Raw genomic sequence first — 60,948 nt, forward strand, 5'->3', positions numbered from 1 at the left:
GTGTATCGCTGCTGGCAAATTCATTTCACTGCATGTAATGTGCATGTGACGAATAATAGTGACTTTGACTCTGACAATGCTGGAGTAACTCGTAGAAAAAGAATGGGTGAATTTGGCCAATTCGATCCTGATTGCAGGTGCTGTCTGTGGTGGAGTTTGCACGTTCTCCCTGTGACCGCGTGGGTTTCCTCCGGGTGCTCCGGTTCACTCCCACATCCCAAAGGCGTGCGGGTTTGTAGGCCGATTGGCCCAAAGTCAACTTTCCCCCTAGTGTGTAGGGGAGTGGATGAGACAACAGACAATAGGTGCAGGAAGAGGCCATTCGGCTGTTCGAGCCAGCAACGCCATTCAATGTGATCATGGCTGATCATACCCAAGCAGTACGCCGTTCCTGCCTTCTCCCCATATCCCCTGACTCTGCTATCTTTAAGAACCCTATCTAGTTCTCTCTTGAAAGTATCCAGAGAACCCGCCTCCACCGACTTCTAAGGCAGAGAATTCCACAGACCCACAACTCTCTGTGAGAAAAAGTGTTTCCTCGTCTCCGTTCTAAATGGCTTACTCCTTATTCTTAAACTGTGGCCCCTGGTTCTGGACTTCCCCAACATTGGGAACGTGTTTCCTGCCTCTAGCGTGTCCAAGCCCTTAACAATCTTATATGTTTCAATAAGATCTCCTCTCATCCTTCTAAACTCCATAGTGTACAAGCCCAGCTGCTCCATTCTTTCAGCATACGACAATCACGCCATCCCGGGAATTAACCTTGTAAACCTACGCTGCACTCCCTCAATAGCAAGAATGTCCTTCCTCAAATTAGAGGACCAAAACTGCACACAATACTCCAGGTTTGGTCTCACTAAAGCTCTGTAGAACTGCAGAAGGACCTCTTTGCTCCTATATTCGATTAGTCTTGTTATAAAGGCCAACATGCCATTCGTTTTCATGCCATTCGAAGGGACTGTTTCCACGCTGTATCTCTAAACTAAATGTCTTCCCAATGGTAGCAGCGAGATGAGAGCGTGGCCAGGATGGTGTGGGCCTCTGGTGATGATGCTGGCTGTCTTTTTCTGAGGCCAGCGCTTCTTGCAGCTGCCTGCAGGTGGCGGTGTCCACCAGCATGGATCTGGCGTGTCACGAACGCGGTAAGCACACGCAAGGTCACGGGATAAACATACGACCTGGGGCTGCTGACACCAACAACTGGGAAGAGGAGGTTTTTTTACGAGAATGATCCCAGGAATGAGTGCTTAGGAAAGAAACTGCAGATGCTGGAAAAATCGAATGTAGACAAAGAGCTGAAGAAACTCATTCTTCAGTCAGTCAGTCAATTTCATTAGTGTAGCACATTTAAAAACAACTCACGTTGACCAAAGTGCTGTACATCAGAGCAGATACTAATGTGCTACATACAATGGTACACAGACCTAATGATACATACATACATATAGCAAAGAGGTCCTTCTGCAGTTGTACAGAGCCCTAGTGAGACCACACCTGGAGTATTGTGTGCAGTTTAGGTCCCCTAATTTGAGGAAGGACATTCTTGCTATTGAGGGAGTGCGGCGTAGGTTTACAAGGTTAATTCCCGGGATGGCGGGACTGTCATATGCTGAGAGAATAGAACGGCTGGGCTTGTACACTCTGGAGTTTAGGAGGATGAGAGGCGATCTGATTGAAACATATAAGATTGTTAAGGGTTTGGAAATGCTAGAGGCGGGAAACATGTTCCCGATGTTGGGGGAGTCCAGAACCAGGGGCCACAGTTTAAGAATAAGGAGTAAGCCATTTAGAACGGAGACGAGGAAACACTTTTTTTCACAGAGAGTTGTGAGTGTGGAATTCTCTGGATGCTTTCAAGAGAGAACTAGATAGGGCTCTTAAAAATAGCGGAGTCAGGAGATATGGGGAGAAGGCCGGAACGGGGTACTGATTGGGGATGATCAGCCATGATCACATTGAATGGCGGTGCTGGCTCGAAGGGCCGAATGGCCTACTCCTGCACCTATTGTCTAAACTGTTTACAGCGCCCCCTCAGTGCCCCCTCAAAAACGCTAGGGGGTAGAAATAGGTTTTGAGCCTCGACTTAAAGGAGTCGATGGAGGTGGCAGTTCTGATGGGAAGGGGGATGCTGTTCCACAGTCTAGGAGCTGCAACCGCAAAAGCGCAGTCTGAGCTTAAACCTCGACTGTGGGATAGTCAGTAGCCCCAAGTCGGCTGACCTGAGGGACCTGGAGGTAAAATGGTGGGTTCGAAGATTTGTGATATAGGGGGAGTCAATGCCCGTTAAGGGCTTTGTAAACGAATAAGAGGAGATTGAAATTGATTCTGAATCGCACTGGGAGCCAGCGTAGAGAGGCCAGGATCGGGGTGATGTGGTCCCTTTTACGGGTACCCGTCAGGAAGTCTCGCTGCGGCGTTTTGGACCAATTGCAGGCAGGACAGGGAAGATTGGCTGATGCCAATGTAAAGGGAGTTGCAGTAATCGAGGCGGGGGGAGGTAAATGAGTGGATGATCTTTTCGAGGTCGTCAAATTGGAGGAATGGTTTGATTTTAGCTACGGTCCGAAGCTGGAAGAAGCTAGTTTTTACCACAGCATTGACTTGTTTGTCAAACTTCAGTGCCGAGTCAAATATCACACCAAGGTTTTTGACGTGAGGTTTGAGTAAGGAGGTAAGGCTTCCAAGGCTGCCTGCTATCATTTTGATGGAGTCTAAGGGGCCGAGTAGGATGACCTCAGACTTACTCTCGTTTAGTTGGAGGAAGTTCTGGGCCATCCAACACTTTATATCCTCGAGGCAGTGGATAAGGCTGAGTAGATTAGATCGGTTGTTGGGCTTCAGGGGGAGATAGAGTTGTGTATCGTCTGCGTAGCAGTGGAAGGGAATGCCGTGTCTGTGAATGGCTTGGCCTAAGGGGAGCATATACAGGGAGAAGAGAATGGGGCCTAGGATGGAGCCTTGTGGAGCCCCGCAGCAAAGGCCAGCTGAGGAAGAGAAAGAGTTGCCTATGTTTGTAGAGAAACTCCTATTTTTGAGGTAGGAGACGAACCAGCTCAGGGCAGTGCCATCAATACCAACCCCGTACTGGAGACGGTCAATTAGGATGGTGTGGTCAACTGTATCAAATGCTGCACTGAGGTCAAGAAGGAGCAGGATTGCACAGTCGCCGGAGTCAATGGTGAGAAGTAGGTCGTTATGTATCTTCAACAAGGCAGTCTCTGTGCTGTGGTGGGCCCTGAAACCTGTTTGGAAAATTTCCAGGATGGTATTTTAGTGTAGGTAAGGCATTAGTCGATTTAGAATTGCCTTTTCAAGGTCTTTTGAGTGGAAAGGCAGTTTGGAAATAAGTCTGCAGTTATTGGCAAGGTGGGGTCGAGGTTAGTTTTTTTCAGTAGGGGCTGGACCACCGCATTCTTGAAGCAGGTTGGAACAGTGCCAGTGGCCTGAGAACTGTTGATGATGGCGAGGATGCTAGTGAACGGTCTCGACCCGAAACGTCGCCCATAGATGCTGCCTCTCCCGTAGAGTTTCTCCAGCTTTTTGTCTACCAGTGGAGGTTAACATATGATGAGCGTTTGACGGCACTGGGCCTGTACTCGCTGGAGTTTAGAAGGATGAGGGGAGTGACCTCATTGAAATTTTACCGAATAGTGAAAGGCCTGGATAGAGTGGATGTGGAGAGGATGTTTCCACTAGTGGGAGGGTCCAGTCCCAGAGGACACAGCCCCAGAATAAAAGGACGTACCTTTATAAAGGAGAGGAGGAGGAATTTCTTTAGCCAGAGGGTGGTGAATCTGGGGAATTCATTGTCACAGACGGCTGTGGAGGCCAAGTCAGTGGATATTTTTAAAGCAGAGATAGATAAGTTCTTGAATCATACGGGCGTCAAAGGTTACGGGGAGAAGGCAGGGGAATGGGGTTGAGAGGGAGAGATTTATTGTCTATTCCTCAGAGGGCAGTGGAGGTCGGTTCTCTGGATACTTTCAAAAGAGAGCTAGACAGGGCTCTTGAAGATAGGGGAGTCGGGGGATCTGGGGAGAAGGCAGGAACGGGGTACTAATTCAGCCATGATCACATTGAATGGCGGTGCTGGCTCGAAGGGCCGAATGGCCTACTCCTGCACCTATTGTCTGTTGTCTATACATCAGCCATGAGTGAATGGCAGAGCAGCCCCATGGGTCGAATGGCCTAAATCTGCTCCTATGACTTCTGAACTTATGAGGGGAACAGATAGACTGAATGCAGAGAATATTTTTCCTGGAGTTGGGGAATCAAGAAACCAGAGGACAAAGGTTTAAGGCGAGTGGGGACAGATTAGGTTCAGTATTGTCACGTGCACTGAGGTACAGTGAAAAGCTTTGTTGTGCATGCTATCCAACTAGATCAGATAATTCCACACATAAATACACCAAGGCCACAAGGACCACACCTAACTCCCTCTTAAATATAGCCAATGAACTGGCCTCAACTACCTTCTGTGGCAGGGAATTCCACAGATTCACCACTCTCTGTGTAAAAAATGATTTTCTCATCTCGGTCCAAAAAGATTTCCCCCTTATCCTTAAACTGTGACCCCTTGTTCTGGACTTCTCCAACATCGGGAACAATCTTCCTGCATCTAGCCTTGTCCAACCCCTTAAGAATTTTGTAAGTTTCTATAAGATCCCCCCACAATCTTCTAAATTCTAGCGAGTACAAGCCGGGGCTATCCAGTCTTTCTTCATATTAAAGTCCTGCCATCCCAGGAATCAGTCTGGTGAACCTTCTCTGTACTCCCTCTATGGCAAGAATGTCTTTCCTCAGATTTGGAGACCAAAACTGTACGCAATACTCCAGGTGTGGTCTCACCAAGAACCTGTACAACTGCAGTAGAACCTCCCTGCTCCTATACTCAAATCCTTTTCTACTCTTTCTCTCTCTCTTTTTCTTCTTTTTTACTTCTCTCCCTCACTCTCTCTTTTCTTTTCTATTTTCTCACACACTATACATCACATGTTTTTCTATTCTCTATTACCTAGTCTCTTTTTCTCTCCTTCATTTAAAATTTTTTTTTTTAAAGCTGTGCATAGAATGTAACATGCCAACATATATTTGGCACCTGAAAAATGGACCACTGTATTGTACTTCTAATAAATAAATAAATTATCTTCTGTATTGTACTTCTAATAAATAAAAAATAAAACACAACAAAACTATACTCAACAGGGACAAAATTTTAAAAAGACAGATGGACTGCAGAGTCCGCTGCCGCGAGGCGCCGCCATCTTTACATAATTGCAGTTGTACAAGACGTTGGTGAGACCACGTTTAGGAGTATTGTGTTCGCTTTTGGTCGCCATGCGATAGGAAAGATGTCGTCAAGCTGGAAAGAGTGCAGGGAAGATTTACAAGGGTGTTGCCAGGACTCGAGGGGCCTGAGCTACAGGGAGAGGTCGAGCAGGCGGGGAACTCAAGGTTTATTCAAAACTTGCAGCTGGAATTTCACCTCTCCAATTCAATTGCTGGAAATCCATCTGCCAAGACTGAACATTTCAAATCTCCAGATGCTGAAAATCTCGGTCTTAAAAACTGTGGACATCAGAGGTGGTGGTGGAGGCCGATACAGTGGTGGTATTTAAGCAGCTTCTGGACGAGCTGTTGGACATAAGCCAGGAATAGAGGGAAGTGGAACGTGCGCATGCAGAGGAGATTAGATTAACATTGTGTCTGGTACGGACATTATGGGCCGAAGGGTCTGTTCCTGTGCTGTACCGTTCGATGTTCGGCCATCAGTGCAAATGTAAACAATCCTTGATCTTAAGTGTTGACAGTGTCTGTTTCCAGTGAAACAGGAATCTGCAGGTGCTGGTTTACGGAAAAGTTCAATAGACAATAGGTGCAGGAGTAGGCCATTCGGCCCTTCAAGCCAGCATCGCCATTCAATGTGATCATGGCTGATCATCCCCAATCAGTACCCCGTTCCTGCCTTGTCCCCATAACCCCTGACTCCGCTATTTTTAAGAGCTCTCTCTTGAAAGCATCCAGAGAACTGGCCTCCACCGCCCTCTGAGGCAGAGAATTCCACAGACTCGCCACTCTCTGTGAGAAAACGTGTTTCCTCGTCTCCGCTCTAAATGGCTTACTCCTTATTCTTAAACTGTGGCCCCTGGTTCAGGAATCCCCCAAAAGGAAATAAAAGGAGTCCATCCACACCTCACGCTGCCTCCGCATGACCAATCGATCGACCGATCAATCAATCGAACAATCAATCAACCGATCGAACAATCAATCAATCAATCAACCAATCAATCAATCAGATTTATTCATCACATGCACAATAAGGTGCAGTGAAATGAATTTGCCAGCAGCGGTACAGTCAAAAAAGAACGCACCATACACAATAAGATTTTACACAATCGTCCACCACAGCATTCTTCACTGTGGTGGAAGGCACAAAGTTCAGTCATGGCTTCCTCCATTGTTCACCCGTGGTCGGGGCCATGAACCTCCGCAGTCACCGCTACGGGATATGGCCCGATGTACAGGCCCTCTCTGTGCAGAGTTACTCCAGCACTTTGTGTCTGCTTTCCGTGGATACTGCCCAAGTTGCCGGGTGTTGCCAGCGTTCCATTAGCTCATAAGTTCATGAGTGATAGGTGTAGAATTAGGCCTGTCAGCCCATCAAGTCTACTCTGCCATTCAATCATGGCTGATCTATCTCTCCCTCCTAACCCCATTTTCCTGTCTACTCCCCATAACCCCTGACACCCGTACTAATCAAGAACTTGTACTAATCAAGAATCAAGAATCTATCTATCTCTGCCTTAAAAATATCCACTGACTGGAATTCTCTGCCTCAGAGGGCGGTGGAGGCAGGTTCTCTGGATGCTTTCAAGAGAGGGCTAGATAGGGCTCTTAAAAATAGTGGAGTCAGGGGATATGGGGAGAAAGCAGGAACGGGGTACTGACAGGGGATGATCAGCTGTGATCACATTGAATGGCGGTGCTGGATCGAAGGGCCGAATGGCCTACACCAGCCCCTATAGCCTATTGTCTATTGACTTGGCCTCCACAGCTGTCTGTGGCAAATAATTCCACAGATTCACCACCCTCTGACTAAAGAAATTCCTCATCTTCCAAAAGGAACGCTCTTTAATTCTGAGGCTGTGACCTCTAGTTCTACACTCTCCCACTAGTGGAAACATCCTCTCCACATCCACTCTATCCAGGCCTTTCACTATTCAGTACGTTTCAATGAGGTGTCCACTCATCCTTCTAAACTCCAGCGAGGACAGGCCCAGTGCCGACAAACGCTCATCATATGCTAACCCACTCATTCCTGGGATCATTCTTGTAAACCTCCTCTGGACCCTCTCCAAAGCCAGCACATCCTTCCTCCGATATGGGGCCCAAAACTGCTCATAATATTCCAAATGTTCCCTGGTTTTACGCCAAGCTGCAATGGCATTCCCGCCCTGATATCAGCGAGGCCAAGGAATGTTGTACCTCACCTCCAGCTGACCAGCTCCGGGGAAAACTAGTCCACAACTCCAAGATAACAGAGCAGTAATGTAATCAAAATGAATTGCAGATGATGGTACTAACAAAGATAGTCACAGAGTGCTGGAGTAATGTAACAAAGATAGTCACAGAGTGCTGGAGTAACTCAGCGGGTCAGGCAGCATCTGTGGAGAACATGGATAGGTGACATTTCTGGTCGGGACCGTTGTTCCGTCAGTAACAATATTAGAGAGTATTTAACACTTCAGACAGTAATATATTCTCTCCCACAGCAAATACTAGATAAAATGTTGCCTGGGTTTCAGCAACTAAGTTACAGAGAAAGGTTGAACAAGTTAGGGCTTTATTCTTTGGAGCGCAGAAGGTTAAGGGGGGACTTGATAGAGGTTTTTAAAATGATGAGAGGGATAGACAGAGTTGACGTGGAAAAGCTTTTCCCACTGAGAGTAGGGAAGATTCAAACAAGGGGACATGACATGAGAATTAAGGGACCGAAGTTTAGGGGTAACATGAGGGGAAACTTCTTTGCTCAGAGAGTGGTAGCTGTGTGGAATGAGCTTCCAGTGAAGGTGGTGGAGGCAGGTTTGTTTTTTATCATTTAAAAATAAATTGGATAGTTATATGGATGGGAAGGGAATGGAGGGTTATGGTCTGAGCGCAGGTATATGGGACTAGGGGAGATTATGTGTTCGGCACGGACTAGAAGGGTCGAGATGGCCTGTTTCCGTGCTGTAATTGTTATATGGTTATATGGTTATAAATGACAAATTCCATTGTTTGAGTCAAACATTCTCCCCCTTACTCCATCAGTCTGAAGAAGGGTCCCGACCCGAAACATCACCTATCCATTCCCTCCATAGATGCTGCCTGACCTTCTGAGTTCCTCCAGCACTTTGTGCTATATTCAAGGTGGATATGTTTAAGGCGGATATTCACAGTGCGGGTGTCAGGGGTTGTGGGGAGAAGGCAGAAGAATAGCGTTGAGATGGAACGATTGATAGTTTGTCGGCACTGGGCCTGTACTCGCTGGAGTTTAGAAGGATGAGGGCAGACCTCATTGAAACTTATCGAATAGTGAAAGGCTTGGACAGAGTGGATGTGGCGAGTCTAGGACCAGAGCGCACAGCCTCAGAATAAAAGGATGTACAATAGACAATAGACAATTGGTGCAGGAGCAGGTCATTCGGCCCTTCAAGCCAGCACCGCCATTCAATGTGATCATGGCTGATCATCCCCAATCAGTACCCCGTTCCAACCTTCTCCCCATATCCACTGACTCCGCTATCTTTAAGAGCCCTATCTAGCTCTCTCTTGAAAGTATCCGGAGATCCGGCCTCCACTGCCCTCTGAGGCAGAGAATTCCACAGACTCACCACTGTGAGAAAAAGTGTTTCCTCGTCTCCGTTCTAAATGGCTTACCCCTCAGTCTCAAACTGTGACCCCTGGTTCTGGACTCCCCCAACATCGGGAACATGTTTCCTGCCTCTAGCGTATCCAAACCCATAAGATCAAGATTATTATATGTTTCAATGACTTAACCTCTCATCCTTCTAAACTCCAGAGTGTACAAGCCCGGCCACTCCATTCTGTCAGCATATGACAGTCCCGCCATCCCGGGAATTAACCTTATAAACCTACGCTGCGCTGAGAATGTCCTTCCTCAAATTAGGGAGGTTTTTTGTGGTCAGAGGGTGGTGAATCTGTGGAATTCGTTGCCACAGACGGCTGTGGAGGCCAAGTCAAAGGTTATTTTTTATAGACAGACTCTTGATTAGGTGTCAGGGGTTACGGGGAGAAGGCAGGAGAATGGGGTTCGGATGGAGAGATAGATCAGCCATGATTGAATGGCGGAGTAGACTCGATGGGCCTAATTCTGCTTCTTAACATGACCATGCGCTCAGGATTCCAGCATCTGCACTTCCTTGTGTCTCACCCCCACCAAATGTTGTCTGGTTCGCTGTCTATTTTGAAACTTCATTTAAAAAAAGCCCAGCTGTTTCCTGTCTAAAGTTGTGCCGTTTGTATAAACCCGTTTTGTCGACCCGGACGCAGAGCTTCCAATGGGAGCAGACCTCAAACGTCAACAGTGTGACCTCAGGCCTAGTGACCTTGAATGGCAGCAAGCCAGACAACATCCTGCCATCCCGTTCCGTTTCCCCAGCTGAATACCTCTCCTGACTCAGAGCTCCGTCAGGTCTGAGTGAACCAACCTGACATTTTGTTCAGATTCATTTAGTTTCAGTTCAGTTTGGAGATACAGGCCCTTCGGCCCAATGGAGTCCGGCATCGAACAGCGATCCCCGCACAATAACACTTCCGGTCACCGGGTGGCGCCGCGAGCGGCAGCCTCGCCAACAGCGTGTTCGTCCTTCCGACTTTATTTTGTTTGTTATTATGTCTATAGACAATAGATAATAGACAATAGGTGCAGGAGTAGGCCATTCAGCCCTTCAAGCCAGCACCGCCATTCAATGTGATCATGGCTGATCATCCCCAATCAGTACCCCGTTCCTGCCTTCTCCCCATATCCCCTGACCGCTATTTTTAAGAGCCTTATCTCGCTCTCTCTTGAAAGCATCCAGCGAACCGGCCTCCACCGCCCTCTGAGGCAGAGAATTCCACAGACTCACCACTCTCTGTGCGAAAAAGTGTTTCCTCGTCTCCTTTCTAAATAGCTTACTCCTTATTCTTAAACTATAGCCCCTGGTTCTGGATTCCCCCAACATCGGGAACATGTTTCCTGCCTCTGACGTGTGTCCAAACCCTTCACAATCTTATATGTTTCAATGAGATACCTTCTCATCCTTCTAAACTCCAGAGTGTACAAGCCCAGCTGCTCCATTCTCTCAGCATATGACAGTCCCGCCACCCCGGGAATTGACCTTGTAAACCTACGCTGCACTCCCTCAATAGCAAGAATGTCCTACTCTGCTGGACATGGGGGGCAGGGTGCGGTGGAGACACCCCTCAAAAATAAGGGAAGGGATTCCACGCCAGTGGGCCACATGAGTGACAAGGGTGGGGGATAAATTGATCTAATTTGCGTAAACAGTATTGAATATATGTGCAGTCTCCGAGAATGTCGGATGCAGTCTTGTAAGGATTATGGATTGGATATATATATTTCTCAATAAAAGTATATTTTGAAATGTTTTTAAAAAATCGGTCTGAAGAAGGCTCTCGACCCGAAACGTCACACATTCCTTCTCTCCAGAGATGCTGCCTGTCCCGCTGAGTTAAGGGGCCTGTCCCATGATCAAGTTCACCCAAGAGCTCTCCCGAGTTTTAAAAAAAATCAAACTCATGGAAAGTACGTAGAATGTGCGTAGCGGGTACGTCGGAGCTCGTGGATGTCTCGTAGCGGCCCGTAATGCTAACGGCAGGTACTCGGGAAACGTGAAGTTTTTTCAACAGTGTGAAAAATTTCCAAGAGTAAAAAAATACTCGTGATGAGGTACCACGAATTTGATTTGATTTTAAAACTCGGGAGAGTTCTCGGGTGAACTCGCATCGCGGGAGAGGCCGTTTACTCCAGCATTTAGTGTCTATCTCCGATTTAAAACAGCATCTGCAGTTCTTCATCACACAGCAGTGAGTCACCTGCTTTGATTAATGGGGCAGATGTGACTCATGTGTGGCAAGCAGTTTGGTTGTAGAACTGTGATGTCTGCAAGAGCAGCTGGAGAATGCTGTCTCCACCCTGGCACGGAATCTCTCTCACGTCCCGCACGCACGCACGCATGCACAACAGACAAATCCACTTCCAAAAGGTCCCTGCAAAAATTTAAAACAGGCTGCCTCTGCTTTCACTTTTTTAAATGGAACTGTGTGGGGGTTGGGCAGATTTAAAGATTTAGTGCGGCACAGCAGAGCAGCGGGTAGAGCTGCTGCCTCACAGCGCCAGGGTTCTGGGTTTGATCCTGACCTTGGGTGCCGTGTCTGTGTGGAGTTTTCCCTGTTCTCCTGTGTAGGCTTCCTCCGGGTGCTCCGGTTTCCTCCCGCACGCCAAAGACGTACAGGTCTGTAGGTTAATTGGCTTCTATCAATTGTCTTTACTTATGTTCTTCATCTTACGTATGCCGTGCACAGCCCAAAGTTGCAGGACGACTTGTTCTATTTGATCTGCGTGCAGTTTTGGTCTCCAAATCTGAGGAAGGACATTATTGCCATAGAGGGAGTGCAGAGAAGGTTCACCAGACTGATTCCTGGGATGTCAGGACTATCTTATGAAGAAAGACTGGATGGACTTGGTTTATACTCTCTAGAATTTAGGAGATTGAGAGGGGATCTTATAGAAACTTACAAAATTCTTAAGGGGTTGGACAGGCTAGATGCAGGAAGATTGTTCCCGATGTTGGGGAAGTCCAGGACAAGGGGTCACAGCTTAAGGATAAGGGGGAAATCCTTTAAAACCGAGATGAGGAGAACTTTTTTCACACAGAGAGTGGTGAATCTCTGGAACTCTCTGCCACAGAGGGTAGTTGAGGCCAGTTCATTGGCTATATTTAAGAGGGAGTTAGATGTGGCCCTTGTGGCCAAGGGGATCAGAGGGTATGGAGAGAAGGCAGGTACGGGATACTGAGTTGGATGATCAGCCATGATCATATTGAATGGCGGTGCAGTTTCAAAGGGCCGAATGGCCTACTCCTGCAGCTAATTTCTATGTTTCTATGTTTCTATCTTGTTTGATTGCATTCGTCGAAACAGGGTGGACCACGTGAAGGTTGCAATCTTCTCACCCCTTTAGTTTAGTTTAGTTTACAGATACAGCGCACAAAACAGGCCCTTCGGCCCACCGGGTCCGCGCTGACCAGCGATCCCCGCGCACTAACACTATCCTATACCCACTGGGGACAATTTATTTTATTACATTTACCAAAGCCAATTAACCTACAAACCTGCACGTCTTTGGAGTGTGGCGAGGAAAACAAAGGTCTTGGAGAAAACCCACGCAGGCCACGGGGAGAGCGTACAAACTCCGCGCAGACGGCACCCGTAGTCGGGATCAATAGACAATAGACAATAGGTGCAGGAGTAGGACATTCGGCCCTTCGGGCCAGCACCGCCATTCAATGTGATCATGGCTGATCTTCCCCAATCAGTACCCCGTTCCTGCCTTCTCCCCATATCCCCTGACTCCGCTATCTTTAAGAGCTCTATCTAGCTCTCTCTTGAAAGTATCCAGAGAACCGGCCTCCTCCGCCCTCTGAGGCAGAGAATTCCACAGACTCACAATTCTCTGTGTGAAAAATGTTTCCTCATCTCCGTTCTAAATGGCTTACCCATTATTCTTAAACTGTGGCCCCTGGTTCTGGACTCCCCCAACATCGGGAACATGTTTCCTGCCTCCAGCATGTCCACTCCCTTAATAATTTTAAATGTTTCAATAAGACAATATGTTTGGCTGTTTCGCCGAACTATGCCTCTCGTAACTTAATACACTTCTATCCAGTCTCCCCGCAACCTCCTGCGTTCATGACAGAACAATCCAAGTCTGCCAAACCTCGCCCTGTAGCTGAAACCATCTAAACCAGGCATCATTCTGGTAATGGGGGTGACCAGAACTGCACGCAATACTCCAGATCCAGCCTGACCAAAGTGCTTCAGATGCATGAGTGTGCATGTTGCGGTCAGTCTCTGTGCTGTGGCCATGGCCCTGATAGTCATGTGTGGGCAGTGAGTCACTCCTTGTGTGAGCGAGAAGGTTTGGCCTGGACCAGCCACGTTGCAGCTATGGCCAAGAAATCACACCAACACCTCCACTTCCTTAGCGGGTTCAGGAAGTTCGGCATGTCCTCTACAACTCTTCTATGTTTCTATTTAACGTACCGAATAGTGAAAGGCCTGGATAGAGTGGATGTGGAGAGGATGTTTCCACCAGTGGGAGAGTCTAGGACCACAGGTCACAGCCTCAGAATAAATGGGCGTACATTTAGAAGGGAGGAATTTCATTAGCCAGAGGGTGGTGAATCTGTGAAATTAATTGCCACAGTAGGCTGTCTAGGCCAAGTCAGTGAATGTTTTTATGGTGATAATTCATAGATTCTTGATTAGTACGGGTGTCAGGGGTTATGGGGAGAAGGCAGGTGAATGGGGTTAGGAGGGAGAGATAGACCAGCAGGGAGATGAGTGAATGGCAGAGTTGACTTGATGGGCCAAATGGTCTAATTCTATTCCTATGACATGAACATGTCAATAGACAATACACAATAGGTTCAGGAGGAGGCCATTCGGCCCTTCGAGCCAGCACCGCCATTCAATGTTATCATGGCTGATCATCCCCAATCAGTACCCCGTTCCTGCCTTCTCCCCATATCCCCTGACTCCGCTATTTTTCAGAGCCTCTCTCTCTCTCATACTCTCTTGAAAGCATCCAGAGAACCGGCCTCCACCGCCCTCTGAGGAAGAGAATTCCAGACTCATAATTCTCTCTGTGTGAAAAAGTGTTTCCTAGTTTCCGTTCTAAATGGCTTACCCCTTATTCTTAAACTGTGGGATATGGATCACATGCAGGCAGTTAAGAGTTGGTCCCGGCACCGTTCAGCACGGACTTTGTGGGCCGATGGCCTGTTTCTGTGTCTCTGCCCCTCTCTCTCTGTCTCTGCCCTTCTCTCTCTGTCTCTGCTCCCTCTCTCTCTGTCTCTGCCCCCTCTCTCTGTCTGCCCTCTCTCTCTCTCTGCCCCCTCTCTCTACCCCCCTCCCTCTCTGGATGCTCCTGCCAACGAGTTGGGGGCTATGTGTGAGTGGACAGGGCGGGGATGGGGTAACAGGAGCCAATGAATAATATTAATATAATATGAAGAGGGGGTGGTTAGTGTGTGGGGGGGGGGGGGTAGTTAGAGTGTGTGTGTGGGGGGGGGGGGGGGGGGTGGTTAGTGTGTGGGGGGGGGGGGTAGTTAGTGTGGGGGGGGTGGTTGGTTAGTGTGTGTGTGTGTGTGTGTGTGGGGGGGGGTTAGTTTGTGTGTGTGTGTGTGGGGGGGGGGGTGGTTAGTGTGTGTGTGTGTGGGGGGGTGGTTAATGTGTGTGGGGGGGTGTGTGTGTGTGTGGGGGGGGGGGGTCATTAACCTCTGACACCCGCACTAATCAAGAATCTATCTATCTCTGCTTTAAAAATATCCATTGACTTGGCCTCCACAGCCGTCTGTGGCAATGAATTCCACTGATTCGCCACCCTTCACTATCAGCCCACAAATTTCACGCAGAGGGTGGTAGGTGTATGGACCGAACTGTCAGAGGAGGTAGTTGAGACATGTACTATAACAGCATTGAATAGACATTTGGACAGGTACATGGATAGGAAAAATTTAGATAGATATGGGCCAAATGCAGACAGATGGGGCATCTTAATCAGCATGGGCAAATTGGGCCGAAGAGCCTGTTTCTGTGTTCTGTGGTTCTATGAGTATGAGTTCTGGTTTCAGATACCTCAGGGAAACCACGTTCTTGCATGTGCTGATCCTGTATATTTTATTCAGATCATCATTCATTCTAAGCTCCAGGGAGCAGATCCAGCTGCAGAGCCTCTCTTCATCTGACAAACTCCATTCCGATGGAACCAGTCAGGGAACAAAAGAGACTGCCAGATGCTGGAATCTGGAGCAACAAACAATCTGCTGGACCATATCAGTGGGCCAGGCAGCATCTTTAAGGCCCTGTCCCACTTACGTGTCCTTGGCACGCCAGTTGAGCCGCGATGGTCCCGCGAAGGTCGCGTGCAACTTCATGCGTCCGCACAGCCGTCTGGAGCGCGTGACGTCATTTGAAGATGGACACAAAATGCTGCAGTAACTCAGCGGGACCGGCAGCATCTCTGGAGAGAAGCAATAGGTGACGTTTCGTGTTGAGACTCTTCTTCAGTCTGAAAGGCGTGCAAAGATTTTGTTTGCTACAAATATTTCGGAGCCCCGCGCGATGTCGCGCCCAACTCCATACCCCTTCGCTGCTTCTCAGTGGGACCGGCCCCGCACAGCTACACGATGCCCGTGCGCTTCAACGCGACCACGAGATCGCGTAATTTGCGTGCCAAGGACACGCAAGTGGGACAGGCCCTTTAGTTCACTCAAACCTGCCTCCACCGCCCTCTGAGGCAGAGAATTCCACAGACTCACAACTCTCTGTGAGAAAAAGTGTTTAGTCGTCTCCGTTCTAAATGACTAACCCTTTATTCTTAAACTGTGGCCCCTGGTTCTGGACCCCCCCAACATCGGGAGCATGTTTCCTGCCTCTAGCGTGTCCAAACGCTTAACAATCTTATATGTTTCAATAAGATCACCTCTCATCCTAAACTCCAGAGTGTACAAGCCCAGTCGCTCCATTCTCTCAGCATATGACAGTCCCGCCATCCCGGGAATTAACCTTGTAAACCTACGCTCCACTCCCTCAATAGCAAGAATGTCCTTCCTCAAATTAGGGGACCAAAACTGCACACAATACTCCAGGTGTGGTCTCGCTAGGGCTCTGTACTACTGCAGAAGGACCTCTTTGCTCCTATTCTCGACCCCTTGTTATGAAGGCCAACATGCCATTCACTTTCACTTCACTGCCTGCTTCAAACGCAGAGATTGTTTTGTTCTTGGAAACTAGGTCAAAACCTTTCTGTTTCAAATTCCCAGTCATCCTTCGTGCTGTTCTCCTCATAGAATCTAAAACATTTCTCAGTCAGGTGTCAGGGTGACCCAGGAAAGTAACTCCTAGATTTAGATCGCAGAGCAAAAAAACGCAGGAAATGCTACACTTGTCACTTTACCTCCCCCCTTGATACCATCCAAGGACCCAAGCAGTCTTTCCAGGTGCGGCAGAGGTTCACCTGCATCTCCTCCAACCTCATCTATTGCATCCGCTGCTCTAGGTGTCAGCTGCTCTACATCGGTGAGCCCAAGCGCAGGCTCGGCGATCGCTTCGCCCGACACCTCCGCTCGGTTCGCAACAACCAACCTGATCTCCCAGTGGCTCAGCACTTCAACTCCCCCTCCCATTCCCAATCCGACCTTTCTGTCCTGGGCCTCCTCCATGGCCAGAGTGAGGCCCACCATAAATTGGAGGAGCAGCACCTCATATTTCGCTTGGGCAGTTTACATCCCTAGTGGTATGAACATTGACTTCTCCAATTTCAGGTAGTCCCTGCTTTCTCCCTCCTTCCCCTCCCCTCCCCAGCTCTCCCACAGCCCACTGTCTCCGCCTCTTCCTTTCTTTTCCCCGCCCCCCACCCCCTCATCAGTCTGAAGAAGGGTCTCGACCCGAATCATCGCCCATTTCCTTCACTCCATAGATGCTACCTCACCCGCTGAGTTTCTCCAGCATTTATGTCTATCTTCGATTTTCCAGCATCTGCAGTTCTTTCTTAAACATTTACTTCACTTTAGTTTAGATACAGCCAGGAACAGACCCTTTGTTCCCCCCTCCCTCGCTCCCTCCGTCCACCCACCCCCCCCCTCCCCCGAGTCCAGCGATCACCCCATACACTAGTTCTATCCCACACACTAGGATGAAGCCAATTAACCTACAAACCTGAGGCATACACAAAATGCTGGAGTAACTCAGCGGGACAGGCAGCATCTCTGGAGAGAAGGAATCGGTGACGTTTCGGGGTCGAGACCCTTCTTCGGACTGAAGAAACGTCACCCATTCCTTCTCTCCAGAGATGCTGCCTGCCTGGCCCCACTGAGCTACTCCAGCATTTTGTGTCTATCATCAGTCAGCTGATGTTTTGTTCCTGCACTCATTAGCGATCAAGTTCCTGGCATAAAATGGCGAATGGCAAAAAACAAGCAAAAAGAAGAAACACAGGAAATAAAAAGGGTGTGACATTTCAAACGCAGAAATTGGTTAGTTGTTGGGAACTAGGTCAAAACATTTCTGTTTCAAATTCCCAGACATCCTTCGTGCTGCTCAGTCGGGTGTCAGAGTGACCCAGAAAAGTAACTCCAAGATTTTGTCTACTCCACTGCGAAATCTCCTCAAGGTATGCCTATTTTGAAGAAGTTCTCCTCCTCTCTCCGAAGACAGTTTAACAACCTCCTCTCTAACTGCCCCCCCCCTCCAACTCTACAACCACATCTTAACCCAGAACATTGACCTCCAATTTCAGGTAGTCCCTGCTTTCTCCTTCTTTCCCCTCCCCTTCCCAGCTCTCCCACAGCCCACTGACTCCGCCTCTTCCTTTCTTCTTCCCCCCCATCCCCCCCATCCCCTCATCAGTCTGTAGAAGGGTCTCGACCCGAAACATCACCCATTCCTTCGCTCCATAGATGCTGCCTGTCCAGCATTTTTGTCTACCTAGATTTAGATAAATAAGTTTTCTGCATTTAATCCGTGGGGTGCAAGAGATGAAGGGATGATTTTATAAAGGTGTATAAGATCACAAATGGGGAATAGAGAGGGTGAATGCACAGAGTCTTATCATCATCATCATCATAATCATATTACTTTATTAGCCAAGTATGTTTTGCAACATATGAGGAAAGCCGGAGTAAACCCACGTGGTCACGGGCAGAACGTACAAATTCCACATAGTCAGGATCAAAGCAGGTCTCTGGTTACAGGCTATTGAATGAATGAATGAATGGATGAATGAATGAATGAATGAATGCATGAATGTATGAATGTATGCATGAATGAATGTATGAATGTATGAATGAATGAATTAATGCATGATTGAATGAATGGTTTATTTGGGTCATACATTAAAAAGAACAACACTTTACAATCTGCGTGAATATGAACCAACACTGTATCCATTTCACACAACGTTCACATAATCAATGACCGAAAAAGGAATAGGCTGAAGCCCCAAAGCTTATTTTTGCCTATCCTATTAAACTAGGCTATTAAACTTGGCTCAGACAAAACTCTAAACATTAATAGCCCATTATCTGTTCATTTGTACTTTATCAGTTTATTTATTCATTTGTGTATATCTATCTATCTTCTATTAATATATAAAACTCTTGTGCCATCCGACCGGCTGCCGTCCGGCTGCCTTTTGATTCATTGACGGCTGCTCCTTCCTATCAGCTGCCAACACACTTCGAAACAAAGTTGCAAGACAGGAACACTCTGAACTTTTCACTGCTGCAGCAGGCAGGGCAGGTGCAATTGGATTTTTTTTTAAAATCCACTGCTGAGGGAGGCAGGGGAGTGCTGGAATCTTACATTTGGGGACAGCTTCAGTTCCGTTGGAGGAGACGGGTGCATGGTGGAATATTGGGTTGGGGGATCACACCATTGGGGGAGCAGACCCAACGGGTCTGCACTTGGTCTAGTATTTATATAATGGAATATGGACTCACTGTTCTGTTTTGTAGTCAATGCCTACTATGTTCTGTTGTGCTGAAGCAAAGCAAGAATTTAATTGTCCTATCAGGGACACATGACAATAAACTCTCTTGATCTTGATCTTGGTGCCGTGAGTCAGAAACGCTACCAGCTGCACCACTGTTCTTCTGAGAAAGTTTAAAGATTCAAAAGTTGCAAAATGGATTCAGCTGTAGATTTGGAAGCAATAAAATAGATGCTTAACCTCTCTCTCCTACTACACCAGCAAAGTTACAGCGCTATAACAGAGATGTTTTCACCCTTCTTCCATAACACTAGCAAGATAACAGCATGAATACATGAGTGTTTTTCTCTATGATATAAATAATCAGGAGAATGTTCAGACACTTGGCTCTTACCCTTTACTCTACAAAATTGTAATGTGTGTCAACAAGGGAAAAAAAATCTGTGCTTGAGTCTGCAAAAAAAACAGCATAACCATATGTGGGCTAACCTTTCCTCTATCGGAAGAACCTGTCAATCCTAACAGACAAGAGGCTGTACAACGCTCTGTAAGATAAAGAATTGTTGAATTGCTGGTTTTAGGGGTATAAATATATCTGATTGAACATTGCCTGTGTGTGGGGATAGTGACTGTATAGTCTGTATTTTACATACTGTGAGAGTTGACTGCCACACTCGCCTGGGACAGGATTTTCTTCCTGTCCCCAAGATAAAGAATTGCTGAATTGCTGATTATTGGGGTATACATATATCTGATTGAACATTACCTCTGTGTGTGGGGATGGAGTGACTCTGTATAGTCTGTATTTTACATACTGTGAGAGTTGACTGCCACACCCGCCTGGGCAAAATAAAGATTTTACAACTTTATTACTAACTTTATTGTGTTTTTGTCTGTTTGAAGTAAAACAAACCTTAACACTTCAAGAGAGACTCGGGCAGGTATAGAGATATAAAACGCTCAGAGGGATATGCAACAAACATGGGTGAATGGAACGGACTTAGAAGGGCCTGTGGCGTTTGGCACCATCATATTTACTTGTGAAGCAACCAGTTTTTCTCACTGTTGCAGAATGTTCTGTTAATCTAAAGACGTCTAATTGGCAGTATTTCACGTGTTTTATTTCAATAGACAATAGACAATACAATCTTTCAAAACACCGTGAGACATTTGAATGTAAAAGACTCGCTCTTTTACATTTCAATTTAGGAAATCAAACATAGACATCTTTCATTTCATAGTTGCAAACGTTTCAAGAAGGTGATGATTACAGCTCTAAATACAAAGATATCCATAGGTTATGCTAATTTCAATATACGAGATCTATTTACATAAATTCACAATATCTAGATTACAATTGGAAAATTGTGAATAAAATCTTGCATTACTGCTGATTAAATATTTTCTATAAAGTATATGAGGGTATTCTGGATAAAGCACAGGTTGGTATTTGTTAAAAGGGAAGACACAGAGTGCTGGAGTAACTCAGTGGGTCAGGCAGCATCTGTGGAGAACATGGATAGGTGACGTTTCACAGAGTGCTGGAGTAACTCAGCGGGTCAGGCAGCATCTGTGGAGAACATGGATAGGTGACGTTTCACAAAGTGCTGGAGTAACTCAGCGGGTCAGGCAGCATCTGTGGAGAACATGGATAGGTGACGTTTCACAGAGTGCTGGAGTAACTCAGCGGGTCAGGCAGCATCTGTGGAGAACATGGATAGGTGACGTTTTTCACAGAGTGCTGGAGTAACTCAGCGGGTCAGGCAGCATCTGTGGAGAACATGGATAGGTGACGTTTCACAAAGTGCTGGAGTAACTCAGCGGGTCAGGCAGAATCTCTGGAAAACATGGATAGGTGACGGTTTGCGTCAGGACGATCATTTTGGGTAAACCAGCGTCTGTAGTTCCATGTTTCAACATAATCAAAGACTTGCCTCACCCCGGACAGAAGGTACAGAAGCTTGAAAGCGCGCACCACCAGACTCGGGAACAGCTTCTTCCCCTCTGTTATCAGGCTTCTGAACGGTCCTTCCATAAGCTGGGGCACTGTCTGATTCACCTCTACCCCATTGCGGACATTGGACTTTGTCTCTGGAACTGATGCCCTACCACGCTGAAAACTATATTCTGCACTCTGTATCTCCCCCTTTGCTCTACCTATTGGACTGGAGTTTAACCTGATTGTATTTATGTGCAGTGGTATTATCTGATCTGTTTCGACAGTATGCTCAACAAATCTTTTCCCTGTACCTCGTTACACGTGACTATAATGAACCAGAACCAGTTTCTCCTCCCAGCTGAGTTCCTCAACATGACTGTTTTTGTCTTGGGGTCTACAGATTTGAACTGCGATAGAACTGCAAGTGTGAAGAATGGTCCCGGCCCCTTACTTTAGTCTTTAGAGATACAGCACAGAAACAGGCTCTTCAGTCCAAGGGTCTGACCCATGGGTTGACTTGGGGAAGAGTAGGGATGTATGGAGATGCAGAGACATTGTGGGCTGGTGGGCCTGCTCTTGGGCTGTGCGTCGTTCTGCACTCTGCCCAGGAGTCCTGGGATGCCAGGACTTTCATATGAAGAAAGACTGGATAGACTCGGCTTGTACTCCCTAGAATTTAGAAGATTGAGGGGGGATCTTATAGAAACTTACAAAATTCTTAAGGGGTTGGACAGGCTAGATGCAGGAAGATTGTTCCCGATGTTGGGGAAGTCCAGAACAAGGGGTCACAGTTTAAGGATAAGGGGAAAATCTTTTAGGACCGAGATGAGGAAAACATTTTTCACACAGAGAGTGGTGAATCTGTGGAATTCTCTGCCACAGAAGGTAGTTGAGGCTAGTTCATTGGCTATATTTAAGAGGGAGTTAGATGTGGCCCTTGTGGCTAAAGGGATCAGGGGGTATGGAGAGAAGGCAGGTACAAGATACTGAGTTGGATGATCAGCCATGATCATATTGAATGGCGGTGCAGGCAGGAAGGGCCGAATGGTCTTCTCCTGCACCTATTGTCTATGTTTCTATGTTTCTGCCAGACCCCGTGTGCTGGCGGCGAGTCTAGATGGAGAAGCTGCTCGTGTGCTCGGAGTCGGGCGAGCTGAGGTTGAAGGAGGTCTCCATGGCGATGGCCACCTCCTGGTCCCGGTGCCAGAAGCGGCTCCTCTTGATCGCCTTCAGGACGTGGCCTCTGAACGAGGCCCCCATGAAGGCGTAGAGGATTGGGTTGAGGCAACAGTGGAAGAGGGCGATGCTCTCGGTCACCTGCGTGGCCACGTCCACCATCTTGCTGGCCCCGCAGTCCCGGATGAGGGCGTGGATCAGGTCGAGCAGGCGGCAGAACTTGACCACGTTGTAGGGCAGCTGAGTCAGGAAGAAGACGCCCACCACGGCCAGGAGCACCCGCAGCGCCCGGCGCATCTTGCGCTCCGTGCCCCGGTACACCACCTTGGCCACGGCGGTGTAGCAGTACAGCATCACCAGCGACGGCACGGCAAAGGCCAGGAGGATGTCGAACACCCGCACCGTGGCCTTGGCCGCCGTGGCCGTGTGCGGCGGGAAGAGGAGCACGCACTGCCGCCTGCCGTGGGACTCCACCACCGAGGAGAAAACCACATCGGGGGCGCTGAGACCCAGAGCCACCAGCCACACGCCCAGGCAGGCCAGCCCGGCCTTCCTCCCCACCGTGGGCGGGCGTGCCGCCCTGGACACCGCCAGGTAGCGGTCGACGCTGATGCAGGCCAAGAACAGCATGCCGGCGCAGAAGTTCATCTCCGACAGCGCCGAGCAGATCTTGCACATGGCCTCGCCGAACACCCACCCGTGGACCGCGTTGGCTGCCCAGAAGGGCAGAGTGACCAACAGCAGCAGATCGGCGATGGCCAGGTTCATGATGTACAGGTCCGTCTTGCTTCTCATCCTCTTGTACTTGGCGTAGATGGCCACCACCACTGCGTTCCCAGCCAGGCCCGCCACCAGGGTCACTGCGTAGAACGGCGGCAGGAAATACATCGCAAATCGCCTGACATCGTCTTTCTCGCACACGTGGTTGTAGTCGTAATAGTCGATGGTGCTGTTTCTGTCGTGCTGATAGGATCCATTGTCGTAGTAGTCTTCGTAGGCCTCTTCGTCTGCCATGACACCTTAAAGACACAAGAGAAGAAAAAAAACGATTGATTGGCTGAAGAAGGATTCCCACCCAAAATGTCACCCCATTCTATTTAGAGTAACAGAGTGATACAGCGCGGAAACAAGCCCTTCGGCCAAACTCATCCGCACCGGCCAACGTGCCCCAGCTACACTAGTCCCGCCTGCCTGCGTTTGGTCCATATCGCTCCAAACCTGTCCTATCCATGTACCTGTTTCTTAAATGTTGTGATAGTCCCAGCCTCAACTACCTCCTCCGGCAGCTCGTTCCATGCACCCACCACCCTCTGTGTGAAAATGTTACCCCGCAGATTCCTATTAAATCATTTCCTCTTCACGCTGAATCTCTGTCCTCTGATCCTCGATTCCCCTACACTGGGCAAGTGTGCATCTACCGGATTTATTCCTCTCATGATTTTGTACACCTCTATAAGATCACCCCTCATCCTCCTGCGCTCCAAGGAATATAGACCTAGCATGCTCAACCTATTTCCTCCTATTTCTCCTGAGATGCTGCCTGACCCGCTGAGTTACTCCAGCGCTCTGTGAAACGTCACCTATCCATGTTCTCCACAGATGCTGCCTGACCCCCTGAGTTACTCTAACTTTTTGTGTCTGTGTTTGGAGGGCTATGAATGATTTGCAAGCAGAGAAGAGATAGTGACATTTAAGTGGCTTTTAGATATGTGGGCAATAGACAATAGACAATAGGTGCAGGAGTAGGACATTCGGCCCTTCGAGCCAGCATTGCCATTCAATGTGATCATGGCTGATCATCCCAAATCACTACCCCGTTCCTGCCTTCTCCCCATATCCCCTGACTACGCTATTTTTAAGAGCCCTATCTAGCTCTCTCTTGAAAGCATCCAGAGAACCTGCCTCCACCACCCTCTGAGGCAGAGAATTCCACAGACTCACCACTCTCCGTGAGAAAAAGTGTTTCCTCGTCTCCGTTCTAAATGGCTTACTCCTTATTCTTAAACTGTGGCCCCTGGTTCTGGACTTCCCCAACATCGGGAATATGTTTTCTGCCTCTAGCGTGTCCAAGCCCTTAACAATCTTATATGTTTCAATGAGATGCCCTCTCATCCTTCTAAACCAGAGTGTACAAGCCCAGCCGCTCCATTCTCTCAGCATACAACAGTCCTGCTATCCCGGGAATTAACCTTGTGAACCTACGCTGCACTCCCTCAATCGTGCAGGGATTGGAGGGATATGGATCATGTACAGGCAGATAAGAATTGTTGTTCTTGGCATCGTGTTCAGTGCAGACATCGTGAGTTAAGAGCCTGTTCCCGTGCCGAGGCATTCTATTTTTAACACTACTGCCAAAAACAAAATCATTTCTTTCCGCTCATGTTATGTTTTGGTCGATTGTAAATCCTCAAATATTCCTATAACCCTGAACAAATTCCAACGTGTGACAACAAAGGAATTTGTATCTGTCTCGTCAGCCCGTTATTTGTTAGTATGAGCTGGAGCAAAGTTTAGACGATAGATCTGGGATCTCACTGACGAATTTTAAAAGGGCCTTAAGAGTAAGGAGTAAGCCATTTAGAACAGAGATGAGGAAACACTTTTTCTCACAGAGAGTGGTGAGTCTGTGGAATTCTCTTGTCTCAGACGGCAGTGGAGGCAGGTTCTCTGGATGTTTTCAAGAGAGAGCTAGGTAGGGCTCTTAAAAATTGCAGAGTCAGGGGATATGGGGAGAAAGCAAGAACGGGGTACTGATTGGGGATGATCAGCCATGATCACATTGAATGGTGGTGCTGGCTTGAAGGGCCGAATGGCCTACTCCTGCACCTGTTGTCTATTGTCTATTGGCCCATTTTTGATTTGAAATCAACATCCATTGGCAGTTTGTTGGAGAGGGTCAAATATTTCAAATTCCAGGGCGTGCATCTTTCCGCGAATCTCTCCTGGACCCGGCACGCTGATACAATTATAAAGAAGGCATCTGCCGAGAAGATTACGGAGATTCGGCAAGTCGAAGAGGATTCTCCTGAACTTCTACAGGTGCACGGTAGAGAGCATTCTGACTGGTCGCATCGTGGCTTGGTTCGGCAACTTGAACGTCCAGGAGCGGAAAAGACTGAACAAAAGTTGTGACCACTGCCCAGTCCATCACCGGCTCTGACCTCCCCACCGCCGAAGGGATCTATCTCAGTCGCTGCCTCAAAACGGCAGCCGACATGATCAAGGTCCCACACCATCCTGGCCACACACTCATCTCACCACTGCCATCAGGAAGAATGTACAGGAGCCTGAAAACTGTAACGTCCAGGTTCAGGAACAGCTTCTTCCCCACAGCCATCAGGCTATGAAACACGGCAACATGAATTGAACATAAAACATAAAACCAGCCCCCCACAATGGTTCCCACTCAAGTTCAAGTGAGTTTATTGTCATGTGTCCATGTATAGGACAATGAAATTCTTGCTTTGCTTCAGCACACAGAACATAGTAGGTATTTACTACAAAACAGATAAGTGTGTCCATATACCATAATATAAATATATACACACATGAATAAATAAACTGATAAAGTTCAAATAACAGAAAGTGGGCTATTAATAATCAGAGTTTTGTCTGAGCCAGGTTTAATAGCCTGATGGCTGTGGGGAAGTAGCTCTTCCTGAACCTGGTTGGTGCAGTCTTCAGGCTCCTGTACCTTCTACCTGAAGGTAGCAGGGAGATGAGTGTGTGGCCAGGATGGTGTGGGTCTTTAGAATAGAATAGTTTCTTTATTGTCATTGTAACATGAACCATGTACAACGAAATTTTAAAATGTCAGCCAGTCAGTGCACCATTCAAACATTTCTAAAAGCTAACGATACATACAAGGTAAAATATTAAAAGATAAACAACTAAAATAAATATCACGAAAATAGCACGCATAAACACCCAACCCTCCATCCTTCTGTCGATTTCACAGTGTACCACAGTCCCTTAGTATGTCTCGCCCCTGCGTTCCTTGGCGGCTACATTTAGTGCTTTTATAGCAGTGGGGTAAAAACTGTTTTTTAGTCTGTTCGTCCTTGTCCTTGTAGATCTGTACCGTCTGCCTGACGGCAACAGTTCAAACAGGGAGTGTCCGGGGTGGGAAATGTCCTTTATATAACTCTGGGATTTTTTGATGCAGCAGGAACTGTGTAAGTCCTCCAAGGTAAGGAGAGGGCAGCCGACAATCCTCTGGGCGTTGTCAATGGCCCTCTGGAGCGCTTTCCTCTGAGCCGCTGTGCAGCTGGTGTACCACACGCATACACAGTAAGTTAGTATGCTCTCAATGGAGCACCGATAAAAGGACAGCAGCAGTCTCTGAGTGATGTTATTCTTCCTGAGCACCCTCAGGAAGTGCAGTCTCTGCTGGACCTTTTTCAGCAGCGCAGTGGTGTTCACGCTCCACGTCAGGTCCTCCTCAATATGGATTCCCAGGAAGCGGAAATCCGCCACCCTCTCCACACAGTCCCCTCTGATAGTCAATGGTACCATGTCCGTTTTATTCTTCCTAAAGTCTATTATTAATTCCTTTGTCTTTAAGGTGTTGAGGAGCAGGTTATTTTCTTCACACCACACTGTCAGCTGCTCCGCCTCATCCCGGTAGGCATACTCGTCCCCCCCGGAGATGAGTCCCACCACCGTAGTGTCATCCGCAAATTTGACAATGGTGTTGCTGTGGTGGGCGGGGGTGCAGTCATGTGGGTAGATGGTGTAGAGCTTTGATGATACTGCCAGCCTTTTTGAGGCAGCGACTGCAATAAATCCCCTCGATGGAAGAAAGGTCAGAGCCAATGATGGACTGGGCAGTGTTTTTGTAGTCTTTTCCTCTCCAGGGCGCTCATGTTTCCGAACCAAGCCACGATGCAATCGGTCAGCATGCTCTCTACTGTACACCTGTAGAAGTTAGAGAGAGTCACACCCACTGTGATAGTGTTAGTGTGTGGGGATCGCTGGTCGGTGTGGACTCGGTGGGCCGAAGTGCCTGTCCTCACCTATCCACGATCTCCACAGATGCTGTCTGACCCGCTGAGTTACTCCAGCACTCTGTGAAACGTCACCTATCCACGATCTCCAGAGATGCTGCCTGACCCGCTGAGTTACTCCAGCACTGCATGTCACCAGTGTTTCCAGTCCTGCTAACTTTGGCTGTGGAAGGTTTGTGCGGCCAGCTGGGGGAAGTTGACGTACAAAGCACCATGAAGGCAGTGACCTACATTTATGTTGGCCCGGGATCCGAGCTTTTATCAGCCAAGCTGGCTGCGAGCTTGTGGAATTCGACGTGTTCAGTGGATCTGATTTCACTGGAACATGGAGTTCAGTTTAGTTCAGAGATACAGCGCGGAAACAGGCCCTTCGGCCCACCGAGTCCGCGCCGACCAGCGATCCCCGCACAACAACACTATCCTACACCCACTAGGGACAATTTACACATACACCGAGCCAATTGACCAACAAACCTGTACGCCTTTGGAGAGTGGGAGGAAACCGAAGATCTCAGAGAAAACCCACGCAGTTCACGGGGAGAGAACGCACAGAAAGCACCCGTTGTCGGGATGGAACCCGGGTCTCTGGCGCTGTGAGGCAGCAATTCTACCGCTGTGCCACCGTGCCAGCGTCTCTAGAGTCTGGCAGCAATGTTCATGGGATGGAACACAGACAAGGTGATGTGGTCAGTGTGCATTCAACACAGCGCCAGAGACCCAGGTTCCATCCTGGCTACCGGTGCTGCCTGTACAGAGGTTGTACGTTCTCCCCGTGACCTGCGTGGGTTTTCTCCGGGTGCTCCGGTTTCCTCCCACACTCCAAAGACGCGCCAGTTTTTTGGGTTCATTGGCCACAGTAAAGATCGCAAATTGTCCCTCGTGTGGGTGCGATAGTGTCAGTGTACAGGAATCGCTAGTCGGCATGGACTAGGTGGGCCGAAGGGCCTGTGTGTTCGCGCTGTTTCTCTAATCTAAACTGAACTAAGAACAAATTATCCAGGTCACAGAACCTACACAGGATTTACACTGGTCCCATCTGCCCACGTTGTCCCAGACCCCTCTCACCCCATCCTAACCATGTACCTGTCCAAATGCTTTTGAAACGTTATGATAGCACCTTCCTCAACAACCTATTAAATTCCCCCCCCCCCCCCTCTGCCCAACACCTTAAATCCATGTCCTCAGATTCTTGCAGAAAGTTGTGACCACTGCTCAGTCCATCACCGGCTCTGACCTCCCCACCATCGAAGAGATCTATCACAGTCGCTACCTCAAAAGGCAGCTAGCTTCATCAAAGACCCACACCATCTTGGCCACACACTCATCTATCCATTGCCATCTGGTATAAGGTACAGGAGCCTGAAATCTGGAACATCCAGGCTCAGGAACAGGTTCTTCAGGCTATTAAACACAACATTTGATTGGGGACGATCAGCCATGATCACAATGAATGGCGGTGCTGGCTCGAAGGGCCGAATGGCCTACTCCTGCACCTATTTTCTATGGTTCTATGTTTCTATCACATCAAACAAACTCTGAACAATAACAGCCTAATGCACCTTATCTGGTTATTTATTGTGTATCTATAGAAAGCGAATGGTATGTCAGCATTCATAGCAAAAAGATTTGAGTATAAGAGTAGGGAGGTTCTACTGCAGTTGTACAGGGTCTTGGTGAGACCACACCTGGAGTATTGTGTACAGTTTTGGTCTCCAAATCATAGGAAAGACATTCTTGCCACAGAGGGCGTACAGAGAAGGTTCACCAGACTGATTCCTGGGATGGCAGGACTTTCATATGAAGAAAGACTGGATAGACTCGGCTTGTACTCGCTAGAATTTAGAAGATTGAGGGGGGATCTTATAGAAACTTACAAAATTCTTAAGGGGTTGGACAGGCTAGATGCAGGAAGATTATTTCCGATGTTGGGGAAGTCCAGAACAAGGGGTCACAGTTTAAGGATAAGAGGGAAGTCTTTTAGGACCAAGATGAGAAGAACATTTTTCACACAGTGATGAATCTGTGGAACTCTCTGCCACAGAGGGTAGTTGAGGCCAGTTCATTGGCTATATTTAAAAGGGAGTTAGATGTGGCCCTTGTGGCTAAAGGGATCAGGGGGTATGGAGAGAAGGCAGGTACAGGATACTGAGTTGGATGATCAGCCATGATCATATTGAATGGCGGTGCAGGCTCGAAGGGCCGAATGGCCTACTCCTGCACCTATTGTCTATGTTTCTATGTTTCTGTGGTCTATGGTACATGGACACACTGAACTTTTATCTCGTGTCCTGTACTATGTTTACATGTTCTGTTGTGCTGCAGCAAGCAAGAATTTCATTGTCCTATCTGGGACACATGACAATAAAACTCTCTTGACTTTACCCTTGACTCTTGATGGTGGGTGGACCGATTATTTCCCCTGGAGCGTAGGGCGTTGAGGGGAGATTTGATAGAAATATATAAAAATGATGGGAGATATAGATAGGGTAGACAGTCAGAGCTTTTGTCCCAGGGTGGAAATGTCCAACACTGGCATGGGCCTTGGAACCGGGGGGGTTGCAGCTGTTTTAGCAATGGAGGGGTGGGGGTCAGCAACTCACCCGGTCGGGGCGAGCCGGCGAACGTTGAGGGAGAGTGGAGGCTTCCCACACTCACACACGGAGCCGGGTGGAAGCGGGCGACAGGCGGTGGGGCCCGGGATCGGAGGGACATGGATCATATGCAGTCAGATGATATCAGTTTAACTTAGCATCATGTTCGGCACGGATATTGTGGGCCAAATGGCCTGTTCTTGTGCTGTACTGTTCTATCTTCTGTAAAAGGGGGCAGTGAAAGCTAGCAGAACTGGAGCAAGCTGTGGAGGTACAGGGCCTGCCTTTCCTGCCAGCCCGTTGATGAGGTCACGGTGGCGCAGCGGTAGAGTTGCTGCCTCACAGCGCCGGAGACCCGGGTTCCATCCTGACTGCAGGTGCTGTCTGTACGGAGTTTGCACGTTCTCCCCCCCGTGACCTGTGCGGATTCTCTCCGGGCGCTCCGGTTTCCTTCCACACTCCAAAGACGTGCAGGTTTGTAGGTTAATTGTCTAGGGTCAAAATTGTAAATTGTCCCGTGTGTGTGTGTGTGTGTGTGTGTGTGTGTGTGTGTGTGTGTGTGTGTGTGTGTGTGTGTGTGTGTGTGTGTGTGTGTGTGTGTGTGTGTGTGTGTGTGTGTGTGTGTGTGTGTGTGTGTGTGTGTGTGTGTGTGTGTGTGTGTGTGTGTGTGTGGTGTGCGTGTGTGCGTTGTGCGTGTGCGTGTGTGTGTGCGTGTGTATGTGTGTGTGTGTGTGTGTGTGTGTGTGTGTGTGTGTGTGTGTGTGTGTGTGTGTGTGTGTGTGTGTGTGTGTGTGTGTGTGTGTGTGTGTGGATGTGTGTTAGTGTACGAGGTGATGTGCTGGTCGTGTGTGTGTGTGCATGGACTCGGTCATGTGCCAAGTTTCCACCATGTGTCTCTAAATCCTAACATCTACAGCTCTGAGAGATTGTTTTGGTGTGCGTGTAGGTTAGTGTACGAGGTGATCGCTGGTCGGCATGGACTCGGTCAGGCCAAGTTTCCACCCCCTAACATCTACCCCCCCCCCCCCCCCCCCCCCCCCCCCCCCCCCCCCCCCCCCGCTCCTTCCTAAGTGCAGGGCTGCGACTGTTCAGGAAAAAAGACCATGATTCTGAAGGTTTACGATGACTCACATTACGCCTGGAGTCGGCATTGGTAATTGTCCACGGAAATAATGTAATGAAAGGAAAGAATTAGCTCAGCGGAGCGTTTATTTGTGTTTCTGGGAAGGGACACTCCCAATTCCTGGAAACAAGCAAGGTTTTAAATCGAGGAATGTGAGCGTGGAGGAGGACATTATTTCTGTTGTGCAACGAGTGCTTGGATATCACCTCTTCACACCTAGTTCTATGTTACCCAACCTTTTTTTCAGCCGCTCCCTGCACAGTTATTATATACACCTCTAGGAGACTCACTGGAGTTTAGAAGGATGAGGGGTGATGTTATAGAAACATATAAAATTATAAAAGGACTGGACAAGCTAGATGCAGGAAAAATGTCCCCAAGTGAGTCCAGAACCAGGGGCCATAGTCTTAGAATAAAGGGAAGGCCATTTAAGACTGAGGTGAGAAAAAATCTTTTTCACGCAGAGATTAATGAATTTGTGGAATTCCCAGCCACAGATGGCAGTGGAGGCCAAGCCACTGGATGGATTTAAGAGAGAGTTAGATAGAGCTCTAGGGGCTAGTGGAGTCGAGAGATATGGGGAGAAGGCAGGCAAGGGTTATTGATAGGGGACAAACAGCCATGATCACAATGAATGGCTGTGCTGGCTCGAAGGGCCGAATGGCCTCCTCCTGCACCTATTTTCTATGTTTCTATGTTTCTATGAGACCACCACTCAGCATTCCGCACTCCTGGGAACAAAATCCCCTAATTTGAGGAAGGACATTCTTGCTATAGAGGGAGTGCAGCCATCATCACATTGAATGGCAGTGCTGGCTCAAAGGGCCCAATGGCCTGCTCCTGCACCCATTGTCTATTATCTTTTGTCTATTGCAGCCTAGGTTTACAAGGTTAATTCCCGGGATGGCGGGACTATCATATGTTGAGAGAATGGAGCAGCTGGGCTTGTACACTCTGGAGTTTAGAAGGATGTGAGGGGGATCTTATTGAAACATATAAGATTATTAAGGGTTTGGACACACTAGACGCAGGAAACATGTTCCCGATGTTGTGGGAGTTCAGAACCAGGGGCCACACAGTTTAAGAATAAGGGGTAAACCATTTAGAACGGAGACGAGGAAACACTTTTTTCTCACAGAGAGTGGTGAGTCTGTGGAATTCTCTGCCTCAGAGGACGGTGGACGTGTTGAAAATTCAGCACCAGAAAGACGCTACGACTCTTTGGGTGATTAGGAGCCCTCTCGCGACCATACTGGTGACCCCCTGGTGACATGTCCTCAAGTGACACCCCTCGACACCTGCGACATATCGCCTGTATGGTTGTAAGAGGTCGCCAGGGGTCGCCTGTATGGTTGTGAGAGGTCGCCTAGTCACCTAATGAGCCTTGTTCAAGAAGGAACTGCAGATGCTGGAAAATCGAAGGTAGGCACAAAATTGCTGGAGAAACTCAGTGGGTGCGGCAGCATCTATGGAGCAAAGTTTCGGGCTGAAACCCTTCTTCAAAACTGGTCGCCGATGAATTTTCAACAGTCGCCGAAAAAGTCGCCTAAGTGGGACAGGCCCTTTAAGTCACTTGCAGCAGCGGAGGAGTGGAGTTCGCACTGTGTCTGGCTACGCAGTGGGTGTGGAGCGAGCGGAGCAGGCAGCTGAGCACCCGGCCTTGATGTTCCCTCCGTACTGATTGTTTGGTGTTTCTGCCCAACTCGAACGGACTGTGGTCTGTGGATGAGGAAGTCGAGGATCCAAGGTTGGGCAGACAGCCAGTTCCGTCAGCTTGGTAACCAGCTTTTTTTTTTTTTAAATCAAAAATATTTGTTCAACTATTAAAATAATATATACAGTGCAATAAAACAAAACCAGAACCCACCACCATAATACAAGACAAACGATAAATTATTATACAACTGACTTACACTCATTGTCAAGGATGTATTCCACCCACCGTGGTGCCCAGAGGTCCCGGAACTCCCTCAGGGTGCCCGTGGACAGCGCGCAGTCCCTCGCTAACATCACCCGGGCACAGACGTAACCCCGGCCCGGGGAGAGCCCTCCACCGCCTGGCGCCGTGACTCGCGGATGGCCAGCTTGGCCAGGCCCAGGAGCAACCCAACCAGGACATCTTCAGCCCTACCCTCTCCCCTACGCACAGGGTGTCCAAAGATGAGGATGGTGGGTGAAAAATGCAGCCAGAAGGCAAGGAGCAGCCCCTTTAGATATTCAAACAGTGGCTGCAGCCTCACGCACTACATGTACACGTGGTACACAGACTCTTCCAGCCCGCAACAGTGGCAGGCAGCTGGCGAGTCTGTGAACCGCGAGAGAAACAGGTTGCAGGGAACACCTCGCTGTAATGCCCTCCACCCTAGGTCCCCGATGTAGAGGGAGAGAATCCCTGGGTAGAGGGACCCCCACCGGGGGCCCCCCCTCGCGACCGGGGTGGTAACCAGCTTGGAGGGGGTGATGGTATTGAACGCCGAGCTGCAGTCGACAAACAAAAGCCTGACGTAGGTGTTTTTGTTGTCCAAGTGGTCCAGTGCGGAGTGGGGAGCCAGCGAGATCGCATCCTCCGTTGATCTGTTGTGGCGGTAAACGAACTGCAGAGGGTCCAGGTTTTTGTCGAGGTTGGAGTTGATGTGCACCATAACCAACCTCTCAAAGCACTTCATCACCACCGGCGTTAGTGCCACTGGTCGATAGTCATTGAGGCACGTCACCTTACTCTTCTTGGGCACCGGTATAATTGATGCCATTTTAAAGCAGGTGGGGACCTCAGACCTCAGAAGTGAGAGGTTGAAAATGTCCGTAAAAACTCCCGCCAGTTGGTCCGCACAGGTTTTTAGAACATGACCGGGTATACCATCAGGTCCAGGCGCTTTTCGAGGGTTCACCCCCCTGAAGGATCTTCTGACGTCGGCCTCTGTGACTGTGACTGAAATACCATCACAGCGAATGGGGGCTCGGGAAGGCACATCAGTATTCTCCCTATCGAACCGTGCGTAAAATGCATTGAGCTCATCAGGGAGTGATGTTTCGCCGACATTCGAGCTGCCTCCTGATATCGCCTTGTTGGAGGTGATGGCATCCAAGCCCCGCCACAGCTGCCGAACATCCGTCTCATCCTCCAGCTTGGAGCAGAAGTCCCTTTTGGCCTTTTATGATGGCGTAGTCAAGGTCATATCTGGACTTTTTATAGACCGGGATCTGGTCCTCAGAAGAATGTGGATTTCATAGTTCATCCAAGGCTTTGGTTAGGAAACACTCGGAAGGTTTTTGTCCTCCACACAATTCTTTATGAAGTCTATAACGACTGTGGCGTATTCATTCATTCAGGTTCATTGCCGAGTCCCTGAACATCCGTGCCGAACAATTTTTTTTTTTTCCCCTTAGTCCCACCTGCCTGCACTCGTACCATAACCCTCCATTCCCTTCTCATCCATATGCCTATCCAATTTATTGCCGAGTCCCTGAACATTGCCCAGTCTACTGACTCCAAGCAGTCCTGGAGTTGTTCCTCTGCCCCCCCACCTCCCCCCCCCAACCAGCTCTCTGCAGTACTCACAGCTAGGGGTACATTCTTCAGTTGCTGCCTGTATGCTAAAACAAAAGAGGAAGTGGAGCGATCCTTGATTATGTTGGCTGTCTTCCGGCAGATGTTGCCAGAGTCCTGACAATATCCTCAGGGAAACAGCCAACCAAGGGCTGCTCACATCCTTTCTCTTAACAAGGCCCTTCGGCCCACCGTGTGCATGCCGACCATCGATCACCTGTTCACTGGTTCTGTCCTACACGCTAGGGACAATCTACATAAGCCAATTAATCTACAAATCTGCACGCCTTTGGAATGTGGGAGCAAACCAGAGCACCCGGAGAAAACCCACATGGCCACAGGGAGAAAGTACAAACTCCACACCGACAGCACCTGTAGTCAGTTTGGTGTATGTATGCGAATTGCACATTCGCCCTGTGAGTGCTTCTTCCCTCTCCCGTTGGGTACAACCAGTTTCAGTAGCAGAGTGCTGGAGTAACTCAGCAGGTCAGGCAGCGTCTGTGGAGAACATGGATAGGTGACGTTTCACAGAGTACTGGAGTAACTCAGCGGGTCAGGCAGCATCTGTGGAGAACATGGATAGGTGACGTTTCGGCTCGAGACCCTTCCCCAGACAAGGTTTAAAGGAACATCACGGCCCAAACACGAGCATATGGGAGCAGCTTAAAAGAGGCATCTTGGTTAACACGGGCGAGAGGGGCCGAAGGGCCTGTATCCGTGCCGCATGACTCCTTGATGTCTTTGATCGGGTTGGCTTCTCGCCCAAGGCAAAGAGCAGTAGGAGACTGCTGTCGGTGAAATCAAAGCACAGGTGTCATGGGTAACTTCCCATAGACAGCCAAAGTCTCCGTTTATGGTCTATGATAGAAGGCGCTGTTCTCTGAGGTTTATTGAGACACTGTTAGCGCCTGCACAATAGTTCCATTGTAGGCTAGGTCAATATTTTCAAAGATCACAGGCAGCCAGGTAGTTTTGAAGGACGTTCCCTGAGCAAACTCCCACAAACAGCACGATGATAACGAACGGATCGTCTAGAGACACAAGAAACTGCAAATGCAGGAATCTTGAGCAAAGGGCATCAGCGGGTCAATAGACAATAGACAATAGATGCAGGAGTTGGCCATTCGGCCCTTCGAGCCAGCAACGCCATTCAATGTGATCATAGCTGATCATCCCCAAACAGTACCCCGTTCCTGCCTTCTCCCCATATCCTCTGACTCCGCTATTTTTAAGAGCCCTATCTAGCTCTCTCTTGAAAGCATCCAGAGAACCTGCCTCCATCACCCTCTGAGGCAGAGAATTCCACAGACTCACAACTCTCTGTGAGAAAACGTGGTTCCTTTCTAAATGGCTTACTCCTTATTCTTAAACTGTGGCCCCTAGTTCTGGACTCCCCCAAACATCGGGAACATGTTTCCTGCCTCCAGCGTGTCCAAATCCCTGACAATCTTATATGTTTCAATGAGGTATCCTCTCATCCTTCTAAACTCCAGAGTGTACAAGCCCAGCTGCTCCACTCTCTCAGCATATGACAGTCCCGCCATCCCGTGAATTAACCTTGTAAACCTACGCTGCACTCCCTCAATAGCAAGAATGTCCTTCCTCGAGGTCAGGCAGCATCTGTGGAGGGAAATCTGGCGAGGGGGGTCTGAAAACCGTGACCACCAGGTTCAGAAGGATAGGGAACAAAATCTTCTCCCCACGACATTCCTCAGCACAGGTGTCATAGAAGAATGTTCTTCCAGCCCCGTTCTTTACTCCTGGTGCACCCACAACTATATAACCATATAACCATATAACAATTACAGCACGGAAACAGGCCATCTCGACCCTTCTAGTCCGTGCCGAACACTTAATCTCCCCTAGTCCCATAAACCTGCGCTCAGACCATAACCCTCCATTCCCTTCCCATCCATATAACTATCCAATTTATTTTTAAACGATAAAAACGAACCTGCCTCCACCACCTTCACTGGAAGCTCATTCCACACAGCTACCACTCTCTGAGTAAAGAAGTTCCCCCTCATGTTACCCCTAAACTTCAGTCCCTTAATTCTCATGTCATGTCCCCTTGTTTGAATCTTCCCTACTCTCAGTGGGAAAAGCTTTTCCACGTCAACTCTGTCTATCCCTCTCATCATTTTAAAAACCTCTATCAAGTCCCCCCCTTAACCTTCTGCGCTCCAAAGAATAAAGCTGTTCAACCTTTCTCCTCTAATTCACTTTTCCAACTGATGAACTGAGAAGGTTATTGGCTGCAACCTTCCCTCCATTGATGAACTGTACACTGCAAGAGCCAGGAAGCGAGCGGGCAAGATCATCTCTGATCCCCCTCACCCTGGCCACAAACTCTTTGAATCACTTCCCTCTGGAAGGCGACTCCGGATTGTCAAAGCTGCCACAGCCAGACATAAAAACAGTTTTTATCCACGAGTAGTTGCTCTACTCAACAGCCAAAAATCTGTAGCCTCCCTTTGACCTGGTAGTTTATTTAATTCACATGGTTACATAGACATAGAAAACATAGAAAATAGGTGCAGGAGGAGGCCATTCGGCCCTTCGGGCCAGCACCGCCATTCATTGTGATCATGAATTATCGTCCCCAATCAATAACCCGTGCCTGCCGTCTCCCCATATCCCTTGATTCAACTAGCCCCTAGAGCTCTATCTAACTCTCTCTTAAATCCATCCAGAGAATTGGCCTCCACTGCCCTCTGTGGCAGGAAATTCCACAAATTTACAATCTCTGGGTGAAAAAGTTCTTCCCCACCTCAGTCTTAAATGGCCTCCCCTTTATTCTAAGACTGTGGCCCCTGTTTCTGGACTCACCCAACATTGGGAAAATTTTTCCTGCATCTAACTTGTCCAGTCCTTTTATAATTTTATGTTTCTTTAAGATTTCCTCCTCATCCTTCTAAACTCCAGTGAATACAAGCCGAGTCTTTCCTCATATGACAATCAATAATGTTTTATTATTAACATTTAATATTTTATGTGTCATTCTCAACTGTCACTGTATGTCATGTTGTCACTTGCGGGCGGAGCACCAAGGCAACTTCCTTGTATGTGAATACTTGGCCAATAAACGCATTCATTCATTCTTTCATTCAATTTGCAGACAACACCACAGTTGTTGGTAGGATATCAAATAATAACGAGATGGAGTACAAGAAAGATATTGAACCTTGTGACCTGGTGTTAAGACAACACACCTGTTTGGTGGTGAGTAGTTGCCCAAAGAGTCGTACCTTTTTCTGGTCTCCGCTGGATTTTCAACATGTTGAAATTTTTCGGGGACCTGCTGCGACTATGACACCCGTTTGGTGGTGAGTAGTCGCCCAAAGAGTCATACCTTTTTTCTGGTCTCCGCTAGATTTTCAACATGTTGAAATTTTTCGGCGACCAGCTGCGACTATGACGGGTGCCGGCAAGTCGCCGAAAAAAATCGCCTAAGTGGGACATGCCCCTTAAACAGGATAATTAAGACATTGTCCAGCATTGAATGCAGAGAAAGTCACAACATATTCTGGCTACTTAGTTCAGACTAATCACGAATCTGAAGAAGGGTTTCGGCCCCGAAACGTTGCCTATTTCCTTCGCTCCATAGACGCTGCTGCACCCGCCGAGTTTCTCCAGCACTTTTGTCTACCTTCACAAACCGACTAGTTGAATTTCAGGAAGAAGGAACTGCAGATGTTGGTTTATACCAAGGATAGACACGGAGTGCTGGAGTAACTCAGCGGGTCAGGCAGCATCTTTGAACATAGATGGGTAACGTTTTGGGTCGGGTCCCTGAACGCCACCTATCCATGTTCTCCAGGGTCGCTGCCTGACCCGCTGAGTTACTCCAGCACTCCGTGTCTATCTTAAGATGGTCTGCGCCTCGCTTTTCCAGCGGTCGGGGTAGGCAGGCAGAGACAGGCAGACAGAGACAGAGAGACAGAGAGACAGACAGACAGACAGACAGACAGACAGACAGACAGACAGACAGACAGACAGACACTGACTGACTGACTGACTGACTGACTGACTGACTGACTTACTTACCACAAGCTGACTTTCACTCTATGGCGACTTGTAGGTGAAGCGTTTTGCAGGGAGTGTAGAACAAGCTGGTGATTCCGCCTTGTCGGCGCCTCTTGCCAAAGATCTCCCTCTCTCTGTCTCTCTCTCTCTCTGTCTCTCTCCCTCTCTCTCTCTCTCTCTCTGTCTCTCTCTCTCTCTCTCTCTCTCTCTCTCTCTCTCTCTCTCTCTCTCTCTCTCTCTCTCTCTCTCTCTCTCTGTCTCTCCCTCTCTCTCTGTCTCTCTCAAGCACCCCAGTTATGACATCGAAGCCCCAACCAGATATCCTCCAGTGTTATCGAGTCCCCGTCACCCCCAGAGCTGGATGCGTTGGGACTCCCCACTCACTCAGTGTTGAGTTTGAAGAGGGGAGGGGTGCGCTGGAGGGAACAAGACACACAAAAAATGCTGGAGTAACTCCCGCGGGACAGGCAGAGGCAGCACCTCTGGAGGGAGAAGCAATGGGTGAGACTGAGAGAGACCCTTCTTCAGACTAATGGTCTTCGTTTTAGCTGACAGCGTTTGCTTGGAAGTCAGTCTCCAATTCTCAGCCGCGTTGTCCTGGGTCGGGGCGGACTGAATATTATACAACCCACCGCCACTTTCCTAATCACCGTCTGCTGGGGATTAAAAAAACCTACACATGCGACTCAAGTCAAGAGTCAAGTCAAGAGAGTTTATTGTCATGTGTCCCTGATAGGACAATGACATTCTTGCTTTGCTTCAGCACAACAGAACATAGTAGGCATTGACTACAAAACAGATCTGTGTGTCCATATACCATTATATACGTAAATACACACATGAATACACTCGAGAACACGTCAAACCTTTGAATAGATCTTCTCATCGAACTTTACCTTTTCAAGGAAGACATTAACTTTATATTTGATAATAAAGGTTTGTAACTTAATATTTAGTAAATAGAGCAGGACTCAAGGGTCCAGGCTAAAGAGAAAGGTTGGGCAGCAGGCTGGGTCTTTATTCAATAGACAATAGACAATAGGTGCAGGAGTAGGCCATTCGGCCCTTCAAGCCAGCACCACCATTCAATGTAATCATGGCTGATTATCCCCAATCAGTACCCCGTTCCTGCCTTCTCCCCATATCCCCTGACTCCGCTATCTTTAAGAGCGCTAGCTAGCTCTCTCTTGAAAGTATCCAGAGAACCAGCCTCCACCGCCCTCTGAGGCAGAGAATTCCACAGACTCACAACTCTCTGTGTGAAAAAGTGTTTTCTCGTCTCCATTCTAAATGGCTTACTCCTCATTCTTAAACTGTGGCCCCTGGTTCTGGTCTCCCCCAACATCGGGGACATGTTCCCTGCCTCTAACAGGGTAATCTGCAGCACCCTCTCTAACTGCACCCACTCCAGGGCGCAGCGGTGTCTGACAGCGCTAGATGCGCCAGACACCCGGGTTCCATCCCGACTAGGGGCGCCGTCTGTATGGAGTTTGTACGTTCTCTCCCCGTGACCCGCGTGGGCTTTCTCCGAGATCTTCGGTTTCCTCCCACACTCCAAAGACGTAGGGGTTTGTGGGCTAATTGGCATGGTGTAAAAATGTGAATTGTCCCAAGTGCGTGTGTGTGTGTAGGATAGTGTTAGTGTGCGGGGATCACTGCGGACTCAGTGGGCGGAAGGGCCTGTTTCCGCGCTGTATCTCTAAACTAAAACTAAAATTCTGATTGCAACTGCTCGCAGCCTCTATGACCACGTTTAAACCCGGACTCACTGTCACAGCGTCAGCACATCTTTCCCAACCAACGATGGGCCATTATGGATGTCACGCTTCCTTTGGTCATCTCTTGCCGGCCCTGGTTTATTCTGGCCCTCTCCATTGAAACATATAAGATTATTAAGGGTTTGGACACTTTCCCTTGCAACCGCAGGAAATGCTACACTTGTCGCTTTACCTCCCCCCTTGACTCCATCCAAGGACTCAAGCAGTTTTTCCAGGTGAGACAGAGGTTCACCTGCACCTCCTCCAACCTCATCTATTGCATCCGCTGCTCTAGATGTCAGCTGCTCTACATCGGTGAGACCAAGCGTAGGCTTGGCGATCGCTTCGCCCGACAACTCCGCTCAGTTCACAATAACCAACCTGATCTCCCGGTGGCTCAGCACTTCAACTCCCCCTCCCATTCCGAATCCGACCTATCTGTCCTGGGCCTCCTCCATGGACAGTGAGTCCCACCGTAAATTGGAGGATCAGCACCTTGTATTTCGCTTGGGCAGTTTACACCCCAGCGGTATGAACATTGACCTCTCCAATTTCAGTTAGTCCTGACTTTCTTCCTCCTTCCCCTCCCCTTCCCAGCTCTCCCACAGCCCACTGTCTCCGCCTCTTCCTTTCTTCTTCCCGCCCCCCCCACCCCCACATCGGTCTGAAGAAGGGTCTCGAACCGAAACGTTGCCTATTTCCTTCGCTCCATAGATGCTGCCTCACCCGCTGAGTTCCTCCAGCATTTTTGTCTACCTTTGATTTTGCGTCAATACAGCGTCACGCCGCATCACCACCGCGTATTTTCCGGTGAACTGATATGTCAGTCAATTGTGCCGGCAGTCGGCAAAAAAAATCGCCAATTGGGACAGGCCCTTTACTCTTCAAGGAGACGGAAGTTCAAACCAGTGTCAGACATGTTATGTCAGACTGTCTACATTTTAATGCACAACGCTTGAGGGATGAGTCAGGATTTTCATTGTCTCTCAAGAAACAGTTTGTATGCCTGCAGGGTTTGTAAACAGGCGTGATAGAGAAACAAAGCTTAAAAAACCACCACATTCCTACGGTAGACAATGGAGTTCTGTTTCTGAAGAAGGGTCTCGACCCGAAACATCGCCTATTTCCTTCACTCCATAGATGCTGCCTCACCCGCTGAGCTTCTCCATCATTTTTGTCTACCTTCGATTTTCCAGCATCTGCAGTTCCTTCTTAAACACCAAATGATTAGTTTATTCTACTGCCGGTGGCTGTCTCCAGCACCATTCAACCACCTAACGAGTATCAATGCCCGTAGGTACACAAAAATGCTGGAGAAACTCAGCGGGTGAGGCAGCATCTATGGAGCGAAGGGATAGGCAACGTTTCGGGTCGAAACCCTTCTTCAGTCCAAAAATCCTATAGCAGAGCAAGATGGGTTACTCTCACGCAAAGGTGTAGTACGCTCATGGGCGGATTCATGGGTGATTTTATGACTCATTTTGGCAACCAGCCCCCGCCATCTTGCTCAGCCATCTCGCTTCCGGCCAAAGATTGGATCCGCAGCGGGGAGAGGGAGTGCGCGGTCCGGGGCAGCGGGAGAGGGAGTGCGGGGTCCGGGGCAGCGGGAGAGGGAGTGTGGGGTCCGGGGCAGCGGGAGAGGGAGTGCGGGGTCCGGGGCAGCGGGAGAGGGAGTGACGGTCCGGGGCAGCGGGGGAGAGGGGGAGGGCTGCAGCGAGGGAGAGGGGTGCTGAGAAGGGGAGTTGGGGGAGGGGGACAGACATTGTAAGGGCTAGTGTGTGTGTACAGGTTTACAATGTTTCTTATTTACAATGTTTCATATTTAACGTCCCTTGTCTAGTCTGAAATAAAGTTCATTATTGGATCAGAAGAAATATAATTGTGTGTGTTATATGATTATATACATTTATATAATTTTCATGTATGTGTGTTTATAAAACATTTTATTCTTTAACAAGAATTAACAGAATTATGAACTAACAGAATTATGAATCTAACCCTATATCACCCACAAAATGATCTCCCCGCAATGTCAATTACCCTGCTAGTCGGGTCAGTTCCGGTTACTACAAAATCAACTCAAACACTGCTTGCGAGCCATTTAAAAAGAAATTATTTGACCAGAGTCAAATTTTATTCTTGACAAGAAGTTTGAACTGACAGATTTATGAATCTAACCCACACAAACTGTTGCCCCGCAACGTTGATTACACTGCGAGTCGGGGGGGGGGGGGGGGGGGGGGGGGGGGGGGGGGGGGGGGGGAAGAAAGGAAGAGGAGGAACCAGAGGGCTGAGGGAGAGCTGAGAAGGGGAGGAGACAGCAAGGGCTACCGGAAATTGGAGGTCAAGCGGAATATGAGGTGCTGCTCCTCCAACTTCCTTCGCTCCATAGATGCTGCCTCACCCGCTGAGTTTCTGCAGCACTTTTGTCTACCTTCGATTTTCCAGCATCTGCAGTTCCTTCTTGAGTATTAATGCCCTCTGGATTTAAGAAATGTGGTTTCACTGGATAAAGGTGCAATTGATAAGTGAATAACACTTCATTGGAAAGTCAAAATAGTTCTTTGGTTGCCCTGATGAGCACTGAACAGGACAGGCGAATGCGAGGCCAAGATACACTCTTATCTGCCTGTACATGATCCTTAATGTCCACTCGCTGCTTATCCAAAAGTCTCATACACACGACTACCTTATCTGCCTCCACCACCACCAGGTCGTTCCACACTCTCACCACCCTTTGTGTAATAAAATATGCCCCGCACATCTCCATTAAACTTTGATGGTAAACACAAACTCTTTGAATCACTTCCCTCTGGAAGGCGACTCCGGACGGTCAAAGCTGCCACGCCAGACATAAAAACAGCTTTTTTCCCACGAGTAGTAGCTCAGCTCAATAATCAAAAATCTGTAGCCTCCTTTTGCTCTGGTATTTTATTTAATTCACATGCTTCATCAATAATGTTTAATGTTTTATGTGTCATTCCTTACTATCACTGTATGTCATGTTGTCACTTGCGGGCAGAGCACCAAGGCAAATTCCTTGTATGTGAATACTTGGTCAATAACCTTATTCATTCACACATACATTCATTCATTCATCCATTCATTCATTCAAAATGCTGGAGTAACTCAGCGGGTCAGGCAGCACCTCTGGAGAGAAGGAATGGGTGACGTTTCGGATCGAGACCCTTCTTCAGACTGATCTTTGCCTCCCTTGCCTTAAAGCTACACCCTCTAGCCCAAGGGTTCCCAACCTGGGGTAAATTTACCCCCGGGAGGAAACATTTCACCTACCCAGGGGGTAAATTTGTTGATTCTGGATTTGTACATCATTTTTCTCATTGACTGACTGTGTTTGGTTCTGGTTCTGGTTCACCGGTATCTGTTCATCATTAGTTGTTCATAAATAAGTGGCATAGTAAACAGGACGAAAAAGGTTGCGAACCTCTGCTCTAGCCTTTGATGTTTTTCCATTCTATCTCTCATCATTTTATTATACTTCCAACAGGTTCATTATCCCGTTCCCCAATCCATTCCTCTCCCCGGTGACTAAAACTGAATCATGGTGCTTTGTCTCAGCCAGAAATGAGTTTCACACCCTCTTTCCGCAGAACCAGTAAAACCACCAGTTTCAACCACCAATGCATGACTGCACTCCACTCCCATCTCAGCTCACCTGTCTCGACCTGAAACATCCGTGCATAAATAGAGTCATTGAGTCTTTCCACAAATAGAGTCGTAGAGTCATTGAGTCTTACAGCGTGGAAACGAGCCCTTCGGCCCAACTTGCCCACACCGGAATGTTCAGTTTCAGTTACAGTTCAGTTTTAGTTTCTCTTCTGAGGCTCCCCTTCGGTCGTGGCTGACCATGGGTGTCTCCAGGGTTGGAGGGCGCCTGTGTGTGACTTTGTTTAACGTGGGGAGACCGGTGCACAGACAGCCACCCCACGGTCCTTGACAGATCTGGGTCAGGATCCAGTGGCATGGAGTCCAAGACGACCGGAGACCCTTTTCTGCTGCAGCCTTCTTCCGCCTTCCCAGCCGTTGTGACGCTCCACAAAGGTCAGCCATCGTCCTCCGCCTGTTCCACCGTTGAGGTCTTGGTCAGATTGCTCTTGGTCAGAGACCTCCCCCTCGACCTTACCGCCATGGGTGGCCGTACCAGGAGCAGAGCTCCAGACGCCATCGCTCTCAGAAACTCGCATCTCGTCCCGACATCGGACTTCCATCACCCCGGCGAGCGGGCCTGAACATCGGGCCACCCGGAGCGGTGACGGCGGGGGGTTCAGGAGACCCCACTCCCGACCACGGGAGGACAACAGAGGAGGATGACTGAATTTTGGAGCCTTCCCTCACAGTGGGAAACTTTGATCCCGCTGTTTGTAGATGTCCGTGTTAAAGACTATCGTGTGATGTGCTCATTATTATTCGTATGGTGATCACACATTTCACTGTACCAGTCGGTACATGTGACAAACAAATGTCTCTTGTATCTTGTATCTCTGGAAATAGTCAATGTTGCTCTAGCGTTTTATTTTAGCATTTTTCCTTCTTAGTTTTTGTTTCAGATTAGCAGTGTATTTTACTTTTGTCCAATGATTCCACTATATAACCGTCAGCATTGCATCTCTAACAGAGATGGGAGCGACTTCTCAACGCTTCAGGTTGGCTCAGCCTTCAGATCTCTCTGTGGTAGAGAACTCCAAAAGGCACAATACCCTGGGAGAAATGTTTCCTCATCTTCTCAGAGGGCGCAGCTTTAAGGTGAGAGAGGCAAAGTTTAAAGGAGATGTGCGGGGGAAAGTTTGTTTACACAGAGGGTGGTGGGTGCCTGGAACACGCTGCCAGGGGTGGTGGTGGAGGCAGATACGATAGCGGTGTTTAAGAGGCTTTTTACATGAATACGTGGATATGCAGGGAATGCACTCCTCTTCTTCTTCTTGCGTATGGCGTGCACAGCCTAAAGTTGTAGGTCAACTCGTTCTATTTGATCTTGTTTGTGCACGTCCAGCCGCGGGCAGCGCTGTCTTTTAACATCGCGGAGTCCTGGGATCTTTAGACAATAGACAATAGACAATAGGTGCAGGAGTAGGCCATTCGACCCTTCGAGCCAGCACCGCCATTCAATGTGATCATGGCTGATCATCCCCAATCAGTACCCCGTTCCTGCCTTCTCCCCATATCCCCTGACTGCTATTTTCAAGAGTCCTATCTAGCTCTCTCTTGCACTCAGCATATGACAGTCTTGCCATCCCGGGAATTAACCTTGTAAACCTACGCTGCACTCCCTCAATAGCAGGAATGTCCTTCCTCAAATTAGGGGACCAATTTCCTCAAATTAGGGGATCCTTTGCTGGTGGTCGCCAGTGTTTTTTTTAATTCCAAAAATGTATTGAATTATTAAAAAAATAATATTTCACTACAAATAAAACAAACCAGAACTCACCACCATAATACAATATAAACTAATATCCTTAATAAACTATTATGCAGCTATCTTACACTCCTTGTCAAGGATGCATTCAACACCCTGCGGAGCCCAGCGGTCCCAGAACTTCCCCAGGGTTCCCGTGGACAGGGCGTATTACAGGGGGCTCGCCAGTGTTGAACCTCTGCCCAGCTCGGCCTGTGGACTTCGGGAGTCGCGGTCTCCGGTAGGAAGCGGCCGATTCGGAAACTCCAAGCTGCTGAGAGTGTTCCAATCCGGAGTTCCGATCATCCCGGCGAGAGGGCCTGAAACATCGGGCCACCAGTAGCAGCGACTGCGGAGGGCTCAAAGGCCCCGACCACGGGTAAACAATGAGGAAGATGACTGAACTTTATTGCCTTCCCTCACAGTGGGGAACGTTGATTCAGCTGTGGGGAATGTTCATGTTAAACTCTATTGTGTGTTGTGTTCATTATAGTGTGTGGCTGTATGGCAACCCAAATCTCACTGCACCAATTGGTGTACGTGACAATAAATGTATCTTGAACTCTTGATTGCATTCGGCGAAACAGGGTGGACCACGTGAAGGTTGCAATCTCCCACCCCCAGGGAATGCACTGATAAGGTGGAAACAAAATGCTGGAGTAACTCAGCGGGACAGGCAGCATCCTAGGAGAGAAGGAAGTTTCATAGAAACATAGAAACATAGACAATAGGTGCAGGAGGAGGCCATTCAGCCCTTCTAGCCAGCACCACCATTCATTGTGATCATGGTTGATCATCCCCAATCAATTATCCGTGCCTGCCTTCTCCCTATATCCCTTGACTCCACCAGCCCCTAGAGCTCTATCCAACTCTCTCTTAAATCCATCCAGTGATTTGGCCTCCACTGCCCTCTGTGGCAGAGAATTCCACAAATTCACAACTCTCTGGGTGAAAACGTTTTTTTCTCACCCCAGTCTTAAACGGCCTCCCTTTACTCTAAGACTGTGGCCCCTGGTTCTGGACTCGCCCAACATTGGGAACATTTTTCTTGCATCTAGCTTGCCCAGTCCTTTTATAATTTTATATGTTTCTATAAGAACCTCCCCTCATCCTTCCAAACTCCAGTGAATACAAGTCTAGTCTTTTCAATCTTTCCTCATATGACAGTCCCGCCATCCCAGGGATCAATCTCGTGAACCTACGCTGCACTGCCTCAATCACATAGGATGTCCTTCCTCAAATTAGGAGACCAAAACTCTACACAATACTCCAGATGTGGTCTCACCAGAGCCCTATACAACTGCAGAAGAACCTCTTTACTCCTATACTGAAATCCTCTTGTTATGAAGGCCAACATTCCATTCCATTCCATTCCGACATTCCAGTGATAATATATTATTCCTGAGGGCAGAAAGGGCAACCAAGCTGCCTGTCCCGCTGAGTTACTCCAGCATTTTGTGTCTACCTTCGATTTAAACAACCATCTGCAGTTCTTTCCTAAACATATGCACCGATGAGATTAGTTTACCCTGGCGTTACGTTCAGCAGAGGGTGAAGACAGACACAAAATGCTGGAGTAACTCAGCGGGTGAGACAGCGTCTCTGGAGAGAAGGATTTGGCAACGTTTCGGATCTGTTCCTGTGCTATGCTATATCCTAATCTGTTAAATCACGGTACAAATTAAAAACACTGGGACTGGGAAACTACCTTTTTAAAAGGGCACAAAATTCTGGAGTAACTCAGTGGTAGTCAAAAATGCTGGAGAAATTCAGCGGGTGAGGCAGCATCTACGGAGCGAAGGAAATAGGCGACGTTTCGGGTCTTCAGACGGACCCGAAACATCGCCTATTTCCTTCGCTCCATAGATGCTGCCTCACCTGCTGAGTTTCTCATGCCTTTTTGTCCACTTTCGATTTTCCAGCATCTGCAGTTCCTTCTTAAACAGAGTAACTCAGTGGGTCAGGTAGCATCTTTGGAAAGCATGTGTCGGTGATGTTTTGGGTTGGGACCCTTCTTCAAAAGGGAAATGCTGGCAGCTCTCATTAGTTTAACTTTCCTGAGCAAGGCTCTTTGGTTGAAGACATCAGCTTAGTTTCTATCTCCACTGGTTTGTTTAAGGTTTCCAGCATTTTCACTTTCCTTTTTCTGCCCATATGGTTCCAGTGCAATCAGGGATTTAGCATATTTAGAACATGAAACTGTACCGTACAGGAACAGCCCCTTCAATAGACAATAGACAATAGGTGCAGGATTGGCCATTCGGCCCTTCAAGCCAGCACCGCCATTCAATATATTCAGTGTACACTGTACACTGCAAGAGCCAGGAAGCGAGCGGGTAAGATCACCTCTGACGCCTCTCACCCTGGCCACAAACTCTTTGAATCACTTCCCTCTGGAAGGCGAAACCGGACTGTCAATGCTGCCACAGCCAGACATAAAAACAGATCTTTCCCACGAGTAGTTGCTCAACTTAATAACCAAAAATCTGTAGCCTTGTTTTGCTCTGGTATTTTATTTAATTCACCTGTTTAATCAATAATGTTTTATTATTAATGTTTAATGTTTCATGTGTCATTCCTAACTGTCACTATATGTCATGTTGTCACTTGCGGGCGGAGCACCAAGGCAAATTCCTTGTATGTGAATACTTGGCCAATAAACTTATTCATTCATTCATTCATTCACTGTGATCATGGTTGAACATCCCCAATCAGTATCCCGTTCCTGCCTTCTCCCCACATCCCCTGACTCCGCTATCTTTAAGAGCCCTATCTAGCTCTCTCATGAAAGCATCCAGAGAACCGGCCTCCACTGCCCTCTGAGGCGCAGAATTCCACAGACTCACCACTCTCTGTTTGAAAAATGTCCCACAATCTCTGTGATGAACATGATGCCTAGCTGAACTGATGTCATCTGCCTGTACGTGATCCATATCCCCCCCATTCCCTGCAATTCCCGGTGCCGATCGAAAAGTCTCTTAAACGCCGGTAACATATTTGTCTCCATCACCACCCCTGGAGATCCCAGAAGCGTCCATGTCGCGGGCCTGGTAGCTGGTAGTATCCCGAGCTAACTCTGCTGCTCCATCATCTGTTGCGACAATTGCCAGCTCCCACTGATTGTCGTCGGAAGCTTGCGTCCTTTTCAGGACGGACGATGACAGCGAGGTCAACATTGGCTTGTGCACTCTGGAGTTTAGAAGGATGAGAGGGACATCCCATTGAAACATATAGGGGTGATTTTAATGCTGACATGGCAGATAGCAAATCTTTATTTGCAGCACACCTGCAGCAGTTTTGTAATGAGTCTAAATGAATTCTATCGTAAAGCTCTGTTGCCTGACACAAGTTTTACTTATGTTAGTGAAGCGTGGCACACAACATCTTGGTTAGACCATATTGTGACCACAGCTGATGCTCATGCCTCACTGGAAAATGTGGAGATTTGTTATGAACTTGCCACCTCTGATCACATACCTATTGCTGCACGGTTAAATGTTGAGAATGTCCCCCTGCTGTCCAGTAATAATAATGTTGCTTCCTCAACTAAACTGGACTGGTCAAAACTGAGCAGAGAGGTTATGGCTGGATACTCCCTGCGAACGGACAGTTTTTAAAATGATATTGCATTGCCTCAAGAGGCCCTAATGTGCTCAGATATGAATTGTAAGGATGTGCAACATGCTGAAAAACTCTGTGCCATGTATGATGTTATTGTGAAATGTCTCAATGCTTCCAGTGAACCCTTTCGTAAAAGTAAATGTAAGGTACCCAACATCAGACCTGGGTGGAATGAGTTTGTGGCTGAGCAGTACGCTGAGGCAAGAGAGGCCTTTAGACTCTGGTCAGAGGCAGGTAGGCCTAGACAGTGGGTATTGCTAGATATGAAAAAACGCACAAATGCTAGAGTTAAGTATGCACTTCGTGTTATTAAGAAAAATGAAAACACAATGATAGCAGGCTTGCTTGCCAGAAAGCTACAGAACAACAACCTTACTAACTTCTGGAAAGAGGTCAAAGTAATGAATAACAATAAAACACCCCTACCGTCTGACATTGAAGGTGTTAGGAGCCCAGAAAAAATAGCTGAGATTTGGCATGAGCACTATCGTAACCTTTTTAATTGTGTTAAAAGTAACCCAGTTAGAATCAATCATGAACATATTGATCTCTCAGCAGATATGATAGTTAGGGCAGCAGATGTCTATGATGCCATTAACATGTTGGATAACAACAAAGCCTGCGGTATGGACTGCATTACTGCAGAACATCTAAAATATGCCAGCTATAAGCTCTGCCCTTTGCTTTCCATGTGCTTTAATGGTTGTCTGGTTCATGGTGTCCTGCCAAATGCTATTATGTCTGTAATGTTAGTGCCTGTGCTTAAAGACAAGGCTGGTAAGCTCAACAGTATTGACAATTATCGACCTATTGCATTAGCCAGTATTTTGTCTAAAGTACTGGAGAGAATACTGCTAACAAAGCTAGAAATGTATGTCCTTACTACTGACAATCAGTTTGGGTTCAAAAGAAAACATGGAACTGACCAGTGTATCTATGCTCTTAAAGAGATTGTGTTCAGGTACACAAGCCTGAATTCATCTGTATTCCTATGTTTTATTGATGCGTCCAAGGCATTTGATAGAATTAATCATGAGCAATTGTTTGTAAAATTGCTAGATAGAGGTGCCCCTAAATTTTTAGTGTGAATTTTAGTGTTTTGGTATGCCCATCAAACGTTTCAGGTTAAATGGGACAATGTTGTATCTGCTCCATTCTGTGTTAGTAACGGAGTGCGGCAAGGAGGAATTTTGTCTCCTATTTTATTTAATGTTTATATGGATGAATTATCAAATCAGTTAAATAGGTTAAAAACTGGCTGTCTTGTGGGCGACACTATTGTTAATCATCTGATGTATGCAGACGACCTGGTCCTGCTCTGTCCATATAGTGCTGGGCTGCAGCAGATGTTGAAGGTGTGCTCTCAGTATGGCCTTGATTATGACATAAAGTATAACGCTAAGAAAAGCCGCATAATGATAGTTAGAAGCGCTGAGGACAGGAAATCAACTTTTCCGACCTTTTATTTGTCAGGCAGTCCTCTAACTGTGTGTGAGGAAATTAAATACCTATACAGCGCTGTAAAATTTATTTTCAAGCTAACATACTTATAAGGAAGTTTTCTATGTGCTCTGACTGTGAAGTGTTCCTTGTTCAGAACCTATATCACACCGTTATATACTGCTCAATTGTGGTCTAACTATAAGAAAAAGAGTATGCAGAGGCTCAATGTAGCATACAATGGTGCAATGAGGTTGCTGCTGCGTGTCCCTAGGTGGCATAGTGCCAGTCAATTGTTTGTGTCCACTAGAGTGCTAACCTGTGAGGCACTCTTGAGACAGCTGATGTTTAGATTTATGTGTCGCCTGGACAAGTCAGAGAACCACATAATTGAAGCCCTAGTCAGCCCACTTAAAAGCTGCTATAGATTCACTTCTAGGCTAAGATGGCATTGGTGCAATAGCTTGTATATCTTATAGGCTAATATGCAATTTTTAATGTATTTTTTGTATCTCCTTATACTGTATGATGTGTTATATAGATCTGTGTCTGAAATAAAGCTTTATTATATAAGATTGTTAAGGGCTTGGACACGCTAGAGCCAGGAAACATGTTCCCGATGTTGGGGAAGTCCAGAACCAGCGGCCACAGTTTAAGAATAAGGGGTAAGCCATTTAGAACGGAGACGAGGAAACACTTTTTCTCACAGAGAGTTGTGAGCCTGTGAAATTCTCTGCCTCAGAGGGCGGTGGAGGCCGGTTCTCTGGATGCTTTCAAGAGAGAGCTAGATAGGGCTCTTAAAGATAGCGGTGTCAGGGGATATGGGGAGAAGGCAGGAACGGGGTACTGATTGGGGATGATCAGCCATGATCACATTGAATGGCGGTGCTGGCTCGAAGGGCCGAATGGCCTACTCCTGCACCTATTGTCTATTGTCTATTTGTAACAAGATGGTCATGAAAGAAGAAGACCACCCCTGGCAGCGCGGACCAGGCACCCACCACCCTCTGTGTAAAAAACTTGCTCCGCACATCTCCTTTAAACTTTCCCCCTCTCATTTTATGCCCTCTAGTGTTGCACATTTCCACACTGGTAAAAAGGTTCTGACTATCTACCTTATCTATGACTCTCTTCATTTCATATACTTCTCTCAAATCTTTTCATTGCTTTCAAAACGCTTTCCACTGTACCTTAGTACTAGGGTTGCCAACTGTCCCGTATTAGCGGGGACATCCCGTATATATTGGGCTAAATTGGTTTGTCCCTTACGGGACCGCCCTTGTCAAATATTTGACTGCTGCTACTCGGGTCGAGGGGACTGTCGGCTCTGAGCGCCGCGTCCGGCCCCCGCCTCACCCAATCCCGATGTAGTGCAGCCCATGGAGTGCAGCAGCAGCAGCAGCAGTGCCTCGCCCATGGCTCCGTTGGTCGGCAGCCCGGCCAGCTGTCCGACCTTCGGACCTTCGCTTACTGCCGACACCACCACCACCCCTCCTTCTCACGGCCGATCATCGGTTCATGTGCACGACGTCATGTGTACCCTGGGCCAAAACTCCTCAACTGGCCCTGCCGGCTGGGCTTTGTGTACAGTCCAGCACCCGGGGCCAACTCATCATTCACCCAGCCACGGCCGAGTCGGTCAACGAATTGCTGTCGGGAATCTGTCCCTTATTTTGACCTTTTGTCCCTTATTTGGGAGTGAGAAAGTTGGCAATCCTACTTAGTACACGTGACAATAAACTAAACTAACTAACAAGGTAATCTCCAGGTTAGACGTTCCAGGGAAAACAATCCAAGTCTGTCCATCCTCTCCCTGTAGCTGAAACCCTCTAATCCAGGTATCAAACCTCCTCTGCACCCTCTCCAAAGCCCCCACATGCTTCCTGTAATGGGGGCGACCAGAACTGCACGCAATACTCCAGATGCGGCCTGACCAAAGTCCTACATTTAACCCAGCTCCGATTGAAAAGACTAGACTTGTATTCACTTGAGTTTAGAAGGATGAGGGGAATATTTTATAGAAACAGATAACATTTTAAAAGGACTGGACAAACTAGATGCAGGAAAAATGTTCCCAATGTTGGGCGAGTCCAGAACCAGGGGTCACAGTCTTAGAATAAAGGGGATGTCATTTAAGACTGAGGTGAGAAAAAACTTTTTCACCCAGAGAGTAATGAATTTGTGTAATTCCCTGCCACAGAGGGCAGTGGAGGCCAAATCAATGGATGGATTTAAGAGAGAGTCAGATAGAGCTCTAGGGGCTAGGGATATGGGGAGAAGACAGGCACGGGTGATTGATTGGGGACGATCAGCCATGAATAAATGAATGCCAGTGCTGGCTCAAAGGGCCGAATGGCCTCCTCCTGCACCTATTTTACTTCGGAGTCACGTGTGTGATTCCGTGAAGAACCCCACCAGTCCACATGCGCGTCATTACTTCTGTCGCATGGCGCAGCGACTGACTGGCAGGCGCGTCGGTCCTGCCAGTGGTAAGTTTAAACCTACAGGTAAGTTTTGTATTTCTTACCAGGTTGTGTTTCTCTTGCAGGAGCCTCTTCTTACAGAGGTTTCCTGCTGGATATTGTCACGAAGTCCGGACGAGCCGCGGGGAAACCGGCTATGGGCTGTGGGGAGACTCCGGTCCAGACCGCGGAAGCGCGGGTAGCCGCCGGCCGTCGGGTTCGCTACTCCAGTCGCTGACAATGCGGTCAGCAGCTTCCAGACCGTTGTGGTTCCCGTGGAGCGGTAAATCCAGGAGGAAGGCGGTATCACCACAAGAGTGCGTCTCCAGGACATGGGGTAACACCAGCAATAAGTCGGTCAGGCCTATGGACTGGGACGAGTCGGGCCGGGAGAGTTCCCCTCCGGTATGGATAACATATTTGGACGGGGAGTCCAGGATGGAGCTCCTAATGGAGAGGATGCTCCACCAAGATACACTCCAACAGGCTTCGAGAACCCGTGCCAGCGGCACCTGTTTCAGGGCTGCTTAATGTAGTTTATCCCACATGTGTGATGTTCCATCCTGGTATAGGTCCGTTGGAGGGGCCATATCAGCGCAGGTATCCTCAGGGGCCTGCGGCAGCACCTGTTTCAGGGCTGCCTTCCAATCTCCCTCTCTGTGGAGGGGAGTGCGAGTGGTCAGTATGTAACTGACTTAAAATTCTAACGTATGTCCATAGAACGTACTGTAGCACATGCGTATGGCTTCAAGGGAATCCTCGCAAACGAAGGTGTTGCTGCCAGAAGAGTTGGTTACCAGCCGTTGGCAGAATATCCGGACGGGGCCAGAGTTCCCCTCACGCTACAAGTGCCGGCAGTGAACAGTGCTATCAGGGGGACATTAGAGCCAGCCGCCGAATCTTCTATTCAGGTAAGACCTATTCAGCCGGCAAAGCCTGGATGAGGAAGCAAAAGCTGTCGGACCAATCAAGGTACCAACGACGAGCAAAGCTTCATCGGTTCGGCGACAACACACCCCACGCCTCCATCGGCAGTAAGCAGTTCACTGATGTTGATGGCAGCGTGAAAGCTGGGCGGAGGTTCCACGCACCCTACCAGTCCTCACTGGTGCCCAAGAAGAGTAAGGTGACGTGCGTCAATGACTATCGACCAGTGGCACTAACGCCGGTGGTGATGAAGTGCTTTGAGAGGTTGGTCATGGAGCAAATCAACTCATACCTCGACAAAAACCTGGACCCACTGCAGTTCGCGTACCGCCACAACAGATCAACGGTGGATGCGATCTCGCTGGCTCTCCACTCCGCACTGGACCACTTCGACAACCAAAACTCATATGTCAGGCTGTTATTCATTGATTACAGCTCGGCATTTAATAATAATAATAATATTTATTTATATAGCACTTTTCAACAAAACCAGTATTCGAACCAAAGTGCTTTACAGAGATTGATTAAATTAATTGAACAGATCAATGCAATAAATCCATACAAATCAAAAAAAGAGAAAAAAGAGAAAAAGAAAAAAGACACAGAAACAGTACACTATAGAAATCAACATGAAACGTCCCCCCACAGCAGAATTCACTGTGAGGGAAGGCACCAAAAATATCCAGTTCTCCTCCTCATAGTCCACCCGATGTTGTGGCCTATATCTGGCCTCCTCAGCCAACCCGATGTCTTCAGGCCCTCTTGCCGTGAAGCTGGACCATCGGCGTCGGTGAACATCCATCAGCGGCCTGGACTGAAGCGGCCGCTTCCCCCCCGAAGACTGCAACGACCAAAGTTCACAGGCCGCGCCGGCCGAACCCCCGACACTGGCGATCTCGGATCCCAGGCTCCGCGGTGCCGTCGACGGTCACAGTGCCCCGGAGATTACCGCAAGGCGACCCGGTAAGGCATCGCCCGCTCCTTGTAGATGTCCCAGCATCTACACCGCCGTCGAAGCTGCAGTCCCCGCAGGAAACGCCGCTCAGCGCTGCTCCAGTACGACTAGGCCGCACAGAGAGGACGAAGATGCGGTTCGGAGAAAAACCGCATCTCCGACCAGGTAGGACTGGGGTTAAAAATAATTTCCCCCTTCCCCTCCCCCACCCACCACATAAAAGAAGACCTCCAATAAACACCTGATATGAACAGGACTAAAAATAAAAATAAATAAGGGTGAAAGGACGGACAGCAGGAGGAGCGGCCATACACAACGGCGCATCACCCCCACTGTCCGCCATCTTGAACACATTTAACACAATCATCCCCTCCAAACTGGTTACCAAACTCGCAGAACTGGGTCTCTGCGCATCCCTCTGCAATTGGATCCTCGACTTCCTCATCCACAGACCACAGTCTGTTCGTAGTGGTGGAAATGTGTCAGCCTCAATAACAATCAGCACGGGAGCACCGCAAGGCTGCGTGCTCAGCCCCCTGCTGTACTCACTCTATACTCATGACTGCGTAGCGAACCACAGTGCAAACTCCATCATCAAGTTCGCTGACGACACCACTATTGTGGGGCGTATCACTGATGGGGATGAGTCAGAATACAGAAGAGAGATTGAGCAACTGTCCATATGGTGCCAGCGCAATAACCTGGCCCTCAACACCAGCAAAACCAAGGGACTGATTGTGGACTTTGGAAGGAGTAGGAGGGGGACCCACAGCCCCATTTATATCAATGGGTCGATGGTTGAAAGGGTCAAGAACTTCAAATTCCTGGACGTGCACATCTCTGAAGATCTTTCCTGGTCCGAGAACACTAACGCAATTATCAAAAAAGCTCATCAGTGCCTCTACTTCCTGAGAAGATTACAGAGAGTCGGATTGTCAAGGAAGACTCTCTCTAACTTCTACAGGTGCACAGTGGAGAGCATGTTGACCGGTTGCATCATGGCTTGGTTCGGCAATTTGAGCGCCCTGGAGAGGAAAAGACTACAAAAAGTAGTAAACACTGCCCAGTCCATCATCGGCTCTGACCTTCCTTCCATCGAGAGGATTTATCGCAGTCGCTGCCTCAAAAAGGCTGGCAGTATCATCAAAGACCCACACCATCCTGGCCACACACTCATCTCCCTGCTACCTTCAGGTAGAAGGTACAGGAGCCTGAAGACTGCAACAACCAGGTTCAGGAATAGCTACTTCCCCACTGCAATCAGGCTATTAAACCTGGCTCGGACAAAACTCTGATTATTAATAACCCATTTTCTGTTACTTGCACTTTATCAGTTTATTTATTCATGTGTGTATGTATTTATATCATGGTATAGGAACACACTTATCTGTTTTGTATTAAATGCCTACTATGTTCTGTGTGCTTAAGCAAAGCAAGAATTTCATTGTCCTATACAGGGTGACATGACAATAAACTCACTTGAACTTGAACTACAACCAAGGTAACCAGGCAGGTAGGTGGGTCTGGCACTTCCGAAACATGGGGCAAGTGGACCACTTACAAGTTGGTAATATTCACACTTGTTTGTACAACACACAAATGGTTAGGGCATTGTCATCTACTTAGCGGCATTTAACCATGTAAAACTGCACAATACTAGCATTCCAAGCAGGTATTCCGGAAGTGGCGGCGCTAGGAACGGCTGCGGCTCGCCTGCAGTCCGTTTGTCTTTTACTTTTTTGTGTTGTTTTTTTTTCGTTTTGTGTAGTTATGTTTTTGGTTTTTTAGGCTGTGTTTATGTGGGGAGGGGGGTGGAGGGTGAAACGGGGGCTGCTGTCACTCCCTTCGGGGGAATACGACCTTTTTGTCGTATCCCCCTTCTTTGCCTCCGTCTACGCTGAGGCCTAGCGGAGCCGGCGACCTCGGGACTCTGGAGGCAGCTGACAGGACTCGTCCTGGGCTCGCTCCCGGCCCAGCCCGGGATGGAACGATGCTCCTGTGAGAGCGGCATGGTGAGGGGCTGGAGTGGCCCAGCCCGAGGGAGGAATGGCACTCCCGTCGGAGTGGCCCAGCCCGAGGGAGGAACGGCACTCCCGTCGGAGTGGCCCAGCCCGAGGGAGGAACGGCACTCCCCGTCGGAGTGGCCCAGCCCGAATGGCACTACCGTCGGAGGAACGGAACGGCACTCCCGTCGGACGTGAGGCGATCCCAGTCCGAGGGTTGGAACGGTACTCACGTGGAGGGCGATCCGGTCCGGGGGCTGGGACGGTGCTCCGGTGGCTGGGACGACGTTCTGGCGGCGGTGTCCAGAGTCCTGGGGTTCAGCCGCGGGCCGGCGGCTGCGTGTGCTGGACTGGAGGTGCGGCGGCTTCGACCACCCCGGGCCGCAGTGTTTGAACCGGCCCGTTCTCGGGGTTCGGTGAGCTGCGGGACTGTTTATACCATCGCCCGGTGGGGAATCGCCTCAGCGCAGAGGGAGCAGAGGGAGAGACTGCAACCCTAAGATTTTTGCCTCCACCACAGTGAGGAGGTGTTTGGAGGACTCACTGTGGTGGATGTTAATTTGTGTTTACTGTTGTTATTATTGTATCATTGTATGTATGACTGCAGGCACAAAATTTCGTTCAGACCGTAAGGTCTGAATGACAATAAAGGAAATTCAATTCAAAGTTTGGAATTAGGGCTTCGAGACAGGATCGGAAATATGGCCAGAGTTGTCTTTAGAGGCAGGTTCAGAATTATGAGGTAGGCTCGGTATTATGGCCAGGATTGTCTTTCAAGCCAGGCTCGTAAATCGGGCCAGAGTTGTCATTCGAGGCAGGCACGGAATGATGGCAGGCGTGGCCTGTTCATTGTGAAAGATGGAGAATGTCGGTTAACTCGCATGTGCAGTATAAACTTTTCCGAATAGGAAACTTAGTTACTGACTAACAACTGATTTTCATAAGGATCTCAAAGATACATTCTATGCAGTTCCCATTTACAGGGATCATCGGGGACATTTGAAATTATCAGGAGGAGGCAATGATCAATGATAACAGTAAGGATAACAGTAAAGCATTGCAAAATGGGCTAAATTATTTACCCAGGTTATTTACCAAATTACTAAAATCGGTGCTTGGACTACTCAGTTCAAAAACACTTGTTATGATGGTCTGGATGATATTCTAAAGCTGTATTTTGCTAAAAATCAGCTGTTTCAACCTCAAACTATATTTGAGAAATTGGGCATCCATCCAGTTAAATTTAAGTTGTTACCAAATAGACTTGTTGGTCATTGGGATTTACCTTTAACTATTAATTAGCCTATGACTCCGCCCTGGGGCAAGCGATTGGAGTTAATAGAAACCTGTAACAACCTTGTTGTTATAAAGCAGCCTTCCGTTCATCAGTATTCATCAGAGTAATTGACAATATAGTAGCTGTGATTCAGCTGTGCAATTGGGGGAACTGACAACGTGCAAAGTAGCAACATCTCAAGTGCCAAGTAGGTCATTGTTAACAGACCTATGCTATTACCAGCTGAAGCTACCAAAGTCACAATGATGGACAAACAGTATTCAGCATTGCTCCAGTAGTTTGGTCAGTAACATTTCAGTTATATTACAAACTGATGCTAAGTGCTCTAAGGTGGAAAATTGCAAATGTCATCTCTAGTTCAGAGAAGGAGGAGATTTGCATAAGTTGCCAATTCTTCAGTTATTGGTATCAACTATCTATAGACTCTCCGTACATTCTATGGGTTAAAGGGTTATTGAATGAATATACACAATCTGCATGCTCAACTTCAAGTTGATACACTATGATGGTGGCATATGGGTACAATCAAGTAAAAGTATCTTGTACTAATTTACCTAATCTCATTTACCACTGGTGCATCATCAAGTACAGATCAATGACAACACAGAATGGGTTTTGGATCACAAAGTATTTATGAAATTATGGTTTGATGGAACACCGAATATCGATATGTTGTTTTCATGCTTATTCACCGGTTGCAAAAATATGTGGCATAACAGTGGGGAGAGATACATTCTCGCTACAAGGAGGAGGAATGGTCTTTTATGTCTTCCTCCATTTTGCCTCATCAGTCGGGTCTTGAAATAAAGTCAACAAGATCCCGCTTTAGGTTTTCGTACCATCTGACTGGCCTATGTAGCCATGATTCCCACTTTTGTCAGGAATAATAATACAACCGTAGACGGTTATTCTAAACGTTAAACTTTGCTGGTTCAACCTGTGGCTCGGAAAACCAGCCTCTGCATGATAAAATCAATTTATTGACTTGCAGATTCTGAGTAGACTGCTCCTACGGCTCGGGTTGTCACACCGATCCATGAATGTACTCACTGTAGAGTGCAGGGATAGCACCAAAAAAGCAGTACAGTTCTTCTTCAGGAGATGGGAAGCGTTTTGTTTAATGCTAATGTTACATTTAATACGGTACAGATTACTGATGTCTTAGAGTTCATTTTCAAATGGGTCTTTTGACAATAATTGAGTTATAGGGTCATTAACTGTGCCCAACGTGCCTTCCCATCATATTTGCTGCAGCAAACGTGACCCACTCTGTCGGGTTTCACCCCTGGATATCGAGTTTGTAAAGGATATCTTCAACACAAGTTCTCCCTGGACAAGTACAGGGCAGTATGGGATATTGTCATTGTGTTAAGACCACTTCACCAGGGGGCTCCAGCTACATCCTTAGCTTTGGCCGGCTTTCATAAGGTAGTTATCCTCATGGCGCTGGTTTCAGCGCAACGGGTTCAGTCGCTACATAATTGCGACTGGACAGGATGGTTACATCTGTAAATAATATAATATTTTATGTTTATGATTTAGTTAAGCAGAGCAGAAGGGGCGTCAGGTTTCAAACTAGTTTCATGGCATACCCAGGGACCTTCGGTTATGTGAGGGCACACATATACAACAATACGTCAAGGTCACCTAGAGCCTTAGAGGCTCTGAACTAGCAATGCTTGTTAATTACAAAAAACTTTATAAGAAGGTATCAGTTCAGACCATCTCCAGGTGGTGAAAAAGGGGTTTGGTTTATGCAGGAGTAGATACTGATTTTCAAATCTCACTCCACCAGGGCTGCTACAACATCAGCAGCAAGGGGTATTTACATTCTGCTGGATCACATCCTAACGGCTGCAGGATGGTCAAACGAACAAACTTTCCAAACATTTTATAATAACCCATTGCCAGACCAGGGGTATTTGCCAACTCTATTTTAGGTTCAGTTGTATAGTTTCCTCCCGGATGTGAGGGGTTACTATTATTATTATTTATTCATTATGAATGTTTCCATCATCTGTCAATGAAGCAGTTGTGGTTGTGTAGACTCGTTTCTCATGGCATAAACTCACAGAGCTTTGAAATCTTCACGGAATCACTCATGTGACTCCGAAGTAAAATAGTAAGTTTAAACGAGAACCTACCAGTTTGAAGTTTGATCTTTATTTTATGAGGAGTTACGATGAGCGATTACGTGCCCACCGCTCCCAACCCTCACGTCACAAAGGTCATCTGGTAGTTCTAGGTTTCTGATCTTACTATGTTATTTCAATTACTGTTACCTGGGATTTCACACCGCTGCTTTGAAGTATGTCGCGCATGCGGACTGGCGGGGTTCCTCACGTAATCACTCATCGAAACTCCTCATAAAATAAAGATCAAACTTCAAACTGGTAAGTTCTCGTTTAATATTTCTGTTTCTGTGATCGACCTGAAATGTTGGCTCTGGTTTTTTTGCTCTCCTGCCGAGAACATCCAGCATTTTTATGCTTTATTTCAAATTTCCAGCATCTGCATTTCATTGCCCTGAGTTGGCTCTCCGCCCAGACTCTTGGGGTGGTGTTGAATAAACATTATCCTTCAGATCCACGGAGGCAGGTTTCCGATAGTGTGGGTTGCTTCCTGCCCAGAATTCGCTGTCATTATAAAATCACTTGTTTATGTCTCAGTCCATAATGTCTGTCAGGCTGGGCTTTTTTTTTTTCCAAATTCTCTCATTTATTTCCTCATAAAATCGTGAGGGGGAATTTGCAGGATGAATGCACAGAGTGTAGTTTATTTTAAAGATATGGAAGCAGGCTCTACGGCCCGCCGAGTCCACACCCATCACCAGTTCACACTAGTTTTATGTTATAGAGTCACAGGGTGATACAGTGTGGAAACAGGC

At 48.0% G+C, this 60,948-nt stretch overlaps 1 protein-coding gene across 1 annotated transcript; it reads right to left on the minus strand.

Annotated features, from left to right (window-relative positions):
- Positions 1–18,143: 18,143 nt before the first annotated feature.
- On the minus strand, positions 18,144–39,239 carry LOC129716541 (atypical chemokine receptor 4-like). Its single transcript, XM_055630155.1, has 2 exons — positions 38,208–39,239; positions 18,144–22,912 (listed from the first exon to the last, which is right to left on the minus strand). Exon 2 carries the CDS (start codon positions 22,905–22,907, stop codon positions 21,831–21,833), a length of 1,077 nt encoding a protein of 358 aa, XP_055486130.1. The 5' UTR covers positions 22,908–22,912; positions 38,208–39,239; the 3' UTR covers positions 18,144–21,830.
- Positions 39,240–60,948: the final 21,709 nt, after the last annotated feature.

This window comes from Leucoraja erinacea, unplaced genomic scaffold, assembly GCF_028641065.1.
Source record: "Leucoraja erinacea ecotype New England unplaced genomic scaffold, Leri_hhj_1 Leri_254S, whole genome shotgun sequence".
NCBI lineage: Eukaryota > Metazoa > Chordata > Chondrichthyes > Rajiformes > Rajidae > Leucoraja > Leucoraja erinaceus.

Excerpts from the sequence above, each read along its gene's own strand:
- LOC129716541 (XM_055630155.1), bottom strand. The coding sequence starts at position 22,907 with ATGGCAGACGAAGAGGCCTACGAAGACTACTACGACAATGGATCCTAT.